At 37.3% G+C, this 72,089-nt stretch overlaps 3 protein-coding genes across 3 annotated transcripts; 1 reads left to right on the top strand and 2 right to left on the bottom strand.

Annotated features, from left to right (window-relative positions):
• Window positions 1–47,815: 47,815 nt before the first annotated feature.
• Window positions 47,816–48,449, bottom strand: LOC124917317 (signaling peptide TAXIMIN 1). Its single transcript, XM_047457773.1, has 2 exons — window positions 48,256–48,449; window positions 47,816–48,135 (listed from the first exon to the last, which is right to left on the bottom strand). The coding sequence occupies exons 1-2, from the start codon at window positions 48,366–48,368 to the stop codon at window positions 48,012–48,014; spliced, it is 237 nt and encodes a 78-aa protein (XP_047313729.1). The 5' UTR covers window positions 48,369–48,449; the 3' UTR covers window positions 47,816–48,011.
• Window positions 48,450–50,109: 1,660 nt separating this feature from the next.
• On the bottom strand, window positions 50,110–51,402 carry LOC124917315 (putative nuclease HARBI1). Its single transcript, XM_047457771.1, has one exon. The coding sequence runs from the start codon at window positions 51,397–51,399 to the stop codon at window positions 50,188–50,190; it is 1,212 nt and encodes a 403-aa protein (XP_047313727.1). The 5' UTR covers window positions 51,400–51,402; the 3' UTR covers window positions 50,110–50,187.
• A 1,181-nt stretch (window positions 51,403–52,583) lies between these two features.
• Window positions 52,584–53,574, top strand: LOC124917316. Its single transcript, XM_047457772.1, has 2 exons — window positions 52,584–52,871; window positions 52,942–53,574. The coding sequence occupies exons 1-2, from the start codon at window positions 52,584–52,586 to the stop codon at window positions 53,572–53,574; spliced, it is 921 nt and encodes a 306-aa protein (XP_047313728.1).
• Window positions 53,575–72,089: the final 18,515 nt, after the last annotated feature.

The following is a 72,089-nucleotide window of genomic DNA, read 5'->3' as shown; positions in this document are numbered from 1 at the left end:
GAAAGCCAACCGGTTCAAATATAGGCAAGCCAACTCACAACCACATAGGACAAACCAAAGATCATCCCCACATAAATCCCTCTTAGGAAAGCAGAAAGACTCCAAACCTAGTGCAAGAAAATTAGTTAAAACCTTAACTGGGAAAGTCGTCCGACTTGTCAAAGTCTGGATACCCAAGGGACTAATCACCTGTGGACCCAAGTAAATGTGGGTACCAAATAGTTGTAAATATGTACATTTTACAGGATATGAAGAAACGGCTAGGAAACTCTGAATGGTACTTGGATAGCGGTTGCTCCAGACACATGATCGGAAACAACAATCTTCCAACCGACATCAGAATAGAAACCGGTGCATTGATCACCTTCGGTGACAACTCAAAAGGTAGAACTGTGGGAAAGGATAAGATTGTCCATGGTAACTTAACAATTGATAATGTACTCTTAGTCGAAAACCTACGTTTTAACCTGCTAAGCATTAGTCAAATGTGTGATGTTGGATACACTGTAGAATTTCTTAAACATGCATGCTTAGTTAAAAACTCTCAAGGAATCATACTGCTAACCGGAAATAGGTTAGGAAACATTTACAAGGTAGATTGGAAAATAAAGTAGAATATCCTGTCTGCATGATAGCTAAAACCGATCAAACATGGCTATGGCATAAAAGACTAAACCACTTAAACATGAAAATCTTAAACTATATCCGCGGTAAAAAGTTAGTCGAAGGAGTTCCTGACATAGTGTTTAATAAGGATAAGGTATGTTCAGCATGTCAAATGGGTAAAAAACTAAGTCAACCTTTAAAAGTAAAGGACATATTCAATCTAACCGATGCTTAGATCTCCTTCACATGGACTTATTTGGACCAATTAGAGTCGTCAGCCTAGGAGGTATGCTTTACTCTATGGTAGTTGTTGATGATTATTCTAGGTATACATGGGTAATATTCTTGCCATCCAAACGTGAAACCGCATCAAATTTAATCACACTGCTTAAACGTTTGCAAAATGAAAAATCAACATGCATTAATAGCATTAGGAGTGATAGAGGAACCGAATTTACAAATAGTACTCTAAATGCATTCCTTGATGAATCCGGTATTAGACATGAGTTGTCTAGTGCTAGGACTCCTCAACAAAACGGCATGGCCGAGAGAAGAAACCGAACTCTCAAGGAAGCCGCACGGTCCATGATAGCCGATTCGGGTATTGCCTAGAAATTATGGGCTGAGGCTATCAATACCGCATGTCACACACAAAACCGATCTCTGATCAACAAGTTTCACAACAAAACACCTTATGAGGTATACTTTGATAGGGTACCTAACCTTAGGTATCTTAAGATTTTCGGTTGTAAATGCTACATTCACATAAATGGCAAAACCTATTTATCTGCTTTTTGACGCAAAATCCGATATTGGGATCATGTTAGGTTACTCAGCAGTTAGTAAAGCATATAGAGTGTATAATACTAGAATTTAACCGTGGAGGAATCACTTCATGTTGTTTTCGATGAATCGGTTGAAAGCAACACTGCATCATGCTTTGATCTACACAACAGATTGGAAAATAACAATATCCATTCTGATAGTGAAGATGAGATTTCGGTTTTTAGACGGTTTGTCCATGACCAAATGGGTAATGATGAAACCCAACCGGATGAAGCTGTCCCACGGCAGGAAGCTGACACTTCGGTTCAAACCGAGGAAATCGGTCGGTCTAACACTCTTGTTCAGCCTACCGATATGTCTAGCCTTGATCAAGTAAACGGTGATTTGGTAGACACTCCTGAACCTAATCTCAAAAGAAACACAAATCACCCTCCTGAGCTAATTATAGGTGACCCTTCAGAACCCGTTCGAACTAGGCGACAAATCCTGGAGGAATACTTCAATTCCGCCTTTATATCCCAGATTGAGCCGAAAAGAGTGGATGAAGCATTGTCAGATCCGGATTGGATCTTGGGAATGCAAGAAGAGTTAAACCAGTTTGAGAATAACAAAGTCTGGTACCTAGTCCCTAGACCGAAAGATCAACCGGTCATAGGAACAAGATGGGTATTTAGAAATAAACTCAATGAAGACGGTTTGGTCACGAGGAACAAAGCCAGATTAGTGGCACAAGGATACAAGCAGGAAGAAGGCATTGATTTTGAAGAATCATTTGCCCCTGTAACAAGGATTGAAGCTATTAGGATTTTTCTAGCTTTTGCTGCATTTAAAAACTTTAAAGTTTTTCAAATGGATGTTAAAAGTGCATTTTTGAATGGTGACCTACGTGAAGAAGTATATGTTGAACAACCACCCGGTTTCAAAAACGTTGAACTGCCCAACCATGTATACCGCCTAAACAAAGCATTGTACGGTTTAAAGCAAGCTCCTAGTGTCTTGTATGACACACTAACCGCATTCTTGTTAAAACATGATTTCACCATCGGTTCGGTGGACAAAACACTATTTAAATTTGAGAAAAAAGAACATATCCTACTTGTTCAAATATATGTAGATGATATCATCTTCGGTTCAACCGATCCTAAGCTATGTGATAAATTCTCAACCCTGATGACTAACAAATTTGAAATGAGTATGATAAGAGAATTAAGCTTCTTCCTAGGTCTTTAGGTTAAGTAACTCGAAGAAGGAACTTTCATAAGCCAACCCAAGTACACTAAGGAACTTCTAAAGAAATTTGGGATTGACACGTGATCCTCAGCCGCTACTCCAATGAGCTCATCGGTCAAACTGGACAAGGATGATGACGGTCAAGCAGTAGACCTGACAGCTTACCGAGGAATCATCGGCTCTCTCCTATACCTGACAGCAAGTAGACCGGATATACTATTTGCGGTCGGTGTGTGTGGAAGATTCCAAGCTAATCCAAAACAGTCTCACTACACAGCCGCAAAGCGAATCTTGAAATACCTAAAGGGAACTCCTGACGTCGGTTTGTGGTATCCAAAGGACTCATCTTTCAACCTCACAAGTTACTCAGATACAGACTATGCAGGTTGTAAAGTTGATAGAAAAAGCACCAGCGAAACATGCCAATTCTTAGGTGAACGGCTTGTTTCATGGCACAACAAGAAACAAACATCGGTGGCCACATCAACCGTAGAAGCCGAATACCTGGCAGCCGGAAGTTGTTGTTCACAACTACTTTGGATCCAACAACAACTGAAGGATTTCGGTATCACAGCCGAAGAGTCTCCAATTTTCTGTGATAATACGAGTGCCAAAGCAATCACCTACAATTCGGTTCTACACTCTAGAACCAAGCACATTGACATAAGGCACCACTTCATTCGGGAACATGTCATGCTGAAGCATATCCGACTGGAATACGTATCAACAGAACAACAAGTAACCGATATCTTCACAAAGCCTCTGCAGGAAGATAAGTTTTCTCAATTCAGACTCACACTCGGTTTGACCGATATAAATCAACTTATCTCAAAAGATGTTTAAAAGGGAAATCGGTTCGGAAAGACAAAACCGGTAATTCCTCCTAAATTGTCGGATTCCAAATTCACCAAGGTATCTATGAAAGAACCGCTTTGTCTATCAGTTAGAGTAAACCGACCGGTTACTTAGTGCATGCACCAAATAACCGCATCGGGACGAATGACTGAAAACCAACCGGCTTGGAAGTAGTTTAATTCAGATTATTTGGCCTCCAAACAAAAGTGGAATAATTATCTGTGTTTAAACTTATTTGTTCTGAGAAACTACCTTTTCAAAGTAAAACGGTCATACCTCAAAAGATGTGAAGATTCGATATCTTTCACCGTCCAGGTCTATGACTCACATCCTAGGTTGTAGACATGCTTATTTCATGGAAAATGCCTTACCCTATGGTTAATAGACATCATTACCTGCGACACACTGGATAATACTATCATCCCTCCACTAATATATAAGTTAGGCAAACCTTAAACAAAACAATCACAAGCTACAACTTATCCTCTTACTAAGACAAAATGTCTCAGTTTCCAAACATCCTTCAAGTGGATTTCGATTCAGCTCAAGGCACTGAGCATTATGAAGTCTTCAAGATGATTAAGTCACTTGAAGACACCGGTCTCAAATACTTCCTAGATGACAAATATGTCATCTTCCCAGAAATAGTCCTGGAATTCTTCTACAATGCCAGGGTCTTCCGAGGTAATCCTCACTTTGACACCCACATTCAGTCTAAGGTGGGAGGAACTGTGTTTGATTTCACAGAAAGGGATTTCGCCAGATGCTTCGACCTTCCGAAGCAAGGGCTCACCGATCTAAACGTTCCGGCTGACCTAAAGGCTAAAATTGCCTTAAGCTTTGCTCGGTCAGACCGCCCGGTCAATGACCACGGTGCCAGGTCATCGCTGAGAGCTGAGTACCAGCTTCTCAACGATGTCATCGGTCGAGGCATCCTAGGAAAGGATGTGTCAAATACCTACTGCACCGCAGTTTTTAACATAATGTCTGCCATAACCACGGGTACACCAGTCAACTGGTCAAGGGTGTTGTTTGATGTCCTAATCTGGATGATCGGCATTCGCGCAATCGGTCTCGTCCCCCAGATAAGCTGCCTACTTCTGGAACTTTGAGTTCCACTCTGTTCGGGAGAAGGGTTGAACCAGGCACAGGTCATCACCAAAGAGGTCACCGACTCATTCTATGAGCGATTTGAGAAGGCTTGGAAAAGGAAGAACCGCCACATCAACTCCAACGGAAACTAAGTCATTCCCTCCTACAATCGGTCATTTTGCTGTACGCACCGGTTGTATCAGTGTCCAACCCTATTATGATCATCTCGGCTTAGTCTATGCTATTTTTCGGTTTTAATTATTCACCTTCCGGTTTCTTGTACTCTTCTTCATTAATGATAAGTAACTTTCAACTTCCAACTACATGAGTAATTACTATCCAACAAGATTTGTTACTTTTGAACTAGATTCCTTACCTCAATCTCCGCAACCGGTCAAAAGTAACTCCTTCCCAAAGAGTTTTGGAAACATAAATATTCTCTTCATAAATGAGACAAAACTGAATTTCAACATTAAATGTTGCTATTTTCCCTCCAATTTCACATCTATATAAGGAACCCCACCTTATCAACTCACCATACTCTAAAATCAAAACTTCTTGAACTTCCTCTATCTTGGCAAAATCTCAAGACATGTCGAGCCGAAATCTAAGGAACTTCTTGAGCATCGATTTCGATTCCTGCATGGAACATGATGACCTGAAAACAAAGGAACTCATGTTTGAATCATTAATCGACACCGGCCTTCGTGATTTTCTCGAAGAATCCGGACCCATACTCCTTCCGGACGTAACCGACTTCTTCAACAATGCCTCTATGAGAGGAGACTTCATTGTTTCCACAGTGAGAGGCCACTTCTTTTTCTTGGACGAAAACGCCCTCGCTCAAATCTTCAACTTACCCACTGAAGGGTTTTCTGATATCCCAACTAGGGTGGGAAGCGCAGCAACCGAATATTCGGTACTGTTCTCCGGAACCGAGGTGCCGGTGGGGAACCACGGGCTGAAAACCCGCTTTGCCCACCACATCCAACTCCTTTACGAGATTGTCAACTGATCCATCATCTGCCAATCTCCGAACCAACACTACTCCAAAAAGGGTTTTCGACATGATGACCTACATTGTCAGATATACACCCATAAATTGGTCATCGGTCATCTACAAAAACTTGAGGACTATGGTGGAGACCAAGAAAGGTCTCAGTTACGCTCCTCATCTAAGTCGGCTGCTTCTTAAGTACCGTCAAGAATTTGGACCAGGTACACCGGCATCCCCATCAAATATTCTCGATATGGATGGGGTGGAGGACAAACTCTCTAGAATAGTCATTACATATGTTGTAATTTTATTTCCTATGTATTCTAAACCGATCAATGAATCGGTTTTTATCATGTATCTTTCATTTCAATAAATATCTAATTTTTAAGTCTGTTAACCAGGTCAAAAGTCGCAATATTGGAATATCCATCTAACTAACCGGTTAATATCGATAAATCACTTCGTTGAAAAAAATCCGGTCAAAATCGAAAAACCTTCTCACCGCCGGTTAAATAACCGAAATTAAAAGCCCGCTCAAAAAATTTGGAGGGAAAATTCCCGCCCATGGATTCCCGCTTCAAACTCCTGCCCATGGATTCTCGCCCATGGTTTTCCCGCTCAAAGTCTTTGGAGGGAAAGTTCCCGCCTAAATCATGATGGGACGGTTCGCGACGGTTGAATTCCAAACCTCAACTATAAATAGGGTCCTTAGTCATTTTCTTTCATTCTCACGCGAATCAGCTTTCTCTCTCTAGCTTCCAGCTTCTTCAAACCCTCTCAAATCCTTATTCTCTTGATTTCTCGGTTCGATTATCTAAAATGGGTCGCGATTCTGTGCTGTTCAAACATATCATCCAAGTTGATTTTAAGGAAATCCAGGCAAACGGTTCGGCTCAGGCAAAGCAAGTGCTATCCCGGATATCCGAGTCCGGTCTTGAACATTTTCTGGGCGGTCCATTCATATTATACCAGGATGCGGTTAACGAATTTTTCCTAACCGCATTCATCACCGAAGGATCAATAATTACAACCATAGGCGTTCAGCGGCTCGAACTGACGGAGGAGTCAGTCGCTAAAATACTACATCTACCATCCGAAGGGAGCAACTTCTCGTCGGCTTTAGATGAGGAGACCTTCGAGGCATCTTGCCAGGTTCTTTCGGAAACCGCGGTTCCTATCGAGATCTCCGGAAATAAATCATCTCTTCGACCGGAGTACAAACCGCTATGTGATATTTTCACAAAATCGGTCCAAGCAAGAGGGGGAAACTTTGACAGTCTTACCCAGGCAAAGATTGAGATGCTTGTCGGTTTAGTCAACGGCATCAAAATAAACTGGGCTAAGGTAGTTTTCACTAACCTATGTGAAATGGTGGATCTGACATCCACTCGGTCATGGGGATACTCCATCCCACTTGGAAAAATCATGCGTCATTTCAACATCAACACCGGCCCTGGTGTTCTCCTCGCCCCCAACAAAATAATAAAGTCTCATCAATTAAAGGACAGGAAAAGCAAAATGAAGGCCTCCGGTTCTACAGGTGGCCAAAAGAAGAAGGCAACCGGTAAGAAAGCAGCTCCGGTCAAAGAAAAATCCGGAAGCAAGAAAGATAGACAACCAACCGGATCGGCTAATCCGGTGTCCGACATACCCAACACGGAAGACTCGGCATCCAGTTCTGGCCGAACCGATTCACAACATACCGGAGGAGATCAGTCCGGTAAGGGGAAAGGACCGATAGTCGAGGAACAATCGGTCAGTCATGATAATGCTGATGCTGGCTCGGACGGACTTGGGGGTGAAGATAACTATGCCGATGATAACACCCGAAAAACGGCCGAGGATCTCGTCAGTAGAATCATGGACGAGATACACCAGCAGGCTTGTGCGGCATCCGAGGTGTTCTATCAATGGATCCGGCACCGGCATCAGATATTTTACAAAAACATTCTACCGGATCTCACCGTTAGCCAGAAATTTGAAAAGTTGATGGAGATGGAGGAGGAGGTCATTAGACTCACAAAGGCTAATGACGTCACAATCTCCCTAGAACGAAACACGATAGTCGAACCGCGTGCTCGGTTACAAAGGCTCACCGAACACATTCAACGCCTTCAAGAAAAGCATACTCCGGGGACACCGAACTCTAAACTTGAACTGTTGGTGTTAGAATTGCTTGCGGTCAAGGAAAGGGCACTGACCGAGGAGGTGGCGCGGCTTGAAACGGAGCCCGACCACCAAGAAACATCAAACTCATCCAGATCCCCTCCTGAAGATGTTGGCGGTCAGAATCCGCCCGATAAAGAGCTATCCTCTCCTCCACCGGACCAGAACATCAACATAACCGAAGTCAGGACAGGTACACCTCCCAACGACCAGCGAGCATCTGTTCAAACCGGGGATTCGGAACCGGCCATAACGGAAGAGAGGGTCAAGACCCTCATTGAAGAATTGTCAATGACGCGGTTCAGCCATGGAAGAAGAAAATCAAAGAAACCGCGGCTTAAGCCTTCGAGATGGCCGAAACAACAAAGGATGATCTAAGCAAGGTGGTCGATCGGATCCCGTCCGTTGAAACAAATTACGTTAATACAGATCAACTATACGGCGGTCATCTTGACCGAACAAAAGAATTGGAGGATATAACTCCGAAGCTGGTGACCGACCTCGATTCGGTCAGCCAGAGGGTCGCTACGATGGAACGGTCTCAAGAGACAACCGATCAAAGGTTGATAAAGGTCGAGGAGGACCTGGCGCAATCCGATGCCCAAGCCGGATCTGATCGTGAGAGGGTAACGACCCTTGAAGAAAAGAATGCCAAGCTTGAAGCCGATCTCAAGGCTGTCATCGAATAGGTGGCGGAGTTAATAGCGGCTAAGCTGGCTGCCGATAAGGCACTTGAGGAGGCAAATGCTCTCGCGGCTCCGAAGCTCCAAGATGCCCTGGACGAACAGACCCGGTTACAGAAGGAAATAACAGCGGCTGATGCGAACATAGTCGGACATATGCAAAACATAGCGATCAATGCACCGGCCATAGCAGCATCCATAGCGGCTCAACAAGCAAAAGATGCTAACCGGCTAAGGGCCCAACAGGAAACGTATAATAAGTTCGCCAAGGCTCACAAGAAGTCCAAGACGGTTGCTTCCCCTTCCGTTCCGGCTACACGCAAAAGAAAGGCTGCTTCGAGGAGGGCGGAGATCACGGGACTATTGGACGGAGTCACTGACACGATTGTTGAACCTCACTTTAACTCGGTCTTGCAAATCGATGAAGATTTCGAGGAAGATGTCGAGCCACAGCTCAGAAGACAACGGTGTTTGAATGCGGTTCCACTTATTTCGTTCGGTCAACCAATCTCTCCTCTCACCGGCACCTCAGGCGGTCGAGAATCCTCATCCAGGCCGGTTCAAGCGGACAAGGGAAAAACAACCGATGAACTGCTGGAACATTTCCTATCGCCCAGATCGAAGAAATAGGGGCTTCATTTACCTTCTTTACTTATGTTTATTTCGGTTTAATATACATAGTATTTTTGCCTTAGCATATTTCGTATATATATAAAGTGATTTTTGGAAACCGGTCTACATTTGCATTCCTAGATGATTTTGAATATTTTAAATAAAATAATCAAAAAGGGAGAAATTGATAAGATAAAAGATAAAAATTTTCAAATTTTGTCAAAAAAATTTCTCAAAATTTTCCAAAATTTTTCGAAAAATTCTCCCAAGTAAGTTTCCAAAAATCCGGCCAAATAAACTCTTAAAACCAAACCGGCCTACATTTGCATTCTTACATGATTTTGAATATTTTAAATAAAATAATCAAAAAGGGAGAAATTGTTAGATAAAATTAGATCGGATAAATAAAACTTAACAAAAACAAATTCCTTGTGCAGGAACAGGCAAAGAATTCAACCGATCAAAGAACTCAACCGGTTAAGGAATTCAACCGGTCAAAGAACTCAACCAGTTAAGGAACTCAACCGGTCAAAGAACTTAACCGGTTAAGGAACTCAACCAGTCAAAGAACTCAACCGGTTAAGAAACTCAACCGACCAAAAACATGACCGAACAAGAAAGACAAAATCGGTCAAATCAGTAGGCCAGAATCATTGAACAGTCGGTCAATCAGAAGACATGGAAAAACCGGAAGTCATCCGGTTAACATAAACAATCGAACAGTATAAAAAGACACTTCGGGTATCTGTTGAGAATGATACCGAAGGATCAAATTTAGTATTGCCATATTCATACAAGTCTGAGGACAGTCTGCAGGCTGCAGAAGACCGTCCTACAAGATCTTATCACTCTAGGATATATTAGAAAGACAATCTTCTAGGTACAAGCAACTGTCCAATCGACAGTTGCCATATTGAGTAAAAGACAAACATAGTTTGTTTGACCTACACAATAGAAGACTAGACCGCCAGGTCTGAAGAGTTGACCGCCAGGTCTGAATCACTAAACGTCTGCTCAACCAATCAGATTCAAGGAAATGAAATGTGACCGTTGGCACATTTCACCTATAAAAGAAGGAGCAGAAGAGGAATAAATGCGGTTACAAGTTCTGAATTTTCTACAGCCTAAGTAAAAAGATTGTGTTCTATCTCTAGAAAGCTTAAGCGCTTATTTGAAGTGTATTTACAATTTCGGTTAAAATTGTACAGGTGTTATCGAGTAGGAAATAAGTCTCGATCGGATTGTGTTTGTATTCCTTAGTGAATATCCTTCTCGCGGTTTCGAGAGGAAAGGGTGACGTAGGAGTTTCATCTCCGAACATCCATAAAAACCTATCTTGTTATTTACTTTCCGCCTGCTTTACTTTCTAACCGATCTGGACTAACCTACTAATACCGCTCCAACCGATTCAACATCATCTAAACCAAATTACTAAGCTCCAAAACCGACCCAACAATCTCCAAACCTGTCTTATTCAAATCTGGTTCTGCTTATCTCATGTGTGTGATGCTTCAACCTGAAACAAACCACTTCCGCGCTTGAACTCGGTTCAAGGGTTTGTGACAGTTTGTGTAGTATTGAAACCCCGGTATTAATCTTTAACCGGATTAATCACCACCTTTGAGTGAGACGCGCAAACCGGCCAACCCCGGTCCCCTAGCCGCGACCTAGATCCTAACAAATACTGAGCAGGAGCTAACGGTCGAATCTTCAAGAATGATACATGGCACTCTTCCATTGGAAAGCCTCTATTGTACTCAGCAGGTTCTAAGCACGAGGATCGTGGCCATACAGAACTGGTAGTGCGCCGAATATTCCATCAGGGATGTACCTACAAAACGGGTAATGTGAAGAAAATTCTCTTACGTGACATTCCTTGATTGGATGCATATAGTTGTTGTACTAATTTTCACTAGAAAGTGGAGCAGAAGTAGGGTACAGTTATAGCACGTGGGTAGGAGATATGCTAGATTCAAGTGTACTGCTTAAACTGAGCATTAAACGTATTTCAGTTAGACGAATTGTGAAAATCAGTCTAATAAAATAGGTCAACTCCTTCTAATGAAAAACGTCTATTAGACCGCTTGGTCTAATAGAATTAGACTCGCGTCTAACTACAATAACCATTAGATTGGTACGTCTAACTCCACTGAGTTAGACTGACACGTCTAACTCCACTGAGTTAGACTGACACGTCTAATTCCGGTTCTACCTTAGACTAATCTGAAGGAGTTAGACGCACGTCTAACTTTCACTAATTAGACCAAACGTCTAATTATACAATAACCAATAGACCGGCACGTCTAACTCCACTGAGTTAGACTGTCACGTCAAATTCCGGTTCTACCTCAGACTTGTCTGAAGGAGTTAGACGCACGTCTAACTTTCACTAATTAGACCACACCTCTAATTATTCAATAACCATTAGACTGGCACGTCTAACTCCACTGAGTTAGACTTGCACGTCTAATTCCGGTTCTACCTCAGACCAATCTGAAGGAGTTAGACGCACATCTAACTTTCACATCAATTAGACCACCCGTCTAATTCCGAATATCAATTAGACTAACCGTCTAATTACAAGTATATTAGACTACACGTCTAACTCCTATGAGTTAGACTGTACGTCTAATTCTGTTAGACTTACGTCTAATTCCATTAGACTCACGTCTAATTCCGCGTAGTCATTAGACTTGCGTCTAATTCTTTACAACTATTAGACTTACACGTCTAACTCCAATGAGTTAGACTGTACGTCTAATTCCGTGTATTCATTAGACCATCCGTCTAATTCTTTACACATCTATTAGACTTACATGTCTAACTCTGATGAGTTAGACTGTACGTCTAATTCCGAATATATTAGACTTACGTCTAATTCCATGTATTCTTTAGACTTGCGTCTAATTCTTTACATCTATTAGACTTACACGTCTAACTCCGATGAGTTAGACTGTACGTCTAATTTTGAATATATTAGACTTACGTCTAATTCCGTGTATTTATTAGACCATCCGTCTAATTCTTTACATCTATTAGACTTACACGTCTAACTCCGATGAGTTAGACTGTACGTCTAATTTCGAATATATTAGACTTACGTCTAATTCCGTGTATTCATTAGACTTGCATTTAATTCTTTACATCTATTAGACTTACACGTCTAACTCCGATGAGTTAGACTGTACGTCTAATTCCGAATATATTAGACTTACGTCTAATTCCGTGTATTCATTAGACCATCCGTCTAATTCTTTACACATCTATTAGACTTACACGTCTAACTCCGATGAGTTAGACTGTACGTCTCATTCCAAATATATTAGACTCACGTCTAATTCCGTGTACCTATTAGACCGCCTGTCTAATTTACAAGTCTATTAGACTGCACCACGTCTAACTCCGATGAGTTAGACTGTGCGTCTAATTCTATGCGAATGAAAATCAAAATCGGTTTAATGACCCTCATTAGATCCAAGTCTAATAGCGTATTGTCTCAATACACCTGTATCAAAACTCATAAATTATTTCATCATCAAAATATCAGAGGGTAAATTATTTCAACACTTAGTCAAAATAATTTGACCCAACACACGTCTAATTACGGTTCCACTTCAGACTAGTCTGAAGGAGTTAGACTGCACGTCTAATTACGGATTCATTAGACTGCACGTCTAATTACTGATCCATTAGACTGCACGTCTAACTCCACGAGTTAGACTGCACGTCTAATTACGGTTCTACTTCATACTAATCTGAAGGAGTTAGATGGCATGTCTAACTTTCACTTTCTATTAGACTGCACGTCTAACTCCATAAGTTAGACTGCACGTCTAATTACGATTCTATTAGACTATACGTCTAACTCCATGAGTTAGACTGCATGTCTAATTACGAAATTTGACTTCAATACCCCTGCATCAAAGACAATTAGACGCATATATAATCCATTCATCATTTCATCATCAAAATTCTAATAGTCAAACTATTTCAACCCTTGGTCAATATAATTTGACCCAACAATTTCCCCCTTTGTGATGATGAGATTGAAACTTTGTATAGACAACAAATTAGCGTATCTATCATATAGATGTAGATGAGCCCCTATTTACATATAAACATTTTCAACACACAATATTCAGAATATAACATTCATAATCACATAAATAAGAGTGTTTTCAGAAGAAACACACAAAGCATTGTTCCAAAAGTAACCGAAATAAGATCAAAATAAAAACATCATCAAAAGATCTTCAAAAACTTCATCTTAAATGAAAATAGATTATATTCTAATCTTCTTCTTCTTCTTAATCATTTTTCTAGAAAGGATAGTCTTCAACCTAGAAAGTCTCTAAGACTGCGGTTAGAGGAGGGTTGGAAACATCTCTTTTTCTTTTCTTAGAGTTGAGCCTCTTCACCCTAAGAACATATTCAACAACCTTCTAGTTGTTTAGAGTTTTGGAAGGAAGGTGATAGCTTTTACCAGGTTCATCCAGAAGGAAGCAAATGAAAGCGCCAAGAGGACCGTCAAATCCAAAGATAGTCTTCCGGGCACAGATCATTCTTACAAGATTTCCGAAGAGAAAGCTTGTCCAGTTGACGGGCAAACCTCTAGTGATAGCCACCATAATCTCAAAACCTTAGTACAATACCTGTAAGAAGATTCTTTAGAGAGAAGAGATTTTGAAATGATTTCGCTTAGAAGAGAAAACTCATCTTTCAGGAGGCCTTTCTTACCGTGAATATCCATAAGGGGAGAATCATAGAAGACTTTCATCATTGTAAACATGATTTCAGGAGGAGAGGGTGAAAACTCATGAATACCTACATTGGGAAGTTGGAAGAACATACCGAACGAACTTTCGGTGATACATATCATTTGGCCCATAACAATCCCAGCAATAATTTTGTCCTGATAGAAACCGGCTATTACGAAGAATTCACGAACCAACTGTTCGTGATAGATTTGATGAGGGATGAGGAACTTTCGCAGCCCGGAGGCTTTCAATGACTCAAACATCTTGTGCATTCTAGGAGATTTCAATGTGGATACTGATTTGAAATCCACTTGAATAGATTTCTGAGAGAAGGAAGACATTTCGACTAGGTGAGGAAGAACTAGACGATTCAAATTCTAGAGAGAGACACAGATTTGGAAATACTCAACCATTTGAGTAATCCCACTCATTAAATATAAAAAACCTAGCGTGTAGTTAATATGCAATGATCATTCCTACCGTCAAAAGCTCAGATATATGTTTCCAAAAGACGAAGCATTTAATATTAATCATGAAAATACACAGTTAATACTAAACGTACAAATTAAAGTTATCAGAAATATTAGTCATTTTTCATGTATTGAGAGACACGTGTCTTCAATCCTTTTAAGAAATGATTGATTTAATTTTTGGCGGGAAAAAGTAAATGAACGGATACATAATAGACTAACAGCTGTCCAAATAGCCAGAAGATGAAAGGTTCAATTTACACAAATAGTTAGACGTTTATTCTACTTTTCACATTTTCAACTTCTACTTGGAAATCCGTCTATTGGACGTATGCGTTTAACTCTGCAAGAACAACACGTACAACATGTGTGTCTGGTTAGACGTGAGCATCCTCTTGCTCATGACGTAAAAACATCTAACGTCTATTAGATGTATGCGTCTAACCATGTAGGTTAAATAACCAAGACAAATATTCCAAAGGAAGATTAAACTACTAGAGTAGACGTACGTCTAAGTAGTTGTGTTTCTCAAACCCCTAATCCTTAGAACGTATTCAGACCTCTGTCTTCATATATGTTCAGTTATGTTTTGAAAAATATGTTCCCCCTCAATTTATGCACGTAATCACATCAATCAAGATCAACAAGACCTAAAATGTTTCTAAAGTGAGAAAACATAGCTTCGGGTAGAGGCTTCGTGAAGATATATGCCGTTTGTTGATCTGTGGGAATATATTCAAGACGAACCTGCTTCTGATTGACGTGTTCTCGGATAAAATGATGCCTGATTTCGATATGCTTTGTCCGAGAATGCAGAACTAGATTGTAAGTGATTGCGATAGTACTCGTGTTGTCGCAGAAAATTGGAGATTGTTCAGCCTCAATCCCATAGTCCCTGAGCTGTTGTTGAATCCATAAGAGCTGAGAGCAACAGCTACCAGCTGCAAGATACTCTACTTCTGCTGTAGACGTGGCAACTGACGTCTGCTTCTTGCTGAACCATGAGATTAAACGATCTCCAAGAAACTGGTAAGTTCCACTCGTACTTTTTCTATCAATTTTGCACCCTACATAATCTGCATCTGAGAAACTGGTAAAATTGAAACTAGAATCCTTCGGATACCACAGTTCCACATTTTGAGTTTCCTTTAAGTATTTAAGAATACGTTTAGCAGCAGTAAAGTTAGAAAGTTTAGGATTAGCTTGAAATCTGCCACAAACTCCCATGGCAAACTGAATGTCTGGCCTAATAGCAGTCACATATAGCAAGAATCCGATGAGTCTTCTATATGCTGTTACATCAACACTTTGGCCACCTTCATCTTTATCCAGTTTACTAGAGGAGCTCATTGGAGTAGCTACAGCAAAACAGTTCTCCATACCAAACTTCTTTAGCAGTTCTTTGGTGTATTTGGCCTGATTGATGAGGGTCCCATTTTCTAACTGACGGACTTGAATCCCAAGGAAGAATGTTAATTCTCCCATCATACTCATTTCAAATCTGTCCTACATCAGCTTAGAAAACTTCTCACACAATTTGGGGTTAGTTGAACCAAAAATAATGTCATCAACATATATTTGAACAAGTAGAATGTGAGAGTCTTTAGTGAATCTAAACAAGGTTTTATCCACAGTTCCGATAAAAAAATCATGATCAAACAGAAATTCAGTTAAAGTATCATACCAAGCTTTAGGAGCTTGTTTCAGACCATACAATGCTTTATCAAGCTTATAAACATCATTAGGTAACACATGATCTACAATTCCAAGGAGTTGCTCAACATATACTTCTTCACTCAATTTCCCATTTAAAAATGCACTTTTCACATCCATTTGAAAAACCTTAAAGTTCTTAAATGATGCATATGCTAGGAAGATTCTAATTGCCTCAAGTCTTTCTACAGGTGCAAAAGACTCATCAAAGTCGATACCTTCCTCCTAGTTGTATACTTGAGAAACTAAACGAGCCTTGTTTCTAATTACTAAACCATCTTCACTAAGCTTGTTTCTAAAGACCCATCTTGTTCTTATAACTGACTTATCAGTTGGTCTAAGGGTAAGATGCCATACTTTATTTCTCACAAATTGGTTTAACTCCTTCTGCATAGCATTGATCCAATCTGGATTAACTACAGCTTCACCAATTTTCTTAGGTTCAATTTGAGAAATAAATGCAGAATGGCCATTTCATCCATCAGTTGACGTCTTGTCCTTCGAGGAGAGAAGGGATTTCCGATGATCAATTCTGGTGGATGATTTCTGTTCCATCTGAAGTTAGATCCAAGAGGATTGGTCATCTGAACGGGTGACTCCGCGACGTCTAAACTCTTAACATCTTGTTGAACAGGAGTTTGTACGTCTGGTTGAACCTCAACCAGATCAACCACTGGATTAGACAAGGCAATCCGCTTGTCCAGAGTTTATTCTTCTTTACTCACAGACTCAAGACTTGTCACTTTTATTCTGTCAGCAAGATCAATGGGTTCAATGGATTTGCTCTCAACAGGCTCATCAAATACTACATGGAGGGATTCCTTAACTGTTTGTGTTCTTTTGTTGTATACTCTGTAAGCCTTGCTTACTGACGAACATCCCAACATGAATCCCTCATCTGCTTTAGCATCAAAAGCGGTCAGATAAATATTTCCATTGTTATGAATAAAACATTTACACTCAAATATCTTAAAATAAGAAACTGTGGGAATCCTCCCATAATACAGTTCATAGGGACTTTTATCAAAACATTTGTTGATTATTGACCGATTTTATGTATAGCAAGTAGTTCTTATGGCTTCCGCCCAGAACCTCTGAGGCACGTCTGATTCAGCTAGCATGGATCTCGATGCTTCCTTTAGAGTCCTCACTATTCTCTCAGCAATGCCGTTTTGCTGTGGAGTTCTGGCATTAGACAACTCATGCCTAATTCCAGTATCCTCGAGATAAGATGTTAGGTATCTGTTAGTGAACTCAGTTCCTGATCACTTCTAATGCATCCAATATTTAAAGATTTCTAATTCTGAATTCTTTTAAATATTCTAATCAAATTTTCAACCGTTTATCCTTTGATGGCATGAATGCAACCCATGTAAATCGAGAAAAGTCATCAATAATAATCAGGGAAAATCTCATTCCTCTTAAACTTTTTACAGGAATTGGACCAAACAAATCCATATGTAACAATTCTAGGCAACGGTTGGATTGAGATTTCCCTTTACTTTTGACCGATGATCTGCCCTATTTACCTAACTGGCAAGAAGTGCATATCTTGTCCTTTGAAAACTAAAGTTTGGGCAAACCAATAACTAAATTGTTTGAAAAAATTTTGTTGATGGTTTTGAAGTTTAAATGATTCAATCGTTTATGCCATAACCATTTCTGGTCATCCGTGGCAATCATGCACATAGGATCAGAAGATTCTTTTTGCCAATTCATTTTGTATGAGTTTCCTACTCTACTACCAGTTAACAGAGTATTTCCATTTTGGTCCTTAACTAGGCATGCATGAGATTGAAAATCAACTGACAAACCATTATCACATAGTTGACTAATACTAATCAAGTTATAGCACAAATTGTCTACAAGTAGCACGTCATTAATGGTTAGGTTACCATGGATAATCTTACTCTTACCCATGGTCTTACCCTTCTTGTTGTCACCAAAGGTAATCTTAGGTCCAGAACAATCTTCTATATTAGGAAAAATCCGTCTGTTTCCTATCATATGCCTGGAACAGTCGCTATCAAGATACCATACAGATTCCTCCAGCCCATCACTTATTTGTACCTACACAAATGAATATTTACAATCTTTTAGTACCCACTTTTAATTGGGTCCTCGGTCAATCAGTCCCTTAGGAATCCATATTTGAGTTATTATGATGGATTTCCCATTTTGTGCTGTGATTAATGCGTATATTTTTGACTTAGTAGACGACTTTTTGCTAGCCACTAATCCCTTAGCTTTTGAAGAAGACTTTCTTTTAAAACTCCTTGACTTTGAGTCATGTTTTAGATTGCCAGACTTGTTGGCTGCTTCTAACTTATTTTTCATCCAGCTAACAGTCGGCGGAACATAGGTTATTTCATTTTTGAAAGCTACTTCTTCGTGAATAGGATCAGATTCACTATCAGTCAAACTCCCTTTAACAAAGCTTATATGGTTAAGCTTGTCATTTGTTGAGTTTGACGTTTTGCAGGACAGGTTAGGATCATTTACATCAAATCCTACACCGGATCTAGATCCAACAGGTCTTAACATACTGATCTGATGTTTGACAGCATCTCCGAACCTTGTCCATGCACTGACAACATAGTTTAACCTCTTATTTTCATATGAAAGAATTTGAATCTATTCTCTGAACATCTCATTCTTAGATGAGATCTCTGTTACATTTTCGTCAAAAATATTTGATTCAGATTCTTTGTTAGAAGAAAGAACAGTTGATTCATACTTTACTTTCATTTCATAAACTTTTTATACTCAATGGCCATTTCATTGAGTGCATTAGTTAACTCCTCGTTTGTAAATTCTGGGGTAGAGACATCATTTATCTTGGATTGGTCGTCTTCCATCAAGAATGTAACATCTTTAGTCTCTCTTTCAGCAGGAGACTCCTCTGAATCGCTATCAGCCCATTTGGATTTGTTTTCAACGCAAATGAAAACTTTCTGATCCTTCTTTGCTTGAACGTTTCTACCATAGATCTGAGTAAGCTTATCCCATATCGTTTTAGTAGAGGAACATGACTTGATTTTATAGAATACGTTCATGTTGATCGACTGATACAGAATGTTCCTAGTAACATTATCCAGGTTGTTGGTAATCTTGTCTTCAGTAGTCCACTCACTTCTTGGCTTCGAAATTTTTATGGGGTCATCATTTATGACGCTCCACATATCACAATCAAGAGAAGCCAAGTGAGCTTGCATTCTCATCATCTAATATTCACATTTATCTCTTGACAGAATAGGGATCTCATTGATGATAGACATGATTCAGGATCTTTGAGCTTGAGAATAGGAATAGAGCTCTAATACCAATTGATAGGATCGGCTTAATCAATAAAGACGGGGTCTGGCGATTGATGAAGGCTTATGAAAACGGTTTGAAAGAAATCTTGTTACGGATTTAATTCACTTTCTATTCTACGCAAACCCTTGTAAACACTTGAAACAGAATCAAGTGTGGAAATGTTTACTTAGGTTTGAAGCTTAAGATGAAGAATGAGAAGATGACAGAAATGAACAACACATCAATTTGTTTATGGATGTTCGGAGCAAACTCTCCTACGTCACCCTTTCTTCCAGCCACCAGAAGGATTCACTATAATATACTTTGAATCAAATAAAGTTTGCACACACTTAGCTCACTGTTGAACAGAATGCACTCTGTTCAACTTACAAGATGAAGAATATCAGTCAGCTAAAGGATGCTTTTGATTCTAACTGTTAGATAAAATTAGACTGGTTCAAATAAACCTAACTTAAATAAACCTTCCATGCAGGAACAACGAACCGGACCGGATAAACAAAAGGACCGAATAAGAAAACTAGCCGGTCAAGCTACTAAAACGACCAAGAATACTCGGAACGTGACCGCACAAAGAAAGTATCGGCCAAAGCTTAAAACCGGAATCATCAAACAGCCGATCAGCCACAAGGCAAAGGAATAACCGGAAGAAGTCCGGTTATATCACCCATACCGGAAGCGATCAGGTTAAGTCAAGTGGCCGACCAGTACAAGAAGACAATTCGGGTATCTATTGAGAATGATACCAAAGGAACAGACTGAACACTTCCATATCCATACAAGTCTGAGGAAAGACTGCAGGCTGCAGAAGACAGTCCTGCCGGATCTTTCCACTTCGGGATAAGTCAGAAAGGAGATCTTCCAAGTACAGACAACTGTCCAACAGACAGTGCCTACATCAAGTAAAAGACAAACCCGTCAGGTTTGTCTTACACACCGGAAGAACAGACTGCCAAGTCTGAGGTTGACCATCAGGTCTGAGGAAACGACCGCAGGTCTGAAATTCTGAAACACTGAATCACTGCACCTATGCTCAGCCAATCAGATTCAAGGCAGTGAAATATGACCGTTGGCATATTTCACCTATAAAAGGGGCAGTTGAAGAAGAGTAAATGGGTGACACAGTGGGACAAGTGAGAAACTCTAAGAGCATTTATTCTACAAGTGATAAGACTGTGTTGTTCTAAGAAAGCCTAAGTGTTAAAGTTAAAGTGTGTTTTACAATTTCGGTGTAAATTGTAAGAGTGTTATCGAGTAGGAAATAAGTCTCGATCGGATTGTACTTGTATTCCTTAGTGAATATCCTTCTCGCGGTTTCGAGAGGAAGGGTGACGTAGGAGTTTTATCTCCGAACATCCATAAAATCTGTCTTGTTATTTACTGTCTGCCGGTTTCATTATCTAACCGATCCGTACTGCTATAACCGACTTAACCCTATCCAAGCCGAATTTCCAGATTACCGAAGCCGACCCATCAAATCTCAAACCTCCATTATACAACACCGATTCTGCCTATCATACAAGTGTGACGCTTCAACCTGAAAGCAAACCTCTTCCGCGCTTGAACCTGGTTCAAGGGTTTGTGACAGGTTGTGTAGTATTGAAACCCCGGTGTTAATCTCTAACCGGATTAACCACCACCCTTCGAGTGAGAACCGATAACCGGTTCAACCCCCGGTCCTCCAGCGGCTACCTAGATCCTAACAATTGGTATCAGAGCAGTTAGTTTCAATACTCAAGTAAGCATGTATCAGGATAGGCTTCCAATGCTAGAAGGTGTTGACTTTGCCAACTGGAAGGCACGCATGCACCTGCACTTAGTCACCTTGGATGATGAAATGGAGTCCATTCTGACCGAAGGACCGATATTCATTGATAAGGACAGAAAGGAATGGACGGCTGGAGATAGGAGAAGAAACAACTTGGATAATCATGCTAGAAACCGGATCTCCAATAGTGTGGACAGAAACACATACTGCAAGATCAGAGACTGCCAAACCGCAAAGGAGACATGGAACACGGTTATCCAGATCTTTGAGGGAAATGAAAGAACAAAGGAGAACAAGATAATGGTGGCCACACAAAAGTTTGAAAGCATCAAAATGAAACCAGGAGAAACTATGAAGGAATACAGTGACCGGTTCACTGGTGTGTTGGATGAATTAGCAACTCTGGGCAAGAAGTATGACAACAAAGAGGTCATTATGAAAGCTTTGAGATCTCTTCCAAGTACTTAGGACATAAAAACAATGGTAATGAGGGAATCAAAGAGCCTACGTAAGATGAAACTACACGATGTATTCGAAGATCTTAAGGCATATGAGTTCGAAATGAGATCTAGGAATGAAGAAGAAATCTCGGCCTCAACATCAACCAGAGCACTAATCACATCTACAGAACCGGTTGCACCGGCACCGGTCCCTGCACTTGTACCGATCAGAACCGCCGAACAGTGCACCGAGGATGCCATGGCAATGCTTGCACAGAAGTTTGGGAGGTTCATGAAAAGAAACCAACCAACGAACAACTACTATGGTGACAAATCCAATGTAAGATGTTATAACTGTAACTGTTTGGGAAATTTTAAGTAGGAACGCAGGAAACCGAGGAGAGATACCCAGAAACCAGACTATCAAAATGACCGAAACAATTATCAACAAACCGTTGATGGAAGTGAGGTACCGAAAGCACTAATAGCCGACGATGGAGGAAGTCTATGGGCTCACAGTGACAGTGATGATGAACTCACATGCCTCATGACAAATGAAGAACAGGTATTTGACTCTCCTTGTGAAGAATTTACTAAAGATGAATTATACAATGCATTAAATGACTTGGTAGAAGAATATAGGAACCTACTAGTCATGCTACCTAAGCACCTCAACATTAGAACCGATCCCATAGTACCCACTCCAACAGAACCAGAGGTACTCATTATAACCGAACCGAAGGTCATACAACCTGATGATACCCATACTTTAGAGACCGAATTAGATCCTAAGACCGAACAATCTAGTGAACCGGCTAGAGAATTAACCGAGGAAGAAAATGCCCGACTTCAATATAAGATGGCCGCATATAAGAGATCTAGTGATATAGTAAAGAAAATGTGTAGTCATTACAGACATCCTCGTTGCAAGTTTGGCCTAGGATACACTGAGGTTAGCTCCAAAGACCGAAAACCCATAGAAAAAGTAAGGCTTACAAGAGGTAACCTCCCCCTTATAAAATTTCTTAAAAGCTCATGGACCGCTGAAGAAGAGGAGACCTCATACTATAGGGAAGAAAAGCTAAAATACGACTATGTTGGTCCAACCGAATCTGAGAAATGGCTTGACCCCGTGAAAAGAAAAGCCGAAATCCTCAAACATATGAAAGCCTTTCCTGAACCGCGTAGGTCAAACCACAGATCACCGAACCGAAGACCATCACCATTTAAGACCTACGTTTTAACCTACTTAACATTAGTCAGATGTGTGATGCTGGATACACGGTAGAATTTCTTAAACATGCATGTTTAGTTAAGAACTCTCAAGGTATTGTACTGCTAACCGGAAATAGGATAGGTAATATTTACAAGGTAGACTGGAAAACTAGAGTAGAATATCCTATATGCATGATAGCTAAGACCGATCAAATCTGGTTGTGGCATAAGAGACTAAACCATCTAAACATGAAAACTTTAAACTACATTCGTGGTAAAAAGCTAGTTGAGGGCATTCCTGATATAGTATCTAATCAAGATAAGGTTTGCTCAGCATTTCAAATGGGTAAGCAAACTAGGTCAACCTTTAAGAGTAAAGGAAACATCCAATCTAGCCGATGCTTAGATCTTCTTCACATGGATTTATTTGGACCGATTCAGGTCATTAGACTAGGAGGAATGCTCTACGCCATGGTAGTTATTGATGACTATTCTAGATTTACATGGGTAATATTTCTACCATCTAAACGTGAAACCGTATCAAACTTGATTACACTTCTTAAGCGCCTACAAAATGAAAAATCAACTCGCATTAATAGCATTCGAAGTGATCGAGGTACCGAATTTACCAATAGTACATTAACCGCATATCTTGATGAATCCGGCATTAGACACGAGTTGTCCAGTGCTAGGACTCCTCAACAAAATGGCCTGGCCGAGAGAAGAAACCGGACTCTCAAGGAAGCCGCACGGTCCATGATAGCCGATTCCGGCATTGCTCAGAAATTTTGGGCTAAAGTTAAAGTGTGTTTTACAATTTCGGTGTAAATTGTAAGAGTGTTATCGAGCAGGAAATAAGTCTCGATCGGATTTTACTTGTATTCCTTAGTGAATATCCTTCTCGCGGTTTCGAGAGGAAGGGGTGACGTAGGAGTTTTATCTCCGAACATCCATAAAATCTGTCTTGTTATTTACTGTCTGCCGATTTCATTATCTAACCGATCCGTACCGCTATAACCGACTTAACCCTATCCAAATCGAATTTCCAGATTACCGAAGCCGACCCATCAAATCTCAAACCTCCATTATACAATACCGATTTTGCCTATCATACAAGTGTGCCGCTTCAACCTGAAAGCAAACCTCTTCCGCGCTTGAACCTGGTTCAAGGGTTTGTGACAGGTTGTGTAGTATTGAAACCCCGGTGTTAATCTCTAACCGGATTAACCACTACCCTACGAGTGAGAACCGCTAACCGATCCAACCCCCGATCCTCCAGCGGCTACCTAGATCCTAACACTAACACTCTCTTGATTAACACACAGTAAAACAAGAAAGTAACTAACAGTTTCAGTAATGATCAATTAAATTCTCTCTCTACAATTCTCTCTCTTCCGTTGTCCTTAAGAATCTTTAAATATGAGCAAGTACTAACGGTCCAATCTTCATAATGATATGTGGCACTCTTCCATTGGAACGCCTCCATAGTACACAACAGACTCTGAATACAAGAATTGTGGCCGTACACAACAGGTAGTGCGCCGAATATTCTTCAGAGATTTACCTGCAAAACAAGTAGTGGGAAGGATATTCGCTTACGTGTCATTGGTTGATTGGTTGCATCGGGCTGTCGTACTGATCTTCACTAGAAAGTGGAGCAGGAGTAGCGTACATCTATAACATGTGGGTAGGCGGGTGCTAGCTTCAAGCAACTGCTTAAGCAAGGCATTATACGTATTTCAATTAGACGACCTCGTCTAATGAAATCAAACGTCCTCGTCTAATAACAAAATCCATTAGACCACCTGGTCTAATGGGATTAGACTTACGTCTAATGACAATCACTTCAGACTAATTTGAAGAAGTTAGACCACACGTCTAACTTTCACAAGTTCGACTGCACGTCTAACTTTCCCTTTGTATTAGACTACACTTCTAACTCCACGAGTTATACTGCACGTCTAATTACGGTTCTACTTCAGACTAATCTGAAGGAGTTAGACTGCACGTCTAACTTTCACTTTCTATTAGACTGCACGTCTAACTCCATGAGTTAGACTACACATTTAATTACGGTTCCACTTTAGATTAGACTACACGTCTAACTTTCACAATCCATTAAACTTCACATCTAACTCCACGAGTTAGCTTGCACGTCTAATTAAGGATTCATTAGGCTGCACGTCTAACTCCACGAGTTAGACTACACGTCTAATTACTGATCCATTAGACTACACGTCTAACTCCACGAGTTAGACTGCACGTCTAATTACGGTTCTACTTCAGACTAATCTGAAGGAGTTAGACTGTACGTCTAACTCCATGAGTTAGACTGCACGTCTAATTATGATTCTATTAGACTACACGTCTAACTCCATGAGTTAGACTGCACGTCTAATTACGAGTCTGTTAGACTTGCACGTCTAACTCCATGAGTTAGACTGCACGTCTAACAACATACATCAAATACCAAATCGGTCTAATGAACCTTATTAGAACCAAGTCTTATGAAATCTGACTTCGATACCCCTACATCAAAGACAATTTGACGCATATATAATCCATTCATTATTTCATCATCAAAATTCCAATAGTCAAACTATTTCAACCCTTGGTCAAAATAATTTGACCCAACATCTCCACCGAAGGCTTTTCGGATTTCTCTCCTTCTCCTGAAAATATCATCCAAGAGACAGCGTTTCTTTTCTCAATCTCTGAGGTTTCAGTAGAGACCCATGGACTCAAATCAAATCTACGTCCACACATTCAAATTCTCTATGACATAGTCGGCAGAAGTATTGTGGCGAAAGAATCAAGTCACTTCTACACTAAAAAGATCTTCGAAATGATGAATGCCATCGTAAGTAGCACCACGATGAATTGGTCTCACGTCATCTTCAAGAACCTAAAGAAAATGATCTCCTCTCCTCGACCAATGATCGGTTACATTCCTCAAATTAGCAGACTTCTTCTTTCTCGCAACACAAATCTTGGACCAGGAACCTTCCTTAGACAATCCAATATTCTGACAAAAAAAAAGGTCGCAAGCTGGATCCATAGGATAGAGGCAGTAGAAGGCAGAAGGCATAGAAATTAGGATGGTCACATATTTCACATTCTAGTCTAAGTGTTAAACGGTTATTTTGTCCAAAAACCGGTCTAGTGTATTAAATTAGCATTATATTATCTAATTTACATTTAATATATGTATTACATATTTATTAAATGATAAAGTCATTAAAAATGTAGGCCTAAAACGGTTATTTAATAAACCGCATTTAATACAAGCATTTAAAAATAAACATTAAAATACAAACGGTTATCTTACCTCGGGAAAAGGCACATTTTCAAACATGGCGCCATTTTTGCCTATTTTGGGGAGAACGTGGGGTCACGTGTCAAATATGACGGTTCATTACCCTCTTTGAAAACAAATATAAACCTGAATACTATATATAGGAATACACGATCTAAGGAACGGTTCTTATTCTTGTAAATCCTAAATGTTTTGCTTTGCCTTCTCTCTAGAAATCGTATCACTTTTCATCTTCACTAAACCTAGAATCTCATCATGGGAAGAGATTACGCGTTGTTCAATCATATTGTGCAGGTCAATTTCGAATGCATCTCACATGCAGGATCTATTTAAATGCGGAATCTAATCCAATCCATCGAGGAGTCAGGATTAGAGACCTTTCTAGAAGGACCGACGATATACTATCAGAAAGTCATTCACGAGTTCTTTAGCACAACAAAACTAACAGACGACATAATCAAATCAAAAGTGAACGAGGTAGAGTTTATCTTATTTGAGAGCCTGTTCGCCGAAATTCTGAAACTTCCGATGAAAGGCCGAGACTTCTCGAAGGAACTATCTAGTACTTCAACCACCAGCTTCAGACGACACTTTCCGACACTAATTTACCGGTGCAGTTCAATGGAGAGAGGAAATATGATAGGATCGGTGTAATCAATAGAGACGGGGGTCTAATTATTGATAACAGATTATACACTTCAGTTCGATTTTAACCCTATTAGAGGTTAAAATCTGTTTTATTCTTCGCAAATCTTTCAAAATCTTGAAATAGATTCAAATGCGGAAATGTTCGTCGGATTTGAAGCTTTGAACCAATGAAAAATGAATAGAAGAAAGTAAAGAACACAACGAGTTGTTTATGGATGTTCGGAACAAACTCTCCTACGTCATCCCTTCTTCCAACAACCGGAAGGATATCACTAGATACTTTGAGAGGAATAAAACTCACTGATCTAGCTAACTCTCTGTTGAACAAAACAACCTTTGTTCAACTTACAACATACTGTTAATGACTATCAAATAGTCTAGTAACTTATCTCTCAACTTCACGTAGTGATTTACAAAATACACTTGAGAATAAATTATCTAGAGAGAGAGTAAGTTGATTCAAGAAATCAAACTTGTAGAAATCTGGTGATTTAGTTAGAAAGAGAGAGCTTCAGCTTCTGTCTTATATATTTAGTCAGCAATTTGTCCGTTGTCTTTATGTAATAATTTATTCTTGAAAAGCTTCAACTGTCAAATCCTCCTTTTGGACACATGTCCTCTTTCTGTTGGATGTCCTATTCATGCGGTACTGGGTAGTACAGCAGGAAAAGATTCTTGAGATCGTGGTAGTACAATGCAGTACAGGCAATTTGAATTATGGTGTACGTGGTAGTTGTTCATTTGTTGAGCTCTACTGCTAGCTGCTTGGAAGACTCTGTTGCCAGCTGTCTGGAAGCTCATCTACCTTCAAACATCACATTTTGGCCGTTCATCTGCTTAGATCTTAGATGTCCATCTTCTTAGACTAACAGACAGTCTATTAGACGCCCCATCTAATCACGTATTAGACACCCCATGATCAAGTTAGATGCCACCGTCTAACTGCACGCATTGACTTTGAGTTGTGCCTACAAATTAATAAAACTCTAATTTATTACTTATGCATTTGGTGAGATTTGAACATAGATCACCTGTATCACAGGCGGGTGTACTTACCACTACACCACTTGAGATGTTGATATCTAAATATATATTTATATATTTATATATTTGATATGACTAACAATTATTGAACTTAGTTTTATCCATTTATTATCAAAAACCATTTCATCAATCATCAAATCAAAATTGTTAAGTTATTTTAAATCAATTAAAAATATTGACTCAACAATTTCTCCTTTTTTTATTATTTAAGCTAAATTATCAAAACCAGTTTAAACATTAAAAATCTTAACCCAACAATTTCTCTCTTTTTGATTATTTAAGCTAAATTATCAAAACCAGTTTAAATATTAAAAATCTTAACCCAACAAAATCCTTAAAATGTGAATTCATGATCTAATGCGATATCGTCTCTAAGGCACTTCAAACAAGAGGGGGAAACTTTGACTGTTTAACCCCGATCTAAATTTGATATGATGGGTGTTATTGTAAGAGGCGTCAAAATCAACTGGGGCGCATTCTTTTCGACACTCTATGTGAAATGGTTGCTCCTAAATCCTCCAGGAGTCTTGGATATGCGTTGCAGATTAGCAAGATCCTCACTCATATGAACATTCCTACCGGTCAAGGTAACCCTCTTCCCCAATGCAAAATCCTCAACTCCGCTAGTATAGGAAAATATTTTGTTAGAGTCAGCAAAGCCAAAGGCTCCATATCTGAAGTACCGGTGAGAAAACCGGTTGTCGAAGGTGCCGCTAGCGAAGACACACATACCGGTTCCAAACTTTCCAAATTTGTTGATCGAACGACATCATTCTGAAAGCTTTAGAAGGCCGCTGAATCAACTACTAGTATTGGTATTCAGGTCAGAACTAAACGAAAGAAAACCAGTGGGATTTCTCCTGCACAAGAGATATGCCAACAAGAGGTAAATATTCCAACTTCACCTAATGCTGATGTCAATGCTGTTTAGATTGATCTCTCTGTACCACCGATTGGACTTGCAGTTCTAGAAACACAAACAGTGGTATCATATATTACATACCAGGTTATTGTTAAGACCGGACAGATTTTATTGTTGAAGCTGAGCAAATACTCGACATCGATCAAGAGAATGCTAACATATCCGATCAATCACCTCATCAAAGACAGATCAAATGCATGAAACCGGTCATCTAGAAATAGCTGTTGTCGGTCAAGCAGATGAAGGAAATCAGGAAGAAATTCTTACCAAAACTGAGGTTGATCCAAAACTGAATGAAAAGACAGACGGTACGGTTGTTCCATTTATCAATGAAATACCTGATCTTCGTAAGAATGATGAATAGGTCGAGAAGATCGTGAACTCTATCCTTAAGGAGGTTGAAGAAAAAGCAAGTGAAACTATCAACATATTTTATGCGTGGGCGAACGCAAGGTTGGAGGTGAGTTTCAGAGAGATCCTCCCTGATGTTCTAGAGGAGAACAAGTGGTCTGCTCTTCTGAACTTAAAACATGTGGTTTTCTCATTATCAAGCACCACATTTGTACTCGAAGAATTGGCAAGGAGCAATCTGGTTGAAGCAAATGCCAAAAGGAAAGCGTTGTTGCCAATTATTGAGCAACGGGAAGTGGATCTCAATCTAAAAGGCGATGCGACACAAGTGGACAAGATTATTATTATACTGCTTAAAGTCGTTATGACAGACCTTCTTACCACTATTTCCACGGTTGAAGGAATGCCTGTCACGGCTGAAGGACAACCGAAATCTGCACCGGCTGAAGAAGAGCACACTATCCGTGGTAAAACTCAAACTATTGAAGTTGTAAGGCAAACATCTAAGAAAGGTCAATCATCTAAGCCTACATGGACCCCCTCGGAAGAACAAGAGCTTTTCGATAAGTAAGGTGTCCAAGGTCCGTGTGCTAAAGAAGATTGTTTATACCTCAGATTGGGAAAACAAAAATATAATGAGATAGCCGAACAACGTCGAATTGAATTGGAAGAGGAACATGGATCCACTGATGTTGAATCCAAGGATGAAGAAGGGAAGGACACTGCAAATTCTAACTCATCTATTACTGGAAATAAAATGACCAACTCTCCATCGGGAGTCTTCTGAACACAACAAAACAAAAGATAACAGTATTGAAAGACCGGTCTGCACCGAAATATCTCTTCATGTCAGTTCTCATGGGGCGCTTCCTATGCAATCCCGCTCTATAGGTTCATCTCGACCTTTTTCTAAAGAGTTCCTAACAGTGACCATTGAACAGTTGATCCAAAAGGCTCTAGCCCCATGTCAAACATCCATGGAAGATCAAGTAACCAAAGCACTCAAAGAGAGCGCATCCTCTTCAAGGTCCCACGATAAAAAATTAACACAAGTATGGGAGGAGATAGGTCGGATACAACCTATCATCTCTAAGACACTTTCATCGGTTGAACTTATGTCATCACAGCTCTATGAGATAGTGAGATCTCAAGGTGTTGCCGATGCTGAAAGTCTAAAGGAGCATGAAGAGGTTGCCCGTCGGTTTCAATAGGAAGAATATGCGAAAGCTAAAGCAACTGAACTGGCAAATGAAGATGATGCACGAAAAATCCCGGAGGATATTAATAAAGAAACAACCATGCAAGCACCCACCGCCAAGAAGCCTAGAGCTTCTAAACGAAAAAGAACCAAAAAGTTTGTGGCAACAGAAACTGAAACACTAGTAAATTCACAACCAGAGACTGAAAAGTCGAATGATGAGGAAGAAGAAGAAGAAGATCACATGTCGTTTCAAGGGGCGGACGTGCCATACCTCAACCTCAACCAGAAGTCCCTCCCACATAAACTATTCCACGAAGTGCTCGATCAAACCGGAGAATCAGAAGAGGTGGTGGGAGCTCGGCTGCTGAACCTAACACTGACGATCCATGGGCAGAAGATGACCTCGAACTACTCTCAAAAATCAAAAGAGGGAGACACTAAATTCTATCATTTCACTATCATGTCTTTCCAACTTTTGATTTTGGGTTGAAACTTTCGGTTATATTTACTAACTCCACTTATTGTTATTAAACAGGAATGCTACTTGATGGTTTTATTTTCTTTTAATATACTGGTTTTGATAATTTTAAAAGTTAAAAATATCAAAAAGGGAGAAATTGCTAAAAATTTATTCACAAATCTTTAAAATCAAAAGATTTTGAATCAAAATTAATGTAAGCGGTCAACGATTACAAATTTTGAATATTTAACTTAAATAATCAAAAAGGGAGAAATTGTTAGATAAATTAGATAATCAATTAGAAATAAATTAATTATCTAAAAGAACTTAACCAAATTCATCATTCGTGTAAGATAAAACCAAGACCGAAACATCACTCCTTTAACTTTACAAAACGGCTCTATACCTAGCTATCTATCAAAGGCAAAAAAGGGATTTTCCGCTCAAAGGCGAAGATCAGATTTTTCGCTCAAGTCTTAGAAATTGGATTTCCCGCTCAAAGGAAAAGATAAGATTTTCCGCTTAAGTCTCAAAAATCGGATTTTCTGCTCAAAGGCAAAGATCGAATTTTCCGCTCAAGTCTCGGAAATCATATTTTTCGTTCAAAGGCAATGATCGGATTTTCCGTCAAGACCCAAGAGGCGGAACCGACTATTTGCTAAAACAGACTTATACTAAGAACAATAGGCAGTTTCCCGTTTAGTTCAACACCAAACATTTTCGGCAAATACAGAAGAAAGCTTTCATATGATTAGACTGTTCCATTTCCATTCTAATATAAGTCTGATGAAACCCTTTTTGGAAGCAGAAGCCTGCCACAGAAGATCAGATTGTCATTTTAGTATAAGTCCAAGATAGTCTTTTGGAGCAGATATCCTTCACACTACCCAAGATATCCAAATCATCAAAAGACAAATCTGCATGATGACCTGCTCCTCGGAAATCATTAACCCAATTAATGATCTTATTGACTTATTATAAAACAAGATCAAAAGATATCCCAAGAACGTACTACAACAATTCTCAACCAATCAGATCTAAGAGATGATTTACTATCAAAGAAATAGATTCGTTGAAGTGAAGAATATGACCGTTGTCATACTATCTATTTAAAACAACTCAACTCAACCGGATCAACAACGTTTTTCACAACCTTACGACCTTGCAAGAACAACTGTTCAAGTTTTCAAATCTGCTCACGTTTACATATTACTCAAGCAATCAAATCTTTGTGTGTTAAAATTCCGCATGTATTACAAATTCACTTATCCTGTGTGAGTTGTGAGTGTTGTAAATTGATAGAATCTGTTTTTGTTGAACAGAGTGAGCGCAGCAAGAAATCGAAAACGAGCAGTAAATAAGCCTCGGTTGTTCGACGTATTGTAAAATGTTTTGAATATTCTTAGTGAATATCATTCTCAACGTTTGAGAAGAAGGGGTGACGTATGAGCTTTATCTTCGAATATCCATAAATCATGTGTTGTGTTTCTCCTCTACTTCGTATCATCTTATTGTTGTCCAAACTGTGTGTGTTGCTTCAAGTTGAAACGAACAGTTACGCACTTGAACTCGGTTCAAGAGTTTGTGACAAGTTGCGTAGTATTGAGACCGATATTAACCTCAAACAAGGTTAGTATCAACTAGCGTTTTGTGTAAGCGTTCGACCTAAAGAGACCCCTAGTCTCCTTCCGCGATCCCGATCCTAACAGTACACAATCTTCTACTACTCTTCTATCATCTTTCTTCACTTCTTTTTTAACAATTAAGATGAAGACAATGAGGATGATAGTCGTATAATGGAGCATGTTTCTCGCAAAGAAGCAATTAGAACAGCAATGAAACTTAGTGATTTGCTTCTACAATATGATAGAAGCACTTCACAATTTCCTAAAGTTTTGCAAAAAGTGAGGGATAAGATTTAAATGGATATAAATTTTCATACAAAGTAGACAACGGTGGACTCGTATTTTATTAAGACACTCTATATTATATATTATTATTTTATATATCGGTTGGGACCTATATGCGCCAAAAAATTATATTACTTAATAAATTTATTGAAATTATTACTTTAGTTATTCGGCTCGAGTCGGGACGGTAAGATTTTATAATTTTATCAAGGTTATAATTTTATCGAATATTATTTTATCGAGAGTTTACGGTAGATAATAAGTTATCAAAGAAATCGTTAAGTTTGAACTTTAATAATAAGGAGTCTCACAGTGTGAGTTTAAAAGAAAAGGTTCAAACTTGTCAATTTGAAATTTATTGTTTTTAAAGATAAATTATTATTTAATAAAATTTATTTTATTATTGTCCAGAATAAATACATTGATGAATTATATTTAATTCTAGTAATCCATGATTCTTGAAATTGATATTTATGGTAAATATTAGTATTTTGGTAATTAATTAAATACATATATTTTTATACATAAAAGTTCAAATATAAATTAAAATACTAATAATAATAAATTTATTATATTTATTTTTGGTATTATAGTGACGTGTCATTAAAATTGTGGTATTTATATATAAAAATATAACTTAGATAATAAATTATCAGCGTTAAAAATCATAAAGTCAAAATTTTGTTTAATATAACATTAATAATAAAGGAGACTGAAAATAGGTTTAAAAGAAAAGATTCGAACTCATAGTTTTGACTAAATAAAAAGCCCCAGACAAATTGATATTTGAAATTTATTATTTTTAGAGATAACTTATTATTTAATAAAATTTCTTTGATTTTGGTCCAGCATAAATACATTAATGAATTATATTTAATTCTACTAATCCATGATTCTTGTAATTGTATATTTATGATAAATATTAGCATTTTGATAGACAATTAAATTCATAAATTTTATACATAAAAGTTCAAATATAAAATTGAAATGATAATAGTAATAAATCTATTATATTTATTTTTGGTATTATGGTGATTTGTTTCAATAAAAATAAAATAAATTTTGACTAGGACATAAATTTTGAACCTATAATTATAATTCACAGAAATTAGTAAATTTTTTTCTAAAGAAATTTATTAATTAATAACAATAATTATTGTAATCCCTTATAAGGTCAAATTAAAATTCAACAATCTGTGTAATACCATTTGAACCTAAACAAAATTGTACCAAAATGAGTTTCCTCTTACAATATATAAAAACCAATTAAACACAAACAAAAAAAAAAACTCATGTTTGATAAATATGTTGTCCACGTAGTTATTTTTTAATAAACAACCATCTAAAAATATAAAAAAACAAAAAACAAATCCATATTATTATTATTATTATTATTATTTTAATTTAGAAAATTAATACGACTCTTCACCACTTTCATGATTCTCATTTCAATTTAATACGTTCTTAGTACAAATCAAATCTAATTTTTTTTATCTCTTAGACAATATTTTTTTTTATCATTTTCACAAACTCATAGACTAATACTACAATTTATTTTAAATATTTTTTAAAATTTACATATAACTCAATCTATTTTGATATTAAATTTGCTAGCTACTCCACCAAATTATATCATTAATCCCATGATTTTGAAAAACATTGTTGTTAGTAGACTAATGATCATCGACTAGTAATTAAAACATATAAACAATCACAAATTTTTCTTTACACTTGCATTGATGAAAGATAGTGAAAGTACAAATTGAAAAATAAAATAAAACATAACATCATTAAGGAAAAACTTAATAGCTATAACTTTCCTTTCCCCTTAACATCAACTATTACCTTCTTGTTCAAGTGCGGCTTTGGAGCAGTGGTGTATAACATTTGGCAAGAACGAAATGCAAGGGTATATGACAGAACCCGCAGGAGCATTAAAGATTTATGGAAAGATATTGTATCAGATTGCAGCGCCCTCGCGGGAACGTGGACAAGAATTCCAAGCACGGAGCAGAACTGGAATATCTGTAGAAACTGGAATTTACTGATTTTAAACTCACTAGAATTGAAAACATTGTAATCAGATAATTCATTTACGTTTTTAGCTTTTTAGCTTTTACTCAAAATGTTACGACTTCAAAATCATTCTAGGCCTGTCTAGAATGATCTCTTAAACTCATGATTTTTATTTTTAATGAAATGACGCTGAGTCTTTCCCCCCCCCCCCAAAAAAAAAAAAAAAACTATTACCTTCTCTTTTGAGCCCTCACAACTTTCTCCCACCATCTTCTCTTATCCTCCATTTACCCCTTTGCAGCTTCAGCATTGTTAACACCTCCATCAACAACAACATCACTGAAAAATTCAGCAACCTCTTCTAAATTGGAGAAACTATAGTCTTCATCATCATAGCTATCATCGGAGGAGTCAGAATAATCTTCTTCCTCGAAGTCATCATGTTCTACATCTTCAAGATCACACTCATTGTAGTCTTCATATATCTTTTTCCTTTCATTCTCGAAAGGACTAAGATCATGAGTATCATCTTCTTGATTCGCTTGTCATCTTCGTCCTTAAAATCTATTGGAGACGAGGCTTTGATCGGGGTGTTGATTCTTGAGGATGTCATTGAAGGTGGCAAGATTTACTACAAAGAATTTTAAGATTTTAATTTCTTTATGGTTTTAGCTTATCTTATGCCTACTTTATATAGATAATTTTACATGAGATAATTAATTTTTTCATTAATAGGTCATAAAAATTTTAGAAGAAAATATTCATTTATAACTAGATAGATTTTTATCCATTTACATCCTTAACATATACCATATAAAATTTTAGACCGATGTAAATACTTTTACATCACAAAGTTTATTAATTATTTGAATAATGTACAATTATTATTTTTTTTTTGTAGAAAGACTAATATTAAAAATAATATAAGATTTCAACTTGGTATAAAGTATAATATTATATAAATATTTGTAAATAGTACTGGCCAAAGAAAATTGTGAAAAGAATACTAAAAATACTTAGATTTAATTTTGGTGATGGTTACAATAAAAAAAATAGTTTTAGTCATCGGTGAGGTGTGCTCTTTATTTTTGTTTTTAAAGATAAACAGTTCAATTGATCTATATTTTTTAAGGAAAAAAATAATGATGAAAAAAAAAATTAATAAAGATATTAATGACTATGTCACAACATGGGTGAGTTGACATGATTTCTCACCTGATCGAAAATATACTAGAAAAGCATAAAAAGTTTAAAATGTAACTATAGCTTATTGTCACGGCCCATTGGTATGGGGTGCACATGTCAAGCCTACAAGGTGCATTTTCCAGAATATTCATGTCTTGGGTCATTTCTGGAACTCTCTAGAATCCTCTAGGAGTTCCTGGATTTTTGTTGGTCATGGAACTCTCTAGATTTATCTAGGAGTTCCCCTTTTATGAGTGAGGTCATGGAACTCTCTAGATTTATCTAGGAGTTCCTCTTTAGTAAGTAGGGTCATGGAACTTTCTATAATTCTTTAGGAAGTTCCTTTTGTATGTAAGGTGGGAGAACTCTCTAGAATTTTCTAGGAGTTCTCATGTATAGGTACTAGTAGAATTCTCTAGAAACCTCTAGGAATTCTTAGGATTAGTTTAATAATAGAAGAGTCTAGAAATGTCTAGGACAAGGAAGATCTAGAATGATCTTCCCACATGTATATAAACAAGTCTAGGTCATAGAACTCCGAACTCAACAACCAATGTTCAAAGCACTCAACACTTGTAATACCTCACTCTTGTAAGCAATAAACAAGATATTCTCCAAGCTCTTTCTCTCTCAAGTATTCCATCTTCTTGCATATTTTAGAAGGCTGACTAGCTAGGATTGTGGCAATCTAGCCTAGTGCCGCGCGGGACGAGAGAATATTCGGTGACCGAGTTTCTGTCCGTGACAAGTGGTATCAGAGCGAAAGTGGTATCGCATCCACGTTTGTGCTTCCGCATTTGAAAGAAGATCGCGTCAAGAAGAGATGGATTCAAGTTCCAAAGTCACAATGGTTTCGACCGGCGAATAGAAGGACAAGAGGTCCAAGAGGGACAAGTCCGTCGAGAGGAGTGTCGACATGGAAGCGCGGGTGACCTGGCTTGAGGAAGGCATGTCCGAGCACCAGGAGGCTCTCGAAGTGTTTAGCGCGGTGGCCGAGAGGGTGACGGCATTGGATGAGGCTGGTGAAAAGTTGGAGAACGAAGTGATGGAGATCATTAACAATATGAACCGGAGCATTCGTGACGAAGTGCTTGGGTCGGTTCGAGGGGAGGTTAATGATATCCGCATTGAAGTGCTCGAGACAATCCGGGGAGAAATCCATGCAATGGTCGAGGCCCTCCGGAGGGAGATCTTGGGGAGGCTAGAATCGTTGGAAAGGCGGATTGGGAGGAATGGAGGGGAACATAGAGGTGCGGCACCTCAACGGATGGATGTTCCTAAGCCAACTCCATTCAAAGGCTCGAGGAGTGCAAGGGAAGTGAAGGACTTCTTTTGGAACATGGAGAGGTACTTTCGGGTATCAAGCATACTAGATGATCGTGGCAAGTTGGAGACAACAACTTTCTTCCTGCAAGAGATGGCACTACTGTGGTGGAGGAGGCGGGAAGTAGACATTGAACGAGGTATGCTGCGAATGGAGACATGTGAGGACTTCAAGACCGAGTTCAAGCGCCAATTCTTCCAAGAGAACGCCGAGTTCGAGGCTAGGTAAAGGTTGAATCAACTTGTGCACAATAGGAGCATCAAGGAGTATTTTAAGGAGTTCCAGGAGTTGATGCTTGAGTTACCTAGTCTAACGGAATAGGAGGCCCTGTTCGCATTTATGAATGGCCTTAATACTTGGGCGCAGTTGGAGCTACAAAGGACCAAGGTGCGGGACGTCTCCAAGGCAATCGCGGTTGCAGAAAGACTGTTAGAGCTCAAAGTTTCTGTGGATAAGCCTAAGATCCTCAAGGACGAGGAGAAAAATCGTGGGGGAGACCGCCCACGTGACTAGGAGAAAGGTGGGGGATACCGTCCACCTAAGAAGGGGCATGCACGTAACAACTCTGTGGGGAAGACCGACGACTCGGGTAAGCCAAGAGTGTGTCATATTTGTGGTGCCCATAATAACATAAGGTTTATGTGCCCGTTCAAGGGGGGAAAAGTTGCAGAAGTTAAAGGACACGAGTCTTCCAAGGAAGAGGAAGGGACTCGGGTGAGATCCTTGAGACTGTTCAACGCTGCGAAGACTAGTGTTGCGAAGCCGGTCAAGGAAACAAGGAGTGGTTCTTAGTTCGTGGAAGCTTGGATCGGGGGAAGACGCACTAAGGCACTAGTGGATACAGGGGCTACGCACAACTTCATGCGAGAAGGAGTAGCCAAGGCGTTGGGTCTGCGGATCAGCCCAACAAAAGGGACGGTGAAGTCCTTCGATGTAGCCAGGCCGGTGGCTGGGGAGGCTAGGAAAGTGCACACCAGGATCGGAGACTGGTATGGGACAGTCTCATTTACCTTAGTCCCGATGGAAGACTATGATGTAGTGTTGGGATTACAATGGTGCGATCAGGTACGCGCTTGCATAATGCCTTATTCCGATTCCTTAATCATCTTGGATCACGAGAAGTCTAGCGTGATTCCAACAAGGGGAGAACCCGAGGGAATAGGCATGTTCTCGGCAATGCGATTCAGCCGAGGTCACAAATGTGATAAAGGGGCTTTTACCACTTTTGCAAGGGTGGATGATGGGGACGGTTCCAAGGGGAAAGGACAAGTACCCAAGGAAATCTAAAGGAGGTGCAAGGTCTTCGAGCGGTTCAAGGCTAAAGGCACGAAACCATCAGATCCACAAGATTTGGCCACAGGCAACGTGGGCCAAAGTTAGTCTGCCTTCACTCGTGCCAAGTCCGTGGGAAAGGAAGCAGGTCATGCTCAGTCATCTTTGGAGGGAGACACCAAGAAGATGAAGAGAGGGGCAGATCTGAGAAGGCGTGCAGTAAAGGAAGGAGACGGTGGAAGGGGAAGTTGCCCCCGAACCAGTTGAAGTCTCTACAGTCTGTGCTCAAGCGGCTTGTGCGCATATTTGAGGGACTGTTTTCGATCGAAAGACGTGTGGAAAATGTCTCATATCGGTTGAACTAGAAACATGTCTCATATCGGTGGAAATTTTCATATTATTCTCTTGAATTTTACCAATCTAACCTAAGAAACATGCATTAATCACCTATATACTTACAAACTAATAATATGAATACATCATGAATATAATCACCTAAATACTATAATTAATAGTATGAATAAAAAAGAAAATAAACATGTAATTTTTTTATTTTATTTTTTGGGTTTTAAAGGTGGTCTTCCCTGAATGATCCGATGTTAATATGCAAAAATTAAGGCCTTCTATTAGGTTAATATCTACACATATTGAATTTCATAGACTGAATTCCCTTTTTACAAACAACTAGATTATAAGAACACTAATTAAAATTCAATTCAATTTATTTAGTCAAAATTAATTTTAAATTTGGGTAGCGGATTATTAGTTGTTCTATATGTTTGAAAAATTATTTGGTCATAAGGCTATGTTTGACAAGTATAATATATTTTTATAGGATAAAAATGAGGTAATTTGTTCAATGTTATCTATACATTTAACAAATATCTTCATATACATGATTTTGTTTGAAATATATCGTTATACATTTATTTTTCTTTGAAATTTCTCTTTTTACATTTATTTTAATTTGAAAGTGGTCCTTATACATTTTTTTTTTTTTTGAATTTTCTCCATAAATGTTTAAAACCATTTAAAATGTTATAAAACTGTTAATATGTGTTGAAAAATGCACAAATTCATTAAATACGTGGTATAATATTAATTTTTTTATATTTTTCTAAATCTTACGGTTTTCTAAATTTTTTATATTTTTCTGAACCGAATATCCGACCAAGAATTTCATTTTCGATTTTCTAATCGAATTTCAAACTAATTCGAATTCAAATACGGTTTTCGAGTTTGGGTTTCAACTCGAAAACCAAATTCATTTTTTATTATTTATTTTTATTGGTCTAGTGGTAGAATAGAACTCTGTCACGGTATAGACCTGGGTTCAATCCTTGAATTTGGATCGGTTTAATTAGAATTTATTCGAATTCGGTTTGGTTTTTAAATTGGCTAAAAAATAAAAATTCAAATAAACTGAACTGAGGAACTCGAATAACCCGAATAACCCGAAAACCGTACCGATGAACACCCTTAAGTCTAACTATTTAAACAAAAAAATGTACCATTCACAATTAAAAAAAAATGTATAAAGAACCATTACAAACAAGTTTTTGCAAAATTCACAATCAACCAAAACAAAACAAATCTAAACTTTTGTAATGTTGAAGAGAAAAAAAAAACATTAGTATACAAAAATTATTAGTTATATTTTAATTAAAATGATTATTACCTAACATTTTGTTATTAATTTTTTTTTTTTGAATTTTTTTAAATGGTACATGTATTTTTACTAAAAATAATAGATCAATCGATTAACAAATCTTACCGACATTAATCTCTTATAAACTATTCTTAATACTTGAGTTAAGTTATTTAATTAGTCTTCTTATTAATTACTCCATTTATAAAATATATTTTAATTTAATACAAAATTTTATTATAATATATTGATATATACTGTTTGGATATTAGTAATTTTTAATAGATATACCTTGTCACTAAATAATATTTTTGGAAAATAATCTAAATGTAAATATTTTGTAAATAAAATTGATATTAGTAATCTTTAATAGATATGCCTTGTCACTAAACAATATTTTTGGAAAATAATCTCAATGTAAATATTTTGTAAATGAAATTGTGCATATAAATTAAAATACAAATCGTAATAAATCTACACGATTTACAAGTGATTTTATTTATTTTCATATTAAAATTAACTCAATTCTTATACAAGTAAAAAATTATAATCCAGTCACTTACCAAGAAAATAAGAAATAAAAATGAATATCTTTTCCAAATCAAGTTATTCTTTTGTATTTGTATCAAAATCATAAATAATCTCTCAATGATACACATAATATCCTCATTAAAAAATGGAATAATTCTGTACAAAAACAAAATAAATAAAAAATATTGTCAATTCAAAAACTTAAAAGCTGAAACTAATAAGAAAATAATTAATAAATTTAAAATAAATTAAATTAAAATCAAACAGAAAAACATTTTTTTAAACTGAAATTAAAAAAAATAATTTTTAGAAAATATAAACAAAAATAAAAATTGATAAAACTGTTTTTTTGTTTTTTTAACAAACAAAATTATATATTATTCAATAAACGTGACATTGATATGATTGGTTGATTATCTGAGGAAGAAAAGAATAATTTTGTATTATTGTGAGAAGCCTAATGATTTTTTTTTGTGTTCAAAATAATAATTCTTTTTTATTTTAATAAAATATTTCATAATATTTTGAAAAAATTGTAGATACACTAAAATTAATTTGTTTTTAAAATATAATGTTTCAAAAACAATATATTAATTAAAAAACATATTTTGGATTATTAATGTGTATATATATACACACATAATTATTATTAATTAATTTAAAATGATAATAATAATTAACAAAATACCATTAATTTTATAAATATAAATAATCTTATAATATAAAATTTCATTTCATTTTATTATAATAATAATAAAATTATACATTTTAGACTTATTTTATCTTTTTATGATTAAAATAATAAAACCCTAAATATAAACTAGCCTATAAATAAATTGATTTATTCTGTCGCGTTCAATTATTTTTTTTTAGTAAGGGAGAGATGAAGTTAGGTGATTTTAGGATAAGTAATTATTAAATGTTGCGACACCAACACAAGAGGAGGATGTTGTCATTTATTGATTTGTGCTATTCCAGTTCTTGGTAAATTTGTTGTTCGTCATAGACGATTTGGAAACTGATTTGTTACATATTTAATTTCTAAGAAGATCCATAGTTTTGTTGTTGCAAAACCCAAAAGTGGTATCAGAGCAGTATTGATTAGTTATCTGTTTTAACATTGGAGTAGAGTGCTCTTCTGGTTACTTCACAAAATTCAAAGAGGAGATCAACTGGTTTATTTGCTAGGGTTTTTGTTAGTTGTTAAGGCAGTAATAATGGGGAAATCTAGACCAGATATGGTTAGTCTGAATGGTACAAACTACAGGGAATGGAAATTGATGATTAGTGGTCTGTTAGTTTCAGATGATTTGATTGAAGCAATTGAAAATGAGGGTGTTAGACTTGAGACTACAAAAGAGGCTGATTGGAAAAGACAGATAGAAAGGCCTACAGCTTTATTCGTTCCTAGGTTGGTATAAATGTTGTGCTCCATGTTGAGAATGAGACTACGGCATATGGTGTGTGGAGCTAACTTGAAGCTCTCTATACTGGGAGGTCAGTAGGGAATAAAGCAGCACTGGTACGAAGGCTGGTGAATCTGAAGTACATTGATAATAAATCAATTGCTGAGCACTTGAATGAATTTCAAAATATTTTGAATCAATTGAGTAGTATGAAGATAAAATTTGATGATGAGGTGCAAGCACTTTTAGTCCTTGGATCTTTGCCTGCAAGTTGGGAGACATTTATTATCACTCTCAGTAACTCAACACCAAATGGTAAAGTCAACATGGCATTTGTCACCAGTTCCTTACTTGATGAGGAGAATCGAAAGGGGGATAAACCCTCTAAGTCTGATATGTTGGTGGCTGATAGAGGAAGATCAAAGGATAATAGAAGTGGTTCGAGTAGGGAAAAGTCTAGAAGCAAGTCTAGAGTTCCAAAGAAGGATGGTGCTTGCCATTACTGTGGCAAATTGGGTCACTGAAAAAATGAGTGCTGGAAATTTAAAAATAATAAAGCGAAGGGTATAGCGAAGCCCAGAGAAAAGAAAGAACAGAGTGCAGATACATCTGCTTATGCTTCAGATGGTGAACTGGCATATGTTTCTAACTGTCAAGACTCATGTCTTAGCACATCTTCAAATGAAACAGCATGGATTGTTGACACAGGTGCCTCATTCCATATTACTCCACATAAAGGTTACTTCCAGTCCTACAAAGCTGGTGATTATGGTGAGGTTTGCATGGGTAACAGTGGTGTGTCCAAGATAGTTGGTCTTGGTGATGTTAGAATCGAGATAAACATGGGTTGTTTCCTGACATTGAGAGATGTAAGACATGTTCCTGATTTGAGAATGAATTTGATTTCAGCAGGTAAGCTCGATGATGGAGGCTACCATAATATTTTTAGTGGTGGAGCATGGAAGTTAAGTAAGGGTTCATTGGTTGTTGCACGAGGTAAGAAATGTTGTTCCTTATACAAGACAAATTTGAAAATTGTCTATGATGCAGCATATTCTGTTTTGATGGAGTCATCATCTGAGTTGTGGCATAAGAGACTAGGTCACATTAGTGAAAAGGGGCTGAATGTTTTGATCAAGAGGAATGAGTTGTTGAATCTCAAGGATGCTCATCTTGAAAATTGTGAGCATTGCTTGAAGGGTAAGCAGAATAGAGTCTCCTTTAGTAAGTCGAAAGTGGAACCGAAAAAGAATGTCCTTGAACTAGTCCATACAGATGTTTGTGGTCCTATGAAGATTAAATCCATAGGTGGTGCTTCCTATTTTGTAACCTTCATAGATGATGCATCTAGGAAAGTTTGGGTTTATGCTATAAAGTCCAAGGATGAGGTTGCAGCAAAGTTTGAGGTCTTTCACAAGCTGGTTGAAAGAGAGACAGGAAGAAAACGGATGAGGGTGCGGTCAGATAACGGGGGAGAGTACATAGGCTCATTTGATGATTATTGTAAAGAGCAGGGTATTCGACATGAACAGATTGTGTCCAAGACTCCACAACAAAATGGTGTGGTAGAGAGGATGAACAGAACAATATTGGAACGGATGAGGAGTATGCTCTCCCATGCCAAGTTGGCTAAGCATTTCTGGGCTGAAGCCATGAGCACTACAGTATATGTGATCAACCGTTCTCCCTCCAAGCCATTGAATAATAAGTGTGCAGAAAGCATCTGGTTAGGTAAAGATGTTAATTATGACTATTTACGTGTTTTTGGTTGCAGAGCTTTTGTGCATGTTCTAAAAGTTGAGAGGTCTAAGCTAGATGCAAAACTAGACAATGCATATTTTTGGGGTATGGTGATTAAAAGTGGGGATACAGGTGTTATGACTCAATTGATAAGAAGGTTTTGAGAAGCCGAGATGTGGTATTTCTTGAAGATCAGACTATTGAGAATTTTGAAGATGGTGAAAAGCTTGATGCATACATACGTGACTTTTATGGTCTTGAGTTGTCTCATGATGTTGAGGAGACAATGCCACATGTAGCTTTAGACTCAGATATTGATGATGATGTTCCTCGGGGTCAAGCTATAGGCCATGGAAATGATACTAATACTAAAACTGATCTTGGTGATAATGTTGAGGTTGATTTTGAAGTTCAACAAGAAGATGGAAATCAACATAATCAACAAACAGAGGTACTTAGGAGGTCTACTAGGGAGAAAAGATCAAGTTCTAAGTACCCTGCTATAGAGTATGTCCTTCTAACTGATTGTGGGGAGCCTATATGTTACAAGGAGGCTCTTGAGGATGCTCATAAGGTAGAATGGATTGTTGCCATGGATGAAGAGATGAAGTCATTGCTAAAAAATGGCACATATGAACTGGTTCAAAGATCAAAGAACAAAATAGTATTACAAAATAAATGGGTGTATAAGATCAAGCAAGAAGGTGATGATAGAAAAACAAGATACAAGGCTAGGCTAGTTGTAAAAGGTTTTGGCCAGAGGCATGGAATCGATTATGATGAGATTTTCTCACCGGTAGTGAAGATGACTTCTATCCGGGTGGTGTTAAGTCTAGCTGCTTGTATGGATCTTGAGGTTGAACAGCTTGATGTCAAGACTGCATTTCTCCATGGTGATTTAGATGAAGATGTTTATATGGAGCAACCTGAAGGTTATAATACGAAAGGTGAGGAAAATAAGGTGTGCAAACTTGTCAAAAGTCTGTACGGTTTGAAGCAAGCACCAAGGCAGTGGTATCTTAAGTTTGAGTCGTTCATGACCATCCATGGGTACATTAAGACGTCTACAAATCACTGTGTCTTTGTGCAAAAGTTTGCTTATAATGATTTTATTATACTTCTCATATATGTTGATGACATGTTGATTGTTGGGAGAGACAAACTCAAGATTGCCAAGTTGAAAAAGGATTTGGCTAAGTCTTTTGAGATGAAAGACTTGGGTCAAGCAAGACAAATTCTTGGAATGCAGGACATTCGTGATCGGGTGAAGAAAATGTTATGGTTGTCTCAAGAGAGATATATTAAGAAGATTCTAAAACGATTCTGTATGGACAAGGCAAAATCAGTTGCTTGTCCATTGGCTACACACTTGAAAATAAACAAGACAATGTCTCCCAAGGATGAAGAGGAAAGACAAGAAATGTGTAGTGTTCCATATGTTTCAGCAATAGGCAGTCTGATGTATGCAATGGTCTATACAAGACCGGATATAGCTCATCCGGTTAGAGTACTTAGTCGATTCCTTTCAAATCCCGGTAAGACACACTGGGAAGCGGTTAAGTGGCTAATGAGATATCTTCGAGGGACCTCCAAATACGCTTTGTGTTATGGTACTGGAAAACCACATGTTAAAGGGTTTTCTAATTCAGATATGAGTGGTGATATTGACACTATGAGATCAACTTCAGGGTATTTGTTTACCTTTGGAGGAGGATCTGTATCATGGCAGTCTCGTCTATAGAAATGTGTTACTTTGTCTACTACAGAAGATGAATATATTGCCATTACTGAATGTTGTAAGGAAATGAGATGGATGAAAGAATTGTTGAAAGAAATAAGCATTGCACAAGACAGGTTTGTGGTGTTTAGTGACTCACAAAGTGCTATACATGTGAGCAAGAATCCAAGTTTCCATTCACGTTCAAAACACATCCAAAGAAGGTACCATTGGATCCGTGAAGTGCTCGAGAAGAAGGAGTTATACTTGGAGAAAGTGCATACAGATGAAAACGGGTCAAATATGATGACAAAGGGCTTGCCAAGAGGCAAGCATGAGATATGTTGTGCCTAAGCCGGAATGGTTCTAGCAGAAGCGTCACAATGATGAATGTTTATAGCAACATTTTCCCATGGCTCGGAAGGGGGAGAATTGTTGAGGTGTTCCTTGCCATTGCGGGCGGTTTTTTTTTTAAATTTCGGGTAATCGGGTCAGAGTTTTCTGTTATGAAAACGGGTTAGAGTATAAATACTTTTTTTTGGGTATTTTCTCATAATACAGTAAGTTGAGAGAGAGTGAATTACAGATATAGGGTTTTCTAGTTTCCTTCTTCTTCTTGTTCTTTGGCTGATCCATAGAGAGATTGGGGGAGCTTTTGATTGTGGAGTATTTCAATCATTCCTAGTGTAATCACTTCTTTCATTTGAGAGCAGGGCATGTAAGTTTATACTATTGACATTTGTTTCACTTCTTTCATTTGAGAGCAGGGCATGTAGGTCGATTTTGACCGAACCACGTATATTGTGTTGTCGTTTATTGTTTTGTGTTATTTCAGTTCTTGGTAAATCCGTTGTTCGTCATAAACGATTTGGAAACTAATTTGGAAACTGATTTGTTACAGGTTTTATTTCTAAGAAGATCTTACAATACTAAAATTTCACACAGAAAGAGTAGTAGATGAATTACAGAATGATCTTATAGCGAGAGTAAGAAAGCGCTTAGTAATTCTTAATTCGTGCAAAGTGTTTCTTAATCTGTGCAAAGTGTTTCTTAATCCGTGCAAAGTGTTCGTGAGAGAGATAGAGATTGTAGCTATTGAGAGTTCGAGCGTTCAAAGTTTTCTTCAAGTCTATGTATACGTCGATGTACTCTGCTTATTATTTATAATGGAATGTACCAACGGTCGAAATTTTCTTTTGAACACGTGTCAGCTATCCGTTGGACGCATGCCAGGAGTACGACATCGTACATCAGAGTATATGTGTTAGATCGTGGTGTGTCGGATCGTAGTGCAGAATAATTAGAAGAACGTGGTGTACGGGACTGTACAGAACGTGAGTTGGAGGAATATTTGAGTACGTGGCAGACAAGCAATTATAACGTGTTAAGCTGCCTTGGCAGACCCCTGTGAATACTGTAGATTGCCAAGCTGATGAGCTAAGTAGATAATTAGATGCTACCACAACGGAAGAAATACGTCAGACGCTTCTTCAGACGGCTACCGAGGCAAGATGTCTGCTCGCGCACATCTTCAAACTACCCTTCTTTAAAAGCTAGACGACGTCTGATCGCGCACTTCTTCAGACAACTCGTCTGATGAATTAGACTACGTCTTCTCGCCCGTTTCTTCAGACAACCCGTTTGTAGAAGTTAGATGATGTCTACTCGCGCACTTCTTCAGACAACACATCTGATGAAGTTAGACTACGTCTGATCACGCTTCTTTAGACAACCTATCTGTAGAAGCTAGACGACGTATGCTCGCGCACTTCTTCAAACAACCCGTCTAATGAAAATAGACTGTGTCTTTTGAGTTGTCCCTGTGCGAAAAGACAATATCTAATTTTGCCCCTATTGGTTGTTTTTCATAGAAAAGAAAATTTACAAATCATTAAAAACACCTATCCTAATAGCCTAATAATATTTACTTTGTCTTCCTCCTAATCAAATTCAATCGGTTGTAAAAACTAATTTATTAATATTTTTATAAATAAAATTCTAACAAATTGTTTAAATTTATTTATAAATCACTAATATTTATTTAATTCAAAAAATATATAAATTAAACTTAAAAAATAATAAATATTTGTACTAAGATTACAACTCTTCAGAAAACAAAAATATATATTTATTCACTAACTTACTTTCAGAATAATTTAAAATAAAGTGTAAAAATACTGTTAGTCAATTATGGATTTTTTTTTTTTATAAATTCGGTTTATAATTATTTTGATCTAAGTCAACGATGAATCTAATAAACAAATTAATAACTTTCTTGAAATTTATTGCTCATCTACTTAAAATAAGGGACCATGATTAGAAAAAGTCACTCATGTCCAATTCCAGAAAGAAAAACAAAATATTGAAGGCGGCTGAACGAGTAAAACTAAAACAATCATCCAGACTAGATCTGTGTGACTCAAAAACTAAGAATCATGAAATCAAATCATTCTGAAACCAGATTATTCAACAATCAACAATCGATAGAAAATCAATTTACAAACCAAACCCAGAAGCGATGATATTAATGAAGATTCAAGACAACAGTTACTACAACTAATTACAGAAGAAAAACAGAGATAAAATAAGGATTGAAAATCAAACACATGATATAACTAACAAGGGATCTGCTGTGTGAACCACTCTATAACATGAATTGGGGCTTTGATGAGTTCTAGGGCTAGTTCAACTATAACCGTCACGCATAAACAGCAAGGACATATGCAACTCAATAATATCCTGTAAAATTACATACAAAACAGAGAAGATATGTAAATCTGGATTTGAAATTCATGACAAAGTGTGGAGATTTGAAGAGATTTAATTTTGATTTCAGTATTAGATTTGAGAATTACGAACCCGACAATCCAGATGACTACGCCGACGATTGAGAGGAGTAAAGCAAGGAAGGCGAAAGGTAGACCCAAAAGGAAACCTAATGGCCGGCACCGGCAGTCTTCTCCGAAGCACATCTTTCTCTCTCTTCTGTAATTGCTTATGGTTATCTTTCTTCTTTTCTCTATCTCTCCGCTTATGCGCGTAGTTGATGGTTTTGGAATCAGAATTTTTCTTTTAAAATATATACAAGTCAAATTATGTTAAAAAAACAATATTGAATTTGAATTATTATATAAAATATATATTTTAATTAATAATTTAAATGATATAATATATTCTTGACTAAGCTTGACAAATATTCGGAATAGTCCATTTATTAAAAATAGTAAGGATTTAATTAAATATATTGTAATTTTGAAAATAAAATATTATAATACAGTGATTTTAAATAAAAATATAAAAAAAAATTTGGTTATGGATTTAAACCTCACCAAAAACTATTTTTTTTATTTAATATTTTAACTCGACCTAGAATAACAAAAAAAAAAATATAGAACATTTTTCTAACCGGGGGACTTGGGGCCGGCTCTTAATATATTAAATGAAAAATAATATATAAGATTAATTCTAACCTAATAATAACATATTAGTTTGGTAAGAATTATTTGAGATTATTTTAATAAATTGTGATATTATGGGTCATAAGTTTTTTAATTTTGATTTTTAAAATATTAAATTATTTTTATTTTATTTTAAGACGCTGGTAGATAATTTGATTAAATTATAAATATATATAACATTTTAATTCAATTTTGTTAATGCAATACATTAACATGTAATTTATCCTTCATTATTTTTACTCTCATTTAAAGTGTTTTAAATTAGAATGCAATTTTTATATTTATTATCTTAAGAACACTTGAATTGTTATTATTATTATTATTATTATTGGATCAGAGATGAATGATTTTTTTTTAAAAAAAAAAAGATGTATTGAATTTTTTATCGTCTCTTTATTTTAAATTTATATAAATTAGTAAAACAATAACCATATTCTAAAAACAGTTCCCAATAAAAAATACCATGATTAAATAAAAATAAAAATACAATAATTCACTATGACAATTTATCTTATGACAATTATCATTTATATTGCGTTTTTTATTCCTATTGTTTTATTTAAGAATAATTTTTTTAATGTACTTTATTGAAGATGAGTATCATTATATTTGTGTCATCGTCCTCCGTCCACGTAAAATACTAATAAAAAATAATAAATTAATAAATGTATAACATAATTAATATATTTATTTAATTTTATATAAAAATTAAATATGTTTTTTCATAATAATAAGAATTTTTAATATATTAAACTATATAAAATATAGTTTTATCTTAAAAAAAATTATTTTATTAAGAATATAGTATTAAGTCTCTCACATGATTTTTAAAAACTAAATAAGAGAAGATAATGATAAAAAAAAATCAAATTAGAACTGATGGACAGGGATGATGAAAATTAATAATTCGTTCTTTTTCCATTTTTGTTTGTTTTCTGAAAAATTATCCTTTCCGGAATTAGTCTCTAAGACCATCTCCAACCCACAAACCCATTCTCAAATCCAAAATGCAGTAAACGTCACATCAAACAGTAATTCATCTCCAACCCAAAAACCCATTTCCAAACCCAAAAGAATATTCTTAGAATATTCCTTTCTTACACTAACTTTTTAACCTTATTAATATTATCTATATATTTATCAACTTTACATATTTAACCCCAATCTTTTCTCATTCATTTAATAATATTAAAATTAAATTATATATATATCAATAATTCATAAACAACAAAATAATTCAATAATACATTTAAATAAACAAACATATTATATTAAAACAAACATTATTAATAAAAAAACACTTGGTACACGTACACATAACATAAACAATGTATCAATTCTCGGAATTGGTGTACTCTTCCCACAAATGATCGATTAATGCATTACGAAGTTCAATGTGTGCATCTTTATTTCTTATTTTTCCATACCGAGATATGAAATCTTGAAATCGAGTATTTTCATCTATCACCATCTCGACCTCTGGTGAATGCGTTTCCATTTCAATTTCGATATGTGCATTAAGATCACGTTCATCCTCAATAATCATATTATGCAAAATTATGCACGTAGTCATTATATCATGCAACACTTCTTTTCTCCAATATCGTACCGGTCCTGCTACAATAGAAAAACGTGATTGAAGAACTCCGAATGCACGTTCAACGTCTTTTCTATATGCTTCTTGTTTCATTGCAAAGTATTTTTTCTTCTGACCACGTGGCTCATGAATTGTTTGCACAAGAGTAGACCATTTTGGATATATGCCATCAGCTAAATAATAGCCCGTATTATATTCTTTTCCTTGAATTACATAATGAGCTGGAGGAGAAATACCTTGAGTTAGATCCGAGAACAGATGAGATGACTCTAACACGTTTATATCATTGTTGGTGCCTGGCAAACCAAAGTATGCATGCCATATCCAAAGATCATAATCTGCGACAGCTTCGAGAATGATAGTAGGCTTTCCACTACGGCCTGCGTATTGCCCCGCCCACGCGGTTGGACAATTTTTCCACCTCCAATGCATACAATCTAAACTGCCTAACATTCCAGGAAATCCACGTTGCTGACCAATATTGAGAAGTCTAGAAATATCATTTGGTGTTGGCCTTCTAAGATAGCGTTCGCTAAATATCTCCACCACCGCGCGACATAATTTTTTCATACTTTCAATTGCAGTAGATTCTCCAATTTTAATATACTCATCTGTGGCATCTGCTGGAGCACCATATGCCAACATACGGAAAACTGCCGTTATTTTTTGTAATGGAGATAATCCAAGTCTGCCCGCATTGTCCAATTGTTGTTGAAAGTAGCGATCATGATCTTTGACTGCGTCAACAATTCGAAGGAACAATGAGCGAGACATTCGATATCTACGACGAAACATGGTCTCATTATACATTGGATTATCTGAAAAATAATCATTGTATAATCTACGATCGGCATTTTCACGATCACGATTGATGACAATATGTCCAGGAACTGAACCACGATGTAGTACTTGTTGGCTTTGTTGTTCAAGAAGTTGTTGGATGATCATGTTATTGTTTTTTGTGAAGACGACATAAAGTTTGTTGTCTTTGATGAATCATCATATTATCATCATCCGAAGAAGAAGAAGAAGATGATGATGAATCACTAACGTTGAAATTCATTATGGAGACTTGTGGAAAATATATGTGATAAGTTATGAATGATTTAAAAATATCATGAGGATATGTTATGTATTTATAGTAGTGTAATTGCAATAGGAGAAATATGATAAGTTTTTCATTGTATGGTCATTCCAATTAATTTTATATGGAGAAATAGGACAAACTTTACATTGTATGGTCATTCCAATTAATTTTATATGGAGAAATAGGACAAGCTTTAAATTGTATGGTCATTCTAATTAATTTTATATGTAGAAATAGGACAAACTTTACATTGTATGGTCATTCCAATTGATTTTATGTGGAGAAATAGGACAAGCTTTACATTGTATGGTCATTCCAATTAATTTTATATGGAGAAATAGGACAAGCTTTAAATTGTATGGTCATTCCAATTAATTTTATATGGAGAAATAGGACAAGTTTTACATTTTATGGTCATTCCAATTAATTTTATGTGGAGAAATAGGACAAGGTTTACATTGTATGGTCATTCCAATTAATTTTATATGGAGAAATAGGACAAGCTTTACATTGTATGGTCATTCCAATTAATTTTATGTGGAGAAATAGGACAAGCTTTACATTGTATGGTCATTCCAATTATTTTTATATGGAGAAATATGACAAGTTTTTCATTGTTTGGTCATTTCAATTAATTTTATATGGAGAAATATGACAAGTTTTTTATTGTATGGTCATTCCAATTAATTTTATATGGAGAAATAGGACAAGCTTTTTATTGTATGGTCATTCCAATTAATTTTATATGGAGAAATAGGACAATTTTTTATTGTATGGTCATTTCAAATAATTTTATATGGAGAAATAGGACAAGCTTTTTATTGTATGGTCATTCTAATTAATTTTATATGGAGAAATAGGACAATTTTTTATTGTATGGTCATTTCAATTAATTTGAGTGAATGGTCATTTCCAATTCAATGTAATAAGCATGGTAAGTATTAGGATTTTACCTATATATTGACATGGAGGGTAACATATAATTCACTACATCTTACCATTTGAATTCAATTGAATACATATTTACCTTCATCCATTGTTAAGAATGTCTGTCCGATCAGCAGCCTATAACATGGATGAGGATATCCTCTTATGTCGGGTTTATATCGAAATTTCCGAGGACCCAGTTGTTGGAATTAATCAAACAAGTGACCGATTATGGTCTCGTATTGAAGAAGCTTTCAATGGAGAAAGGCTGGAGCATTGGGAAATTCGTACTAAAAGATCTATGCAAGCCCGACTAGATACTATCCAAAAAGCAGCAAGGAGACTTAATGCATGCATAAAACAAATCGAGAATATGCATCAAAGCGGTGCTTCAAATGAAGATATTGTGAGTATTAACATATTATTTGATATACTATTACTTATGCATTTTGTATTTAACTATTTGAACTTCACAGATGTTCAAAGCTAAAGTGTTGTTCACGAAAGATTCTAAGTTCAAAGCAGGTTGGAAGTTCGATCATGTATGGAACATTGTTAAAAATTTTCAAAAATTTAAAGATTGTTCCACAAGTAGTAGGAGAAATCAATTTGTCAACTATGTCTCTTCCGAGTCAGAAAATCCAACTCCAGATTCTGTTGGACAAGCATCCCCCGGCATCTCCTCATTTTCTCTTAACCTGGAAGATTCAAACACTGGTTCTCCATCTGAAAGACCTATCGGAGTGAAAAAAGCAAAACTGAAAAGGAAAAATGATGTTAATACATCATTGACCATAAATGAAATGCAAGAAACAAACAAAAAAATTGCCGAAGAAATGAAAAGGGCAAATGATCATATGCAAACTCAATTAGATATGCAAAAGAAACGTTATGAGTTGAAAAAGAGTAAAGAAGACAACAAGACCTTAAGGCAAGATTTGAGTAAAATAGAAGATCCAAATGTGCGCGCATTTATTCGGGCTCAACAAGCTCAAATTATGAAAGAAAAAGCTCAAAATGAAAGTCAACCAGATCCTTCCACCCCGGCTACATTTTCGGACTATTTCAACAATCTTGGAGGAAGTGGTGCTAATTTACCATATTATTAATTATTATCTATCGTTCATTTCTATTATTTGTGAGCAATTTTAATTATTGTATTATTTATGTTGTACTTTTTAATTATTGTAATATTTATTATGTAACGATAATGGTTGTTTTTTAATGTATTTTCTATGATTATTCATATTGTTTAAAATTATAAATTTATAATCTATAAAATTTAAGTTATAAAATATAACATAAAAATATAAAATAAATTAGATAAAATTTTAAATATAATACAATTTAATAATTTAATTAAATATTTAAAAAATATTATAACCTTTTATCTTAAAATTAAAAATTAAAAAACCAATAAATTGTTCAAATAATTCATTTAAATAAGTTTAATATTTAAATTAATATAGATATATATTTCAAGGACTGAATTACCTTTTTATAAAATAATTATGCAGTTTGAATAGTAACTACGCATATATGCGTTTATTTTTAGAAAGAGAATTTATATTCTCATTTTGCAGTGACATATGCCGTTCGGTTGGAGCACAAAATGGAGCTGCAAACGCAGTTTGCAGTCCGGTTGGAGAAGCTCTAAGAAAGCAAAGACATTGTAGAAGCTCTAAGAAAGCAAAGACATTGTATTTAAAATTTTAAAATATTTTGTAATTAATCTATTTTAATATTTTATTCAAATAATCCCAGTATGTTATACTTTATATATAGTATATTGACCAGAGACACATATATATGCTTAAAAAGTAAGCATCAAATAAACTAAAAAAAAATCATAAAAGAACAAAAGTTGTAATTGAACTTCCTAGTGTTTGTTTGTTAGGGGAGATAGTGCTATCCAGCTAACCTAGGACATTTTTTTAGTAAAAGCTATCGACCTAGCAACACGAAAATGTTGAGCAATATTCCTATAAACAAACAAAACGTACTGAAAATTAAATTGCATATATATCTATATATATATATATATATATATAATATAATAAAGTTGTTGACATTCAAATAGGCCTAAAAACAAATATTATATTTTAAGTTAAAACTTCCTTATCTATATTGAAGATCACAATATTTTCACACATTGTGAAAATTATCATAGGGATATATACATAAATTAAATCAAGTTATAACATCATTTATATATGTTATTCAAAAGGATTAAAGAAAATTAATTATAAAAAAATCATTCAAAAAGCATATAAGATTTCATTGCTCTAGCTCTTGTTGTAGAAAATTAAGGTGAATCAACTCTTTATGAACTCCTAAAAAAAACTCTAGACCCTCATTTTGTCACAGTATATTTAATTCAAATTTATTAATTTTTAATTCTGTTAATTAAATTTCTGAAAATAATGATAGCAATTTATTGAAAGATAATTGAGAACAATGTGTTAGATTTTTGAATTATCTACGCAATTATATAAAAATCATTACAATAAGAGTTTAAACGAAAACGTTATTATAAATGAACATGGTTTTAAATTTGGATAGTTGATTATAAATGACTGAGGATAAGATCTTTTAAAATAAATCATTAATTAATCCAAGCTGTCTAATGCCAATCCAATTGTCGAAATCAACTTACCTACCTTAATCGGTACTGCTGATAACTTGCCCCTTCGCTAATTATTGAAAACTTAGTCGAATAAGGTTTTTTGCAAATTTTGTGTTCGTGTTAATTCTTTTCTTCACTAATTTTGTTGCTCATCATTTATATATAAAACTATTCTCAACAAAACCTAATCCATTATTCCTTGAAACGAGTTGAATTTCAAAATTTAAAAACTGAGTCGTTTTTGGTTTATTTTACTCTTGTAGCGAACATCAGTTTTTTCGAAAAATCCTTCTTTCTTATCAATATCCATGTACAACCAATAACCTTCTTTCCTTTTGGTAGATGCGTCAACTTGAATGTCTAATTATTCTCAAGATATTACATCTCATCTTCCATATCAGCTTTGAATTTTTCCATTTTCAGTACTTCGACTGACATCTGAAAAGGTGGATGAAACATCATCTACGACTATAGTGTATATAGGCTGCCATGTCAAACAAACCGAGCTTATTTTTGAATAACTGTCTTGGTCTGTTCACAACAATTGATTCACGTCGTTGTGATGGTTCTTGGGTCGAAACCTCTTCCTCATTTGACTCTACATTTGTCGTCAAAGAGTTTGATAGAAACATTAAGTAAAGTTAATTTTTGGAACCGGCCAGAAAACTAAATTATTAACTTCTATGTGCAGGAACAGATCGAATTGAATAAACCAACTGGAACCTCATGAACCGGCTGAAGAACATCTCAAAGTAATCCAGTTCCAAATGATCAAGTCAAGATCAAGAGGAACCGGCCTCAAAATTCTCAGCAGACCGGCTAGCAAAGAAAAGGCTACACTCCAGTCGGATCATTATATGACAGAGTCAACCGGAAACTAAGAAGTTACAAAGATGACGTAGTGTGACGAAATAGATGTGTCTTGAAGAAATAAAAGAAGATAAGATCCGATCAGAAGCATGCGAGAAAAAAATGATGATTTGCTGATCCGACTCAGACAGCCAGAAGGTGCATGCCTAACACGTGTTCGAATCTGCAAACCGGTTACGTCATCTTTACCTGAGGAGTATCTGCATGCTTGCCAAGTGTTAGGAAGGTGAAACGTGCAAGCAACCTCTCTGCACCGGCGTGACTCTGAATTAACCAATCCCACGGTGAGAGAAGAAAGTGACCGTTGGAAGACTCTTCACTATAAAAGGAAGACGAAGCGACCTCATTAATGACGGTTACGAACATTATAAGAGAGAGAAAGAAATCTCACGCGCGATTCAAAACCGTTGTGTCATATACCGAAAGCTTTATTTGTGTTGTGTTATTGTATTACATCAAGAGTGAGTTTGTGTAACCGGCGAGTAGCGAATTAGGCTCGACCGACAGTGTAATCGTTGTAACTCTGAAAGTTAGTGGAGATCCTTCTAATAACCTGAGAAGAAGGGGTGACGTAGGAGGGTTTGCTCCGAACATCCATAAAAAATCCTGTCTCGTGTCATTTCTGTTATTTCTGGCTTACTCACTTAACCTAACTACAAACCAAAACAATCTTACTCCTTAAATCAAAAACCGGTCCACTCATATTTCTAAAACCGACTCCTCATAAACATCATCCAAGTCGCATACGTTGCTTCAGACTAAAACAGATATTTCCGCCCTTGAACCCGGTTCAAGAGTCTGTGACAGTTTGCGAAGTGCTGAGAACGGTTATAGTCTCTAACCGGACTATCACCAAAGTGTGTTGCGTGTTGTAAGCGGCCACCCTTCCAGAAACCGGAAACACCCCTGTCCTCCAAGGGCGTCCCCGATCCTAACAAGTGGTATCAGAGCGAGGTTCTTAGCACTCAAGCAACCGAAGAAGATGGGAAGCATGACCCACAGCGACAAGCCACCAATGCTAAACAGTGAAGCATTTAGTAGTTGGAAGAAACAGATGTATCTACATCTGATCACGCTAGATGATGAGATGAGCCGAGTTCTGAAAGAAGGGCCAATCAAAATCAATAAGGAGATAGATGAATGGACAAATGAAGATCGAATACGGAGTAATCTGAACAACCATTGCATGAGGAACATTTATAAGGCTATAGACGATAATACCTTAAACAAGATATCAGCCTGTGATAATGCAAAGGAAGCTTGAGAGACGATCATTCAGATTCATGAAGGAAACGTAAAGAACAAAGGAGAACAAAATCTGGTGGCTACACAAAAATCTGAAAACATCAGGATGAAACCGGGGGAAAATATGAAGGAATTTAGCAACCGGTTCACTAGTGTGGTTAACGAGCTCAAACACTTGGAAAGAAAATACGACAACCGAAAAGTAATCATTAAAGCCTTAAGATCACGCCGAGCACATGGGATATCAAAAACCATGGTGATGAGGGAATCAAACAACCTCGGGCAGATGAAGTTGCATGACGTGTTTGAGGATCTAAAAGCTTACGAGTTCGAGATTAAGGTCTCGGATCGAAGAGTGAAGCATCCACGTCAACCGCACCTAGAGCTTTGGTTACATCGGTGGAACCGGCGGTCCAAGTATCAACCGTATTCCGGGCTCCAGTCAAGAACGCTGATCAGATCAGTGAAGATGTGATGGCGCTGCTAGCTCAGAAATTTGGGAGATTCATGAAGAAGACCCAAACCACCATCTGACAACAACTTTAGCTATACTTATGTAAATAAATCCAATAAAAGATGCTAGAACTATGATGGTTTGGACATTTCAGGTCAGAATGTAGGAAACCAAGGAGACGACAGAAAACTGGATGCAACTATCAAGGCAAACAACTACCAAGGCAACCGGTACCAAGGTAACAACTACCAAGGGAATAACTATCGGAGAAATGACACCAACGGAACGATTACCGGAGAAACGATGACCAGAAAGCCGATGAAGGGAAGGAAATACAGAAGGCACTCATTGCATCTGACGGAGGAAGCGAATGAGCGTACTCCGACAACGAGGATAATGAGGAAAAAGTAGCATGCTTCATGGCAAACGACGAAGAGGTATTTGATTTCTCTTCTGATGAGTTCTCTAAAGAAGATTTGATTTCTGCACTCAACGAAATGGTCGCTGAGTTCAGAAACATATCTGCATACATACCGACTCCGGTAGAACCTAAAACCGTAGAGTCAAGTGGTATCGCTGATAAGTCATGTGAAACCACAGTGTATGAGCCGACTGAACTATCCTTAGAAAATGAGGAGACAGTTCAACCGGTAATTGAAATCGATGAACGAGCACTGTATGTACGGCTGCGTGGGAAAGATCTCGTCAAGCCGTAAAACAGATGTGTAATTATAAAAGACACCCTAAATGTAGATTTGGTATTGGCTATGAACAAAACAAATCAAACGAATCAAATCAACCTAACGGAATGAAACTCACAAAAGACAATCTTCCATTCATAAGATTTGTCAAGAGTTCATCAACCAAAGATGAGGAAGCACGTGATCTAAAACCGGAAAAAGAACTTAAATATGTAAGTCCGACTGAATCAGAAAAATGGCTTCATCCTGAGAGCAGGAAAGCCAACCGGAAAGAAAATAAACAAAATAAAACAAGTAAATCTCGGTCTCAAAGACATTCATCACCGCAACATAAGACATTCTTGAGAAAGGATCAAGAAGTTAAGCTGAACACTATAAGAACAGATACCGGGAATGTGATCAGACTCATTCAAGTCTGGATCCCAAAGGGACTAATCAACCATGGACCCAACTGAATGTGGGTACCAAAAAGGTGTAAATAATTTTCTTTTACAGGTTAGAAGAAACAACCGGTTAAAGAACTCAGAATGGTTTCTGGACAGCGGATGCTAAAGACACATGACCGACAACGATGAACTACTAACTGACATTAAGTATGAAGCCGGAGCAATCATAACATTCAATGACAACTCGAAAGGTAAAACCGTGGGCAAGGGTAAAATTGTCCATGGTAACCTGTCCATAAATAATGTATTACTGGTAGAACACTTGCATTTTAACCTATTAAGTATAAGTCAAATGTGCGATGTAGGTTATAAAGTTGAATTTCATAAGAATGCATGTTTAGTTAAGAATCATGAAAATGACATTCTTTTAACCGGTAACCGAATGAGAAATATTTACAAAGTTGATTGGAAAACTGATTTTGAAAAACCTGTATGCATGATAGCTGGAAATGATCCAATCTGGCTTTGGTATAAACGGCTAAACCATTTGAATTTCAAAACAATTAACTTTATATGCTCTAAGGAATTAGTTCACGGTTTTCCAAATGTTAAATTCTCAAAAGATAAAGTATGTGCTGCATGTAAAATGGGTAAACAAATAAAGTCATCTTTCAAAAGTAAAGGAAATTATCAATCTGAACGGTGCTTAGAGCTCTTGTATATGGATCTGTTTGGTCCGATTAGAGTAACCAGTCTAGGAGGCATGCATTATACTATGGTAGTTATTGTTGACTATTCTAAATTCACTTGGGTAACATTCTTAGCCTCTAAAAATCAAGGTACTACAAACCTGATCAAACTAATCTTGAGAATACAAAATGAGAAATCTATTCGAGTAAACAAAATTAGAAGTGATAGAGGAACTGAGTTTATAAATAGCAGATTAACTAATTTTCTCGATGATTCCGGTATTAGACATGAGTTGTCTAGTGCCAGAACTCCTCAACAGAACGGCCTGGCTGAGAGAAGAAACCGAACTCTCAAGGAAGCCGCAAGGTCAATGATAGCCGATTCGGGGATTGTCCAAAAGTTTTGGGCTGAGGCTATTAATATTGCATGTTATACTCAAAACCGATCTTTAGTAACTAAACATTTTTCCAAAACTCCTTTTGAAATATACTATGATCGAATTCCAAACATACGGTACTTTCGAATTTTTGGCAGTAAATGTTTTGTTCACAACAACGACAAAAATTATTTGACCGCTTTTGATGCTAAATCTGATGAGGGAATAATGTTGGGATATTCAGCTGTAAGTAAAGCTTATAGGATATATAATACTAGGACTTTAACAGTTGAAGAAACAACCCATGTTGTTTTTGATGAATCAGTTGAACGAAACACTGCTCTACCCTTCGACCTTCACAACAGAATGGGAAATTTCAATATCTATTCTGATGATAAAGATGAGGTTCCGGTTTTTAGACGATTTTTCAATGATCAAGCGGTTGATGTTGAACCTCAGCCTTCTCAAGCTGCTTTACCGCAGAAAGTTGACTCTTCAGCTTCGACTGAAGAAATCGGTCGGTCTGACTCTATTCAGCCTACCGATCTGTCTAACCTTGATCAGCCAACCAAAAGCTTGGTAGACACGTCTCGGATAAACCTCAGAAGGAACAAAAATTATCCTTTTGAACTAGTAATAGGTAACATATCCTCACCCGTCCGAACTAGGCAACAAAATTTGGAACACTATGAAAACTCCGCTTTCATATCACAAATTGAGCCGAAAAAGGTGGATGAAGCACTGTCAGATCCCGATTGGATCCTAGCAATGCAAGAGGAATTAAACGAGTTTGAGAGAAATAAAGTCTGGTACCTAGTTCCTAGACCGAAAAATAAACCGGTTATAGGAACACGATGGGTATTCAGAAATAAACTCAATGAAGACAGTTTAGTTACGAGGAACAAAGCCCGGTTAGTGGCTCAAGGCTACAAACAGGAAGAAGGCGTTGATTTTGAAGAATCATTTGCCCCTATAGCTAGGCTTGAGGCCATTAGAATATTTTTAGTATATGCATCTTTCAAAAATTTCAAAGTTTTTCAAATGGATGTTAAAAGCGCTTTTCTAAACGGTAAGGTAAATGAAGAGGTGTATGTTAATCAACCTCCAGGTTTCAAAAATCTAGAACACGAAAATCATGTTTACCGACTGAACAAGGCCCTTTACGGTTTGAAACAGGCTCCAAGAGCCTGGTACGATACGTTAACACAATTCTTATTTGATCACAAATTTACAATAGGTTCAGTCGATAAAACACTTTTCAAATTTGAGAAAAAGGAACACATATTACTTGTTCAAATATATGTTGATGATATTATTTTTGGATCAACCAATCCAAAACTATGTGATAAATTCTCAAAAATGATGACTGACAAATTTCAAATGAGTATGATGGGAGAACTGAGTTTCTTCCTAGGACTTCAGGTTAAGCAGATTGAAGCGGAACGTTCATAAGCCAACCAAAGTACACAGTCGAACTACTGAAGAAATTTGGAATGGATACATGCGCCGAGGCGGCTACACCAATGAGTCCTTCCATAAAGTTAGACAAAGATGAGGATGGTCAAGCCGTTGACATCACAGCATATTGGGGAATGATTAGATCCCTGCTCTACTTAACAGCCAGACGACCGGACATCCTGTTTGCGGTTGGAGTATGCGGGAGATTCCAAGCCAATCCAAAGCAATCACATTACACTGCGGCTAAAAGAATATTGAAATATCTGAAGGGAACTCAAGACGTGGGACTTTGGTATCCAAAAGACTCAAGTTTCAATATCATAAGCTACTCGGACGCGAATTACGCAGGATGCAAAATCGATAGAAATAGTACAAGTGGAACTTGCCAATTCCTGGGTGACCGACTCGTTATATGGAGCAACAAGAAACAGACCTCAGTTGCAACGTCAATCGCAGAGACAGAGTATATAGCAGCCGGAAGCTGCTGTGCACAACTCCTCTGGATCCAACAACAACTAAGGGACTTTGGGGGTATAAAAGCTGAAGAATCACCAATATTTTGTGACAACACCAGCGCGATAGCGATTACATACAATCCAATGCTGCACTCAAGAACGAAGCACATTGATATAAGACACCATTTCATCCGGGAGAATGTGCAAGAGAAACACATCCGGCTGGAATATGTCTCAATTGAGCAACAAGTAGAAGACATCTTCAACAAACCGCTACAGGAAGCTAAGTTCTCTCATTTCAGAAACATTCTAGGAATTACTGATGTTAAGCAACTTATACCATGATCATACATGCATACTGCTTACATACATAATTATGAAAAACCGGGATATGTGTTCAGGGAGAAGCTCTCGCTTCTCAAACCATATTCAAATAGGCCATTGAAAATTCAAAGATGCTAATTGTGAGGAAGTCTCCGATTATGCCTGATCACTTCATGATGTCGAACCACATGAATATTTACTAGGCGTTTGAAATGACCTAGTAGAAGTGGATATACTTAATCCAAAACTGAACAAATGTTGATACGATTTAACATTTCTTTACATCGGAATATAATATCCAACTAAAACCGGTCATGGAAAACCGATTAGTATAAATATACTCTGGTCTAGATGGATTGAATTTTTCCGGTTAACTTGGGATAACTAACCGTGTTTTCATGCATACATTGAGAAATGAAGCCTGTAATTAAATAAAATAGTTTACCTCAATCGAGATGACGACATGTGTCCATCATCAAGAGAGGGAGACTAACATCTTGTCAATAGATTTTTATCATCATGAATATCCTAGTAATAATTAACTTTGCATTGGAAATAAACATTATACACTTCAACAAGTTAAAGCCTATTAAATAATTTATGGCATTACTAAGCATGCTTAACATATTGATCTAGCCGAACCCCTAGCTATATAAACAAACCTCTAATCCTCACAAATCACATTCAGTATTCACAAAAACTCTCTTGAGCTAAAACTATCTCAAAATCATGAACTCCGACCCACTAGCAAAGAAAATTCTCTTAGCTGACTTCAACTCTATTTATCAATATGAAAACCATGAAGTCAAAGAAATGTTCTTAGCCGTTGAAAGAAGCGGGCTAAGAGGATTTTTGGAGAACAGATTCATCCTCGACTACCTGGTAGTCGACGAGTTCTTCGAAACTGCAAAAGAGGTGCATCGAGACATAATCGTTGCACGAGTTTATGGTCACTCCTTTCTATTCAGCGAGACGGATTTCGCTGAATACTGCGGTTTACCCACTAGAGGGGTAACCGACCTTACAAACTCTCCGGTGACCATTGAGGAAATGTGTCATCGGTTTTCCAACTCTAACATCCCAGTTAGACCCTGGGGTGCTAAAAGCCAACTCTCTAACAAGTACCATCTTCTATGTGAGATTCTGGGAAAGTCAGTTCTGGGCAGAGAAAAGAGCTACTACTACACCCAGAGGCTCTTTGAGATGATGATTGCCGTTACGGTTGGGACACCGGTAAACTGGTCCTGGATCATCTTCAGCAACCTGAAGAAGATGATTCTTTCAAACAAAACCGGTTATGCTCCTCAGCTAAGCGGTTTCTGTGCCAGTCTGGATATTCACTCCGGACCCTTCGTCACTCTCCATCCGAAGCACGTGCTAACGAAGGAGAGAATCCAGGAGCTGATCGACCGGTGGGAAACAACTAAAGCCAAGAGGAATCAAGCTGCCGGTTCATCAAATGTTTAACCTTCTTCATCTCTTTTCTCATTTCCCAAACCGGTAATTTTGTTGTACTACCGGTTTGGCACTTTCTCATTAATGAAAATCATTTCTTTTCCTTTTCGATCAAAAATCAAAGAAATCCTAAAGAAAATAACCAACATTAAATGCGCAGTATCAAACTAAACCAAATCAGTCTTGAAAAATGAAATATTAGATTTCCAAGAAGCATGCTTGATCCGATTAGACCAGACATGCCTTTATCCTCTTGAAAACTGATAGGGCATTTATGACCAGACATAAACGGTCTGATTTTTCAAAATATTATCATTAAATGTAACCAACCGCCCACACTATAAAAGAGGCTTCATCCCTCTTCATCAAACCACACTTCAGATACTTCTCTCTCTAAGCTTCAAGAACCCTATTCGGTCTTCATTCTTATTCCCTTCCACAATGAATGCCGAGCTAAGAAACACAATCATTGTCAACTTCCGCGAAATGTTGAATGTCCGGTTTTTGGAAACCATCTTCGCACCGATTGTAGAATCGGGACTTCAAGGCTTTCTTGAAGGATCAGACACCATCCTTGAAGAGGAGGTGTTTGAGTTCTTCAACAACGGGCACATCCTTGACGATGATAGCATAAGGAACATCATTGACGGGAAATTTCTTCGGATTACCGAAGAATATTTTTCCCATTTCTTCGACCTTCCAACTGAAGGTTTTTCGGACTTCCCAACGCCGTTCTTTCCGGCTAAGGAAGACTACGGCTTTGTTTTCTCTTCCTCCACCGATCCGGTCGATGACCACGGAGAGAAGGATAAACTCGCTCCTCAATACCAAGTCTTTCATGACTTGGTTCAGCGGTCTATCATGGGCCGAATGCCCAACCAAAACTATAACCGGGAGGCTTTCGACATCATGATAGCCATCGTCCGCAAGTCGCCCATCAACTGGGCCACCTACCTCTTCAAAAACTTGAAGAAGCTCGTCACCGCTCCAAGGGGAAGGATCGGTATCGCTCCCCAGATCACTCGATACTTGGAGGTGCATCGTCGCAACCTTGGACCCGGTGTTCCCGTCGGACCGGCCAACATCATGACTCTATCCATGCTAGACAGATGGATATCGAGGATTGAGGAACGTACACCCGAGAACACTGTGGACAAGTGGGTTGATAGAATGATCGAGGGGGACTGACTCGATCTTCTCTAATTCTATGTTCTTTCCGGTTTTCTGGTCATTTTGTTGTAAGACCGATAACCACTTCATCTCCTTATGTTTCGGATTTATTTATAAAAAGTTCACATCATTATTAAGTCTCCGGTTTTCATATTATTTTTCTTTCCGGTTATGATCTGAATAAACAAAAGACCCCACGTTAATCAAAGCTTCCGGTTAACAAAATTTCCGATGAATCAAAATCTCAAACAAATCCGAAAAAGTTCGAAAAACTTACCGCCCACGGTTTTACCGCGCACAAAATTACCGCCCATAGTATTCTCTGCATTTACCGCCGAAAGTTACTGCAGTAACTTTTGGAGGGAAATTTGGCGCCCAAAATCATAACCAAGTGACGGTTCATCTTCTAACCGTTCAAAACCGCCTCCTATATAAGTTCAAAACAGTTCATTATTTGCACAAGCTTTCTCTCTCTAAAAATCTTAAAATCTCTCTGACTTCCGATCATCGTTGTTCTTCATCTTCTTCACTCACAAAATCATCATGGATCTAGTTAAAGCACCTTTCCAATACATGTTGTAGGTCGATTTCAGCGACATCGACGAACACGCTGCGGAAGAAAACAAGGCCGTGCTGCAATCGCTAAGGGATTCTGGATTAGAAATATATTTGTCTGGTCCGTTCATCGTGCACCCGACGAAGGTTGTGGAGTTCCTGGCGACGGCGACTGTAACGAAGAGGACGGTCTCCGCCACCGTGAATGGCAAAACAGTTAACATCACGGAGGAGATCTTTTCTGAAGCGCTCGGTTTGCCGAATATCGGGCTGGACTTCAAAACAAGCTTGACAGATGCAGAATCCAACGCGGTCCGGTTAGTTATATCATTTGACGAAAAGGATCTGGTAACTCACTCAAGCCGGAAGAACAAACTCAAACCGGAGTTCAGATGGCTGCTGAACATAATCTCAAGATCACTTCAGGGTAGAGGAGGCAACTTCGATAACCTGACCAAGCTGAAGTTGAAGATGATGATGGCGATTGTCCTTAGTGACAAGACGATTGGGGAACCGTTCTATTCGAAACAATTTTGTGCGAGATGGTGGTAAGAAGGATGGCCGGGGTTCAGGCCGATGCGAATTCAAATAATGAAGATTCTTAAGTTCCTTAATGGGAACTCGTGGAAGGTGAACCCGTTCCATCCCGCCAATATTCTTAATTCTGAGCAGATGAGCAAGAAAACTGCTAAAGCGGCTAGGCCGAAGTTCTCCAGAACAAAGTCATCAAAAAGGGACCAGTCTCGTCCGCACCGGCTGGTGAAAGTTCGAACAAAAAGATCCTAAGGGGGAAGGCGGTTCAGCCGAAGCTTCTCAGAAGATAAAGGGAGAGGAGGGAAACGTCCGCGAAGAAAAGCTCCAACAAACCGGCAGATTCCGAGAAAACTCTCTCCTCTGATCAGTCCACCAAAGAGAACCGCAGAACATCGTTCAGGTTTCAGCCCATTCCCATCAACACACTTCAGCATCCCATTTTAGATCACCTCTCCAGCATCAAGGCAAACCGAACCCGTCGATGGAGCCAAGAAACCAAGTCAACATTGGAGGAGGTAGAAGAGGTTAGTATTCACTCTGAAAACTCCAAGTCCCTGAACAAGAATCTGGATGAAATAATGGCCGACGTAGGTTTAAGGACCTTAGAGGTCATAGTGGACGCGGTCCAAAACATTGTTAATGAAACCGAAGACGACGTGACAAGTCTTCTCAAGACAACTGATCGGGTTGAGGAACCCGGTCATAGTAAAATTCATCCGGTCGAAGAAACGGCCAACACTGAGAACATCATCCCTCCGGCTCAGGAGGGAAATATCGAAGAAAAAGATCCATCCGGCTCGGCTGGGAATAAATCCGTTCCAACCGAAACAACGCTCCAACCGGCTCAAGACGGGCCAAACGATTCAACAATCTTACCTGAAGGTCCATCTCAGGTTAGAAAAGGCAAATAAGTCCTAATTGAGGATTCTTCGGCAAAGGGAAAAAGTGCATTGCAAACCGGTTCACAAACTGATATTGTAACCGAAGCCGAGGTCCCCATTTCAGTAGAAGAAGAGGAGGAGATGTATTAGATGTTCCTCTTGGATATGAACAAAGAAGCTGAAGAGATGGTCTCATCGTACCACTTATGGGTCAAGCTACATTGTGAAACAAAGCTATCAAACATGATCCCCGATATGAGCGGCAACAAGTACTGGGAGAAACTGTTGGAATTAGAAGAGGAGGCTCTCAAGCTAACAGGTACCGGCGTTATTCAAGCCGCATTCACCAAAACTATGGCGATACAAGAATACGCCCGGCTACATGCAGTAGAAGATGCCATGAGAGATGCAAAAGGGGCAAAACTAACTCCAATGGAGTCAAGAATGTTTGAGCGGTTTCACACGGTGCGTAATAATCTTATTCAAAGTGTTGACCGGCTCGAAGCAGAATGGAGGGACGCGTGCAAACACATCTTAACTCATGCCGATCTCTTTCAAAGCAAACCCTTCTTTGTTACCGGAGAGTCCTCCAAAATAGCATAAAACCGGAGTAGTGTCCCTCCACAGACTGATCAGGCTCCGACACTTGAGCAAGTGAAGGGAGTAGTGGTTGACACAATTATCTCTTGTCTTCACAAGTACAACATTGCTACAGATGAGAAAATTGCAACCGTTGAAACCAACCTGACTGAAATCGTCCGGGCATCAGTTCACTCAGAGATTGCCGAAACCGTTCAATCATCGATCAAGTCAATGATCGCCGAATCCGTTCAAACCGCAACCGCTCCTTTGCTCGACATGATGCAGGTTATGGCAGCTCAGATTGAGGAGCTGTTCAAATTACAAGTTAACAAGACTCAAGCGCAGATCAGTTCTGATGCCGAAACTGCCAAGAAACTTCAAGACGAAGAAAAAGAGAGGGAACGGTTAAGAAAGGAAATTGAGGACAAAGATCATGAGTTGGCCAAGCAATGCAATGAGGAAGAAAAAGCCGCTCTACAAGAATCCACACCGGCTCAAGCCTCGCACTCTATGAAAACAAGGAATAAGAACAAACGAAAAGCGGTTGCGGCTGTAATGAAGCTGGCGGAACAAAGCGGTTTAAGAGAGATTCAACCGGTGGACTAAACGAAGAACCTCATGACGAAGAAGAAAAGAGGATATTACACAACTCAACCGGAGAAAGAAGAAAGCAGTGGAATCTTCAATCGCAATTCTTAGTTCCAGGCAGATTGCTGCTCAACCATCTCGCCCATCCAGACCAGTAAGCGGCGGTTTCGGATTCAGCAAACGAACTCCCGACATCTCAAGTGTGTTTGTGGGATGGCGAATCGACGCTGAACGAAGAGATAGGGAATGGAAGGCAAGAGAAGAGGAAGAAAGGAAGCGAAAGGAGAAAGAGAACGAAAAGGGGGGGATCATCCAATCCTTAGCTTATTTCTCTTATGAACAATTTACTTATGTTTGGTTTTTGTTTCAGAACTCCGTCATTTCTATCATACTTTAAAGTAACTATTTATTAGATATACTTTGAAAAATCAAAACATGTTTTGAAATTTTTCTTAACCAGAAAAACATCAAAAAGGGAGAAATTGTTTAAAATAATTTTTCAAACCGGCCACACATTACAAGTTTTGAATATTTATTCTAAATAATCAAAAAGGGAGAAATTGATAAGAAAAATTAAGTAAGTTAATTTTCAAACCGGCCATACATTACAATTTTTGAATATTTATTCTAAATAATCAAAAAGGGAGAAATTGATAAGAAAAATTAAGTAAGTTAATTTTCAAACCGGCCATACATTACAATTTTTGAATATTTATTCTAAATAATCAAAAAGGGAGAAATTGATAGAAAAATTAAGTAAAGTTAATTTTTGGAACCGGCCAGAAAACTAAACTATTAACTTCTATGTGCAGGAACAGATCGAATTGAATAAACCGACTGGAACCTCATGAACCGGATGAAGAACATCTCAAAGTAATCCAGTTCCAAATGATCAAGTCAAGATCAAGAGGAACCTGCCTCAAAATTCTCAGCAGACCGGCTAGCAAAGAAAAGGCTACACTCCAGCCGGATCATTATATGACAGAGTCAACCGGAAACTAAGAAGTTACAAAGATGACGTAGTGTGACGAAATAGACGTGTCTTGAAGAATTAAAAGAAGATAAGATCCGATCAGAAGCATGCGAGAAAAACAATGATGATTTGTTGATCCGACTCAAACAGCCGGAAGGTGCATGCCTAACACGTGTTCGAATCTGCAAACCGGTTACGTCATCTTTACCTGAGGAGTATCTACATGCTTCCCAAGTGTTAGGAAGGTGAAACGTGCAAGCAACCTCTCTGCACCGGCGTGACTCTAAATTAACCAATCCCACGGTGAGAGAAGAAAGTGACCGTTGGAAGACTCTTCAGTATAAAAGGAAGACGAAGCGACCTCATTAATGACGGTTACGAACATTTTAAGAGAGAGAAAGAAATCTCACGCGCGATTCAAAACCGTTGTGTCATATACCGAAAACTTTATTTGTGTTGTGTTATTGTATTACATAAAGAGTGAGTTTGTGTAACCGGCGAGTAGCGAATTAGGCTCGACCGACAGTGTAATCGTTGTAACTCTGAAAGTTAGTGGAGATCCTTCTCATAACCTGAGAAGAAGGGGTGACATAAGAGGGTTTGCTCCGAATATCCATAAAAAATCATGTCTCGTGTCATTTCTGTTATTTCCGGCTTACTCACTTAACCTAACTACAAACCAAAACAATCTTACTCCTTAAATCAAAAACTGGTCCACTCATATTTCTAAAACCGGCTCCTCATAAACATCATCCAAGTCGCATACGTTGCTTCAGACTGAAACAGACATTTCCGCCCTTGAACCCGGTTCAAGAGTCTGTGACAGTTTGCGAAGTGCTGAGAACGGTTATAGTCTCTAACCGGACTATCACCAAAGTGTGTTGCGTGTTGTAAGAGGCCACCCTTCTAGAAACCGGAAACACCCCGGTCCTCCAAGGGCGTCCCCGATCCTAACAGAGTTACTTGTAGTTGGACTTATCTTTATCTGCTCAAACTCGATCTATTTGCAGAGAGTACAATCAATCTTGTCCAGTGTTACATTATTCAACATTGAATAATCGTCAAAATTAAACATCTCTATAGATGATAGTTTTCTTTGCATTCAAACACTAAAGGCGATATCCTTTAACTCTAATAGTAAATCTCATAAAAAGAGTCTTCCTCATTTGATTTTCATCTGTTGTCAAAGAGTCACTTGTATTTGGGCTTATCTATATATGCTCAAACTCGACCTATTGCGGAGTACAATCAATCTTGTCTAGTGTTACATTATTCAACATTGAATAATCGTCAAAATTAAACATCTCTACTGAGAATGGTTTTTTTTTCATCCAAACATTAAAGGCGATATCCTTTAACTCTAATAGTAAATCCCATAAAAAGAGTCTTCCTCATTTGACTCTTCATTTGTCGTCAAAGAGTCACTTGTAGTTGAGCTTATCTTTATCTGCTCAAACTCGACCTATTGCAGAGTACAATCAATCTTGTCTAGTGTTACATTATTCAACATTGAATAATTGTCAAAATTAAACATCTCTACTGATAATGATTTTTTTGCATCCAAACACTAAAAGCGATATCCTTTAACTCTAATAGTAAATCCCATAAAAAAAGTCTCTTTTCCTCGTGGATTCAACTTTAATTCAACTACAAGATAATATCTTGTAGAACCAAAAATATGCAAAGAATCATAATCAGTTACAGGTTTTCCAGACCATACCTTTAATGGAGTTTTTCTACCAAGTGTAGATGATGGTAGGAAATTACCAAATGTTGAGCGTATGCCACAACTTCTACCTAAAATTTCCTTTCTAACTAAGAATTAGACAACATACAATGAACTTTCTCCACAAATGTCCCGTTCATACGTTCCGATACTCCATTATGTTGTGGTGTTTTTCTAACTGTGAAGTGTCGAACTATGTCACACTCTTGACATAACTTCTGGAATTGATCATTCTTGTATTCTCCATCGTTATCATTTCGAAGAATTTTGATCTTTCTTCCTGTCTCATTTTTAACTTAGGTTTTCCATTAAAGAAAAATCTAAAAATACTTCATATTTGTTCTTCATAATAAACAACCATACTCTTATTGAAAAGTCATCAACAAAACTAACAAAATAGTATTTACCTCCAATAGATGGGGTCTTGGCTGGTCCAAGACATCTGAGTACACATAGTCCAGAATATACCCTTGGTGTTATGGATAACAGTACCAAATTTTACTCGCCTTTGTTTTTCTAGAACATAATGTTCAAACAAATCTAATTTACAAACTTTTTGCCTTTCGGCAATCTTTGCTTGACAAGAGTTTGAATAGATTTATCACCAACATGTCCCAATCGCATATGTCATAACTTTGTTGCCTCCGATTTCTTAATACTTCCGGAAGTTGATACAGTTGTTGCTATCCATTAACTGTATTACCTTGATAGTAATACACATTATTACTTTTGCTAATAGCTTTCAACATCACTAGCGTTCTACAGATTACCTTAAGATTCCATTTTCCATTCTCACATGTAGACATTTTTACTCCAAGGCCTCCAAAGAAATGAATTTCTTTTTCATATTCAGTATGTACCGAACCTCTCTAATAATTTTGATGGATCCATTATCATTTCTCAGCTTGATTGAACATATCCCTTTTATTTTACATTTATTAACTTCTCCCATGTAAAAAACTCCAATATCTAGTTCTTTAAAATCAAAGAACCACTCTCGAACTAGTGTCATATGATAAGTGCATGCTGAGTCCAATATATCCACGCGTCAGGATGTGATGCTGTGTGTGATATCGATTTCTGAATCTACATTACTTTTGTTTTCTACAACATTTGAATCTTCATAATATTTTTCTTTGTTCTTCAACTTTGGGTAATCTTCCAATGTTCTTCTTCAAGACATAAAGCTCATTCATCTTTGGCAACTCTACTTTTGGATTTTCCTCCTCCCTTTTTTGATTTTGCTTTTCTGACGATCCCAAACCATCAATACTTCATCTGCTATAGCTATTTTGTTTTTTTTGTCCTACTTTCTCAATTTGTGACTATATAAAACAGAACTTACAACGTCAAGAGATACATTTCCCTTCCCATTAAGTAACGTTGTTTATAAATGTTCAAATTCATCAGGAATGGACGATAACAAAATTAGAGCCACATCTTCATTCTCAAATTTTACATCAAGATTTAAAAGATCTTCTACTAATTGATTAAACTTAATGATGTGTTCATATATGGTGGTACCTGACTGGTAATCAAACCGGAACAAACGCTTCTTCATAAAGATCTTATTTT

This window comes from Impatiens glandulifera, unplaced genomic scaffold (assembly GCF_907164915.1).
Source record: "Impatiens glandulifera unplaced genomic scaffold, dImpGla2.1, whole genome shotgun sequence".
NCBI classification, from domain to species: domain Eukaryota; kingdom Viridiplantae; phylum Streptophyta; class Magnoliopsida; order Ericales; family Balsaminaceae; genus Impatiens; species Impatiens glandulifera.
The sequence above is the reverse complement of the archived record's forward strand: the minus strand, read 5'-3'. Positions and strand labels throughout refer to the sequence as shown.

Excerpts from the sequence above, each read along its gene's own strand:
- LOC124917316 (XM_047457772.1), top strand. The coding sequence starts at position 52,584 with ATGTCTGTCCGATCAGCAGCCTATAACATGGATGAGGATATCCTCTTA. Across the intron at positions 52,872-52,941 it reads GTGCTTCAAATGAAGATATT|ATGTTCAAAGCTAAAGTGTT; the intron begins GTGAGTATTAAC and ends TGAACTTCACAG.
- LOC124917315 (XM_047457771.1), bottom strand. The coding sequence starts at position 51,399 with ATGATCATCCAACAACTTCTTGAACAACAAAGCCAACAAGTACTACAT.
- LOC124917317 (XM_047457773.1), bottom strand. The coding sequence starts at position 48,368 with ATGTGCTTCGGAGAAGACTGCCGGTGCCGGCCATTAGGTTTCCTTTTG. Across the intron at positions 48,136-48,255 it reads GTAGTCATCTGGATTGTCGG|GATATTATTGAGTTGCATAT; the intron begins GTTCGTAATTCT and ends GTAATTTTACAG.